Genomic DNA, 60,948 nt, shown 5'->3' with positions numbered 1-60,948 from the left:
ACTGCATTCACAGTGTGCTCCTCCGACACAACTGCAGATTCTGCTCTCTTTCAAGCCACCGCCGCTCCATAAGGTGTTAATACTGAGAGGACTGAGTTAAGGTCTCTGTTCTCGCGGATGTTGTCTGCTTATTGCAGGTTGAAGGACGTGGTGAGTTAACTGTCTTTACAGCACTGCCTGCTCACTCCGAGCACGGCTCAGACCAGATTGAATTCCGGGGCGCTCAGCGTGAACTCTCCCGTTCTCCTTGTAATGGCAGCATTTCCGCGAGGTGCTCCGTTCTCTGTCCGTCACGAAGCAGCCACGTATTTTCAGCTCAGTTGATGGCTGCACATTTACGCCAGGGTGCGGGGTTCACTATCGAAAGGAGTTTGGCGGTGACGAGAGGGGGAGTCTGGTGAAAAAAAAAATGTAGGATACGTTTAATAATTGGCAGGAGGTGGAGGGCGCAGGTCACGGGTGCCGACGGGTTTGTTCCCGTGTTGTGTGTCTCTCTCGGGGTCCAAGCCAGTTTTATTCTCCCGGCTGCCATGTTCTCCAATCACCGACAGTTCTGTTGTGTCGAGATGGAAAACACTGCGACCACCTCTGAGAATAACTTAGATATTTTGTTTATTAACCAGCTGAATAATTGACGTGAGCGGATATTTCGCTGCGCTGATGAACTGCTCTCTGAACTTGGACTGAGTCACCCCATAAATAAACGTGTTTGTGCAACAGCTTAATATCATCAGCATGTATCCGGACTGTTCAACTATGTATTCTGCATCGTTGTAATTATTTTGATCCAGTCCAGCACTGCTGTTATAAAGGTATTCGGTAACATTTACCGACCACAGTATGATGAAATTTCCAGAGATGGTGAGAAGTAAGATCACAGATCTCCTCCTGCTCTCCATCTCCGGATCACTGCCGTTCTTCTCCTTGTTCTGACCCCTCAGCCCCTTACGAACGCGACTCGTCACTAGAATGTGTCTGACTGTCAGAGCGTTGAGCAGTGGTATTAATATGAACGGGAGTAATGGCGTTAGAACGGTAGAAAACATTCTGTATCCCAACCACCCGGGATCAGTATAGTAGCCAGGCCTTCGAATACAGTCCCAGGGTATATTGCCAACCACTTTCACAGGACGATATCTGAAGAAATGGGGCACATTCTTAAAGCAGAGCAGAACGCCGGTTGATGTCAGAACCACAGCCGCAATTTTCCCGGTGCAATATGTCGATTTTCTCTTCTGGCAACAGATAGCGACAAAGCGATCAAACGTAAAAGTGACGGTGAACCAGACAGAACTTTCTGTGCCGGCCAGTCCCAGGGCAGAGGTCGCACTGCACACGGGGGTGATGTCCAGGAAAGTCCCGGGGAAGTAATAATAACTCACCCGCCACAGTACGACGTCAAAGGTGACGGCGAGTAGATCCGCCGTTGCCATGGCCACCAGGTAGCGAGTGGTGCAGGAGGAGAGTCCGCACTTTCTCCGGGACAGGATCACAATCGCCACTAAATTCACTGAGGGAACAGCGAAAAAAAAGCAAGTTTATTTCCGGCTCTCGGCTGTGGGTCTCAATACAGAGATAATCTGGAAATTGAGAACAAACAAACCACATTTCTGGAGATTTAAGAGGTGTAAAGCCGGGTGCGCAGACACTTCAGACGAGTGCATCCTTGGTGAAAGAGTGCGGCCCTCGGCACTGCAAGAGGAGTAGCGCTTGGGACGTAGGTCTTGTCAATGGATCGCCGAGTGCGCTTTGGAGAAATCAATATAAATCTCCCACCATCAGGTTTTCGCAAGATTACCAACGTTAGCAACCTCGGTAACATTCTCAGCGACAGTGATTGCTGCGTTCCCGTCAACTATAGTCTGGCAGACTCAGCACACCGGCAAACCCCCGCTCCCTTCGCCTCTGGTCATTGACAAATTTCAAAGCGATTTCTGTTCTCCCGTTCAATTGTCTTCGACTCCCCGTTTGTTACCTACACACAGTGGCCTTGCTTGGCTCGCTTCTTTTAAATTCTGCAACGACTCTTGGTCGGAAATCCTTCACACTCTGTCAGATAGTTCCAGTTTTCGATTTTAATGGTTCGACCTGTACCGCTGAAAGTTGCAGGTACTTTGCATGTTAATGATTAAAACATCCAGTTTCTAAAGCAAAGATGATACAGGCACTTCAAAACATCTGCCTCGTTTAGGGGTTCCTCCAAATTACCGCAGCATTAGTCTAAATGGTTTGATGTTTTCCGTTCCAGAGCAGAGTATCTCATGTACTTTACCCCATCCGCCCTCTAGTGGACACCGCTAGGTGCCCCTCCATTTCACGGATAATCGGCCGTGGAAACAAACCCCGCTGCACTAGAACGTAATCAGATCCTTATTTGCATTTTCGAAACTCCCGAAGAACCGGAGTCGAACTCACACGTAATGTCTATTGCTCTCTCCTGAATCTCTCCGGGGATTCGCTTCTCGCGTTCCAGTTGAACCTGCAGCAATTTCTTAAAATAGTGCGCAATAGATTTAATTTGCTATCAATCAGGAATAATACCGAGTAAATTTGCCGAGTGCACAGGATTATCGGAGGTTACTCTGACAGTGGGTGTTGCATTGATAAACCAAAACTGCTTGCCGTGAATCCTTAAAATGAACCCATCTCCCATATCTTCCTCTCTGTATCTATCTCTACTGCGTTTTCATTTTCAGCCGCGGTCTCGGATTTTACTTCGGGGAACTTCTGAACGAACACGGAGTTTTGTCACAATGTCTTCACCAGGATCACAACGCTGTCGGTAACTGAACGAGCCCAAAGACCCGACACACAGAACTGTAAACGTTCGTTCTTACCAGGAACACCAATAACGGCAATGATCAGGAAAAATATTCTTCTCACACTGTAAAACGTTTCAAGCATGTTGTGTGAGATTCCGCCGGTCGTCCAGCCGCCCGCCAACTCGCTGAAAGAAAGAACAACTCTGAGCTGACGACTGTCTCCGGTCATTAATTTATACCCGCTCCAGCAGACTGATTATTGAACACTACACGTAGCTGCTGTGTTTTCCAACCGCTGGGGTAAAAATAAACATGATGTCATTAAAATAAAATCCCAAATGTGATGGAGTATGGACAGCTCAATGCGAAATTTTAAAATCTCAGAAGGAAATAGTGAGGATTCGAGAAGTCAGCGAACGTTGTTACGAACCAGTCTTAGACTCACCTCTCGGTTTATTGTTTGCTGTTCTTGAACCAGCTTCCATCCAAGTTCACACCCGTATAAAGCAAAGTAATTCAGTCAGCGTACACATGACCCTTGAATTGGTGCAAATGTGGAGACCGACAGAGCACATGCATCCATTACATTTGTTTTACAGATGCACTAAATTGCGAGTTCTACAAGTCTATGTCACTGTCATGGTCCGGTCCGTGGACTCAGGACTTCGGGTCTTCCTGTTTATCTTGTCAAGATTCCCTAGGAGCAACCTGCCGGTGGAAGGCCAGAGCGGCCACTTGCCATCTTTAGGCCGCGTTAGTGAAGCATCGCTTCATGGAGCCTTGCTATCGGTAATCGGAGCGGTGCTTGCGGTATGGATTCGTCCGTTTCTCGGGCCAGCTGTCTTCTCCTCCGTGGGGTAAGTCAGGCCATTCTTCCGTTGCGCTGGAGGGAATCTGTCTTGTCTTGTCCTCGTCTCCGTGGGTTAAGTCAGGCCGTTCTGCCGTTGCCCTGCGGGGGAACCTGTCTTGTCTTTGACTCTGTTGGGTAAGGCCGGCCATTCTGCCGTTACCCGACGGATGGTCCTGTCCCGCCTTTGTGTGGAGAAGAAGTTGAGTCCCGGCTTGTCTAAGTATAAGATCCGGCTCTATGTCTATGTACTGCCCTGTCTCATGTTGGTGTCGTGTTAAAGATGAGTCCCGACTTTTCGAAGGATTAGTCCCGGCTCTATGTTGATGTACAGTTCCCAGTCTGTCTCCAAGTTCCAGCCTCCGAGTTATCAGCCTCCGCATCTCAACACCCAAGACCCCAGCTTCAATCCTCAAGACCAAGACCACAACCTCAAGCCTCAGGACCAATACCCCAGCCTCAAACCTTAAGACCAAGACCCCAGCCTCAAGCCTCAAGACCAAGGCCCAGCCTCAAGCCTCATGACCAAGACCCAAGCATCAAGCCTCAAGACCAAGACCCCAGCCTCAAGCCTCAAGATCAAGACCCCAGCCTCGAGCCGCAAGCCTCCAGACCCCAGCCACGTCCCGTCCTATAGTCATGTCATGTCCTTGCCTGGTTCTACGGCCCGAGCCCGAGGAAAGACACAGATTCTGGGTCATTGTCCAGTCTCTGGCTCGGAGCCCAAGCCCAGGCTCCTAGTGCATAGTTCCTATTCTGGGTTCCCTGTCTTGTCCATGTCCTAGCCCAAGTCTGCGTTCTTGTCCCTATTCTAGTCAAGTCCTGTTCCTTGTACTTCAGTGTCTGAGGCTTGCATTTGGGTCCATTAACAGCGCCCCATTTGTGACAGTTACTGTTTCAGACCAGGAAACAACATCCGTCACGTGACTCACGCTGGAGGAAATAATGGGTCATAAACTGCCAAATGTCTATGGCCAAAACAGGTCGATCTATACAAGCCAATGACGGGTGGAGGCATTAGTTGTCGTAGTATAATGGCGGGTGAATCACTTCTCAAAACTGTGCGAGAGTTCCTGACTGCGTAAGTATCCATGGTCGAAACCATCCGTGCAATATTATAGAGGAAATACCTGTGTGTACACAGTAGATTCCCCTTATTCTCAACCAAAATCCAATGAATAGGAAAGGTAATACATTGGAAATAGATTCTTCACTGGCTAGTAGTTCCTTTCCACACAGATGTAGTCTTCATAATTCTGGCTTGGGATCATCCGCTTTGGCGATGGTTTGTCTGCAAATTTGGCGCTGCCTATTCTCCTGCATTCCTCTATTCGTTTCCTTTTGCTTATCAGATCATTCTGTTGTTTCGATTTCATTCAGACAAGCACGCCCGACTGACCTGTGTCAGATTCTCTCTGCATCAGGCCCGGGGCTCTGTTTCATGCCTCCTTCTCCCAGACTTGTGATCCAGATCATTTCTTTTGCACTTTCCAACTCAGACTGGATCAAACTAGACCAACCAGTTGAGCCAGGCACGGGGCCCAGGTGACCAGATCACAGCCTGTTCCTTCTGGAAGCCTGCAATTTAACATTATGAGCAGTGTTTTGTCCGAATATGGTCTCAGGTTTAGCAGATCATCAGCAGGAATAAAAAACACTCATTATGTCCACGTTTACTAGCTCTGATTAGGCCTTCCCTGAGCAAGAGCCAGCTCACCAAACAGTTCACCTAATGGCGGCTGCAAATACAGTCTCACAAAATGGAACCTCCATTCCTGCGACCACAAGAATGGCAAAAACAAAAACATTTTGTCTCCATCCACTACCCTTACCTCATTCCTACTTACTGACTTGCAGATTATAGTTCATTGTGTATAACGTATCTCTATGTCCCTCCGTCTATCTGACTGTCTATCCCTATGCCTGTATGTCTTGTTACGTACCGATAACTGGGTTGCCAAACCAGCAGAAATGGACCACTAGTTGGAGTCTGGTTTCACAGAAAGTAATAAAGTTTTATTAAAGAAATAAGTGACACAGTACTCTAATCGTAGGGATATAAATGCAACAGGTTAGCAATGATAAAACACACATCTACACAGAACTAGGGCAATAGGAATCAACTAAGCTCTATCGCAGTTTAGGGGTAAAATGATCAGTCTCAAGTGACGCAGTGTTCAGTTCAGTTTAGTACAGTCCGCAGTGATCGCTGTTGTGCCGTTGGAGAGAGAGAGAGAATGCAAATTTTGATTCAAACAGACCTTTGATGTTCTTCGCAGTTAGCTTTCGGGCGAACATTTTTATGTCTTCTGTGGTCACCTACTGTGACCCCCTCTGTTCCGCATACGACCGTTAATCTGCGGTGAACCCGGCACCCAGGCAAGGGCGGACACACACACCAGGTTCACGCCGATCGTCCCTTTTCACCCTGTCAGTCTATGGTCGGTTCCCTCGAACCAGACCTCCAACTTCCACCAACTTGTGGAGGCACACTTCCAGGGTCTCGTTATCTCGTGAACTCGTGGTGTCCTATGCCTTAGCGAACCTGTTCTTTTTATTCCCCCCCCCCCCGCCCCCCGCTGGGGTATCGCCTGTCCATCAAACTTCAAACAATTCAGGTTCAAAGCAACCGGTCTGTCAATATTCTGAAATGTGTTTCTTTCTCTTTATTCTCTCTCTTCTCTCTTATTAGCATTTTGAATGTTTCTCCATTGTCTCACTTATCTCTCTCTCATTAGCATCAATCTTCTGATAAATTGGTTCTTCGTCACAGTCTGTCCTTAGTTCAGTCTGTCCGTCTGTCTGCCTACCTCCCTGTCTGCCACGTGTTGCTGAATGATACATTGCGACTTTGATCGAGTGGAGTTGGAAATACAATTTTCTCGGTCTTACTGAATCGACATCAATAAGATGGATATGCTCTGACATGGGAATGGCGTCAGTTTACTAACCTGATATGTCGACGTGATCGAACCAACCTTGACTGACAGCTCGCACGACTTTGGAATTTTGGAAGAAGATGGAAGGCCCGTTGGAAACACAGACTACGGCACGACGAACATGCTACAAAGCTTCGGCCTGCGGTCAGGATCTAATGCGATTGCTTAATGTATGTGGTCGTACATTTACACGTTGGGACACACAGCCTCCATTCACGGTAGCATTAATTATTCTCGTTAATACACACACACACACACACACACACACACACACACACACACACACACACACACAAACACACACACACACATATAAACACAAATACATGGAAGCTGAAATGAAGTTAATGTTTGTAAATTGTTTATCTTAAATTATATTTGTCTGTTCAACAATTCTGCACAAATCTTTCCATCAAACGCATGATTTCGTTCATAGAATCCTAACGTAATGCAGGACGACTAAACGCACATACACGCCTCAATACACTTTCAACCGGGCAAGCTCTGAAATTCCGCCGGTTACCCCGATGCACCTCCACGTAGAGCGAATAAAACTGTCCCGTGTCTACAATTAAATGTCACTGCTAACTATCTCGCAGTGAGTTACTTCCTCTACCTTGAATGTAATATTTACATTATTGGCATTTCGGTTCAATTCTAAAGCTCCTTTTCCATGGGACGTCCTATGGAAAAGGAGCTAAGGAGCTGGTGGTAGACCTGAGGAGAGCTAAGGTACCGGTGACCCCTGTTTCCATCCAGGAGGTCAGTGTGGACATGGTGGAGGATTACAAATACCTGGGGATACGAATTGACAAAAAACTGGACTGGTCAAAGAACACTGAGGCTGTTTACAAGGAGGGTCAGAGCCGTCTCTATTTCCCGAGGAGACTGAGGTCCTTTAACATCTGCCGGACGATGCTGAGGATGTTCTACGAGTCTGTGGTGGCCAGTGCTATCATGTTTGCTGTTGTGTGCTGGGGCAGCAGGCTGAGGGTGGCAGACACCAACAGAATCAACAAACTCATTCGTAAGGCCAGTGATGTTGTGGGGATGGAACTGGACTCTCTAACGGTGGTGTCTGAAAGTAGTATGCTGTCTAAGTTGCATGCCATCTTGGTCAATGTCTCCCATCCACTACATAATGTACTGGGTGGGCACAGGAGTACATTCAGCCAGAGACTCATTCCACCGAGATGCAACACTGAGCATCATAGGAAGTCATTCCTGCCTGTGGCCATCAAACTTTACAACTCCTCCCTTGGAGGGTCAGACACCCTGAGCCGATAGGCTGGTCCTGGACTTATTTCATAATTTACTGGCATAATTTACATATTACTATTTAACTATTTATGGTTCTATTACTAATTATTATTTATGGAGCAACTGTAACGAAAACCTATTTCCCCCGGGATTAATAAAGTATGACTATGACCATTTGGCAAATTGTATTCTGAGGCAAAGTGATGGCCTTTCCTAAATATTTTTGTAGTTTCTGACCTTCAATGGATTTATTAAAACTGCTAACATTATTTTCTTCACCTCTGAGACAGATTACCCAGTGAATCCGCTGAAATCTGCAGGTGTTTGCGCATTCTAACTACTGAGGGTACTTGACTATGGAGACATGGCTGATGTATGCACACGGTCGGCATTTCAGGCTTCCAGGATATGAATGCGTTAATGAAGATGAAATTAAGTGAGGAGAAGAGTTTCACACTTGACTGTCGAGATCTTCACGGGAGGTCATTGGGAAAATATAGAGCAGCCATGGAGAAAAGGACCAGCTAATCTTCTCGGATCAATAGAAACAAGGATGATGTAATGCAAAGTTAAAATGTCCAAGTAAATTTAATGTCACAGTCCCTATATGTCACTATATTAGTAGAGCACTGAGATACATTTTATGAACGACAAATCCCAGAAATTCAGCAACCAAAGCAGAATCAATGAGGGACAGCACCCTCAGGGGTGGACAATCAGTGTGAAAAAAGTGTGTTGTAAATACTAAGACAACTTTAGCATTTAAAAGAAATTAGCAATCCAATACCAGGTGGATAACACAAGAAATATATCAAAACTACACAGTAAAGGGCCAACACATTCAAGACGATAAAAGCAGAAAATGCTCGCAGAAAACCAGAAACAATCCAGCTCATTACACGGTCCTCTAATGATTAATTCCATCTGATTACTTACACAGATGGCAAGCATAATTCACTAAAGTCTTTCATAAAAATGCAAGCTCTTGAAAGATATCTTGCATTACTAAATGTACAATCCTGATCCCGTTTTGGAGTCAGAGACATACAATTCTATTTCGACGAATCCATTATTGCAGACATGGAATACATAATGCCGGTCCTGATATAATATTACAGGGTACGTTGTCCCAATTTTATATCTATAACTGGTTCCATCCCAATGTCACTACACAGTAGCATGGAACTAGTAGGCAAACGGCAATATTTGAATCAATCTACAGAAAGCCACAATATTAAGCACCACTAGAATCGTTCGAAACCTCCTGGAGAATTTCAAATGTGTGTGTTTGGCTATGCCTACGTCTCAGGTTTTACTAGCGTAAGCTGAGAAAAATTAAAAACACAGCAATAATAATAATACTGTGAAATTCCAACATCTCATGAGCATTGGAGGACTATGACCATCCTGGCTATTAACAACCAAAATAAGAGCAGCCACTCTTATCAAAACAGACGGAGACATTTTTTTCAGGAAGACCACTGTGGTTTTGTCCCGCTTTAATCCCGCTCTCTAACTTACTGAACTGGGAGAAAGTCGTGTATCACATCAGATACAATCAAATGAAATATAGCTTGACACACCTCCTATATATGGACGATTTGAAATTTTTACGCTCCTTCATCAGATTTGAACTAAAGCAATTAACTCAAAATGTAGAACTACAGCTAAATGGCAAATGTGGAAAATACAATGTACACACGAACGCATTTGGATTACAATGTCTCGGACAGAAGGAGGTAGAGGAATAACAGACAAAAAAAAATTCACATCATTCAGATAATGCTTCCTAAGATATATTTTCTCCAACAAAAACAAGATTTATTGCTGCATGCAAGTAAATGCAATTCTGATCTCACCTGCACAACACTAAACATAAATGAGAGCACAGCCCCTAGAAATGAAGAAATTATCACTATTGAATACGAAGTTAACCAGTGGGAGATTATGACCCTCCATGGAAGACATCTCCCACATCTGTGCAGACTAGATGTCGACAAGGAAGCGCCGATCGCCTGGCGCAGATTTGGAGACCTCTCCCCGGAAACGGAAGGGTTCGTCATAGAAGTACAGGTCCAGGTGATTCACAGAAAATAATAATTAAAAATACAAAATAAAAGACCAACAAATTGAAGCCGATTAATGCAGGAAATGCAGGGAGAGAAACATGAAAAATCCAACACATTACAAGATCCTATAATCGTTTACTTCAATCTGATTACTTACACAGTGCCGATCAAATGATAAACATCACTCACCAGAAATATTGCTTTAAATTGGAAAGTCATAAAAGAAGCCACACCTTATTAATACAAGCCTGAACGTGTTTAAAAGTCAGATTACGATAAATTAAATTGTGACCGGTCTGTTATTTCCAACATTCCTAATAAGTTTGATTTTCTACCAAAGCTTTGACGTGCATTTCACACCTTGAGTGTCTCTTGTCACCTTTCTCCGCCTGTAGCTGTAATCAGAATTAGCGAAGATATGGCTTGTAAAATGGCCAAACGCTATTCGAGATCGCTTTGTACAAATCACCACCCTCTCATCCATGTTACAAGTAGAGTTCGCGTCTTTCCTCATATTTCGTGAACAAGAAGCATTCCCTCGGTTTTGATAGTACAGACCCTACCTGAAACGCTTCCTGATTTTGGTCTGAAATCTTCCTCCAGTCAGACTCCACCTATGGCCCCTGTGTACTTGATGATGGATTAATTTTGATATTTCCTGAGCTGTTATCCATCTTACTTCTACTCAGAATGATTTTGAACACCTCTATTATGTCTCCTGGTATTTTATGTCTACCTGTGCTAAAAAGATTTAATTATTTCAATCTTTCTGGATAGCTTATCACCTGCAGAAATGGAATGAGTCCAGTCGCCCTTCTCTGAACTGTTTCTGATGCCTTCTCATCCCTCACTCAAATTGGAGATCAAGGCGGTACACAGCACTCAAGGAATGGCCTCACCAGCGCGTTATGAAGCCTTTTAGGACCGAGATTAGGAAAAACTTCTTCACACAGAGAGTGGTGAATCTGTGGAATTCTCTGCCACAGCAAACTGTTGAGGCCAGTTCATTAGCTATGTTTAAAAGGAAGTTAGATATGGCCCTTGTGGCTACAGGGGTCAGTGGGTATGGAGGGAAGGCTGGGTTCTGAGTTGGATGATCAGCCATGATCATAATAAATGGCGGTGCAGGTTCGAAGGGCCGAATGGCCTACTCCTGCACCTATTTTCTATGTTTCTATGTTTCTATGTTTAACGAGGATGTCGCTGGCCTTGAACTCCACTGAGCGCATTATATAGACCGATACTCCATTAGCCTTTCTGATCGTTTCTGCGCATTGTCCAGATGTTGATGGTGATGAGTCTACCAGGACGGCCGAAGCCTTTTCATACAGCGCACTGTCGAACTCAAGACCCCCATTATATATTTACATCTAATATTCCGACGTCCGAAATGTAATACTTCACATTTACTTACATTAAGTGTCCTGTCAGTTATCTGCCCACACCTGGATATTGTTCAGATCAGATTGGTCGCCACCACCCGCTGTTTTCTGTTTTTGAGCCAATTCTGCAGTCATCGCACACCTTACTCCGAATCCCTGCGTCTTGTAATTTCATAATTAACCCCTTGTGGAACACCTTGTCAAAAGCCTTTTGAAATGATATCAACCGTTCAAAGGTTATCATAAAGTTATTTTCCTCTTCACAGAACAGACTATCAGTAAATCATGATTTCCCCGTTCTGAACCAATGCTGGCTTTTTGCGAACATTTCCTGTTCTTATCAGTGTCTTTTCCAACTCATTCTTTATGGTTGTTTCCATTATCTTACCTATATACACGTTAAGCTTCCTTGTATATAGTTACCAGGGTTAGTGTGGAGACCCTACTTATATACTGTGACAACGTTACGCATTTCCACTCCTTCGAGATTTCATCAGTCAACAATAACTTCTGCAACATACATATCAGTGGTTTGTATGTACAATCACATGACTCTTTAAGTACCCTTGGATATCGGTTGTATGGCCTGGAGATTTATTAACTTTCAGCATTCTCAGCTGAATCAGGACCTCGCTTTCTAAGATCTCTGAACGCCTTAACACAAACGTATTTTTCTCAAGACTTACTCTCATATTGCTAACATCTTCGCAGGTAAATATTTCATTAATATATCATGTGTACATACAACTATTGATGCTTCTGGACACAGCTTCAGTGATGTCCCTGGAATCATCGGGTGTTTCGGGTCTTTCAACATCATACAACCTTCTCCAGGTGACCCAGCCGGGGCTGATCAGACCCCAGCTTGTGTCCAGATGGCTAGCTACTTATGACTCCATGGCTCCCCTCTTTTGAGCCACAGCCATCTTGAGGCCCTCTCTGCCGCATTGGTGGTACTGCGGATGGCTCTCCTCTTCCTCTCTCCCTCCATGCCTAAAATGCTGAAGGCTCTAACTAAAGAATTGGCTACGAATCCCCTACAACCACCCTCCACTGGGAGACACCTCGCTCTCCATCCAGCCTGCTGACAGTTGCTGACCAGTCTTGCGTACTTGGAGAGCTTCCTTTCAAAGGCCTCTTCCAAGCTATCTTCCCATGGGACTGTCAGCTCCAGCAGCACCACTTGCTTAGTAGACTCAGACAGTAGGACAATGTCTGGTCGCAGGGTGGTGGCTGCAATATGTTTGGGGAACTTCAGCTGCCCTTCGAGGTCCACCAACAGCTGCCAGTCCCTTGCAGAGGTCAGAATGCCTGCAGATGTTCTTTTGGCAGGCATTGGCTGCTCCCCAGCTCTGACAAAGGCAATGATCTGCTTGGAGGGTCGGGACCGCTTTGCCCACTCAACTCCTGCGCTGATGGCTTCAGCGATGGTCTTCAGGACCTGATCATGCCTCCACCTGTACCGTCCCTCACCAAGTGCCCTTGCACAGCCGCTGAGGATGTGCTCCAGTGTTCATCGCTTAGAGCACAGTGGGCACGCAGATGACACTGCCTTGCCCCATGTGTGCAGGTTTGATGGGCTTGGAAGCACATCTTACACTACCTGGATGAGAAATTGGATGCGGTGTAGTTCGGCTTTCCAAAGATCATCCCAGGTCAATTTCCTCTCAAGCGCATTCTACAATCTTGTCCAAGCTCCCTGTTGCTTCATTCCCACTGCCTTGCAGGCTCTCATCTCCTCCACTACTGCTCTCACCTCCTCCTGATCTGGACGACACCTTTCCTTCCCTCTTGTGTCCATTTGGGGAGTTGGAAAGGATCCTAGCCCATCTCGGCCTCATGTGACCACTCCCACCAGCCTTCTGTGACGCAGCCTCGCCTCTGCCTCCTGAACAGCTTCCTCTGCCCTTCACTTCCTGCCAGTCCTCACTTGGATCCCTGCTCTATTCTTGGTTGGTACAACTGTAACGAAACCCAATTTCCCTCGGGATCAATAAAGTATGTCTATCTATTTACCTTCACTCCATTAGTAAAGACTATAGTTCCAGACTGAATGTGGGTGTGGCACAGGTCCCAGAACGGTTTCCAAATCTGTTACGTCAGCGGTGGTAATGGGGATTATTAAGACTGATACTACACAACAAAACGTTCATTTAATCTGAATCCTACCCTGGGTCAGAGATGGAAGGCGAGAAAACGTGGAAATCGTTGGTGGTGTGGTGACGTCACGTTTTAAATGTGTTGATATTGCGGACGATACATAACTTCTCGTGTCTGTTTGTTTTCAACTCGAAAGGGTTTCTTAAATGTTGTCTGATTCTAATTATACATTATTTGTTAGCTGTTCAACACTGAAAATTATGTCGTGTTTTGAACATTTAAAGTATTGCACTAGATCTGGACATTTGTGAGTTCACTTGAAAGAGAAGAGGAGATAATGCGTGCGTGAATGAAGGGTGGACAGTCGTCTGTTTGTTAGGTTTGTATTGAAAGGATGTTTGAGTTAACCCCCAGTTTCACAATAGGATGTGTCTGTCTGAAAATGACTGTTTCTTTGCGTGAAATACATTTGCAGGAACTGATGTGAATTTTAGAGATTAGTGTATGTGGGCCTCAACCATACACATCTATCTTCCCTCTATCCTTTAGAATATTCGATAAGGATTTTCGGCGGAGGAATGGAGTTCACCGACACGCTTCCTCTTTTGACCCTGACCTGTCCCACCCTCTCTCTAGTCATCTTCCTGTCCTTCATATACCTTAAGGAGACTCTCCCAGCCGTCCTCTAGCAGTAATAGAGGCGATTAGTGTGCTTTTCAAGAAAAATGGGAACATATAATGAGAAGAGCGGCGAAGTTGTTCTTGGCCTAACAAGGCGGGACTAAAAGTCGCTTCGCGGTATAGTTTATCGGTGGAGAGAACAGAGTTTACCGACTTTGGCTCAAAAGGCTTCAGTGACGATGCACAGTTGAGTCGTTGTTGAACAAAAAGTCACGAAACTAAAACTGATTCAATAAAGAAAGGGAGATGCTGGATCGGGTGACCTGCTGTGCAAATTGGCAGAGGTAAAGAAGATTAGAGAGTTCAATGCGTGGCTCAAGATTGGTGTGGGAGAAGTGGGTTTGAATTCACGGGAAACTGGCACCAGTATTGGGGAAGGAGGGAGCTGTTCCATCGGGATGGGCTCCACACGAACCGTAATGGGAATTGGATCCTGAGGAATTGTTAACTAGGGTTGTGGATTATCACAGTGGATAGGGTTTTTAACGAAATAGCGGGGGGTAGTTTCAACAGATTGGAGAAGTATGGATAAAGTAAAAGAGGAACGTGTAGATAAAGAAAAACTAAAAACAAAACCTAATCGAAAGAAACGAATGAGTGTAGTGCAGAAAGGTCAAGTGGATGAATGACAAAGATTACTAGATTTTAAAGACGCAATGAGTGAAAGGCACTTTATCTGAATGCCCGTAATATTTGAAATAAGGTCAGTGAATTTGTGGCACGAACCACTGGTAGTAGTTGTCTATAGGCTACCGAATAATAACATTACAGTGCCACAGGCAATGAACAGAGAAATGTCTGAAGCAAGTAAGAATGAAATTGTCGCGGGGACTTAACCTTGCACATAGATTAGGTGATGGGGACTTAATTGAAGTGCATAAATAATAGCTTTCTTGAACAGCATGTTACTGAACCTCTAAGGGAATGTGTTATCTTAGATCTGGTGCTGAACAATGAAACGGGTAAAATTAGCCATCATGTGGTTAGGGGTCGACTTGGAAAGACTGCTCAGAATATGACTGAGTTTCTCATATAAATAGATCCATCTAAAACCAGTCTCCCATGCATAAGCACGGGAGCCTACAACGGAATGAGGAAGGAGTTGGATGGAGTATACTGGCAACGCAGTTCCATAAAAGGACACACGCAAAAGGCAGGTAACTGGAGGCAAGTCAGTTGTGAAAATGCTTGAAGCTATCATTAAAGAAGAAATAGCGAGGCATCTGAAAGAAAAGGATCCATCAGGCAGACGCAGCATGGATTCCGCAAAGGCAGGTCCCGTTTGACAAACTTACTGGAGTTGTTTTTATTGTGTGTGTATATATCAAGCGCAATGGACAGAGGTGAACGGAGGGACGTTACTTACTTGGATTTCTAGAAGGTGCTCGTCAGGGTGCCGCATAAAAGACTTATCCATAAGGTAAGAATGCACAGAGCTTTGGGGTGATGTATTAGCATGGATAGAGGATTGGTTAACCAATAGAAAGTAAATATTGGGCAGTTATGCTCTATCTTTCTGAACTGGTGATCCGCGGAGAGATCTGTCGCCTGATCCGTTTCACTTTCTATTACTAGTCCGCCTGTCCGCATATTGTGCCAGGTCTCCTTCCTGGACACAACTGACAAATCCTGTCATATCTAAACCTTCCTACCCTGAGAAACTGCCAATGAATATTAGGGAAGTTTAAGTTGTCTTTGATAACCTTCTTGTTAATATGGCACCTGTCTAAAATCTTTTTCCCGATCAGTTCCTCGCTGTCCCTGTTGTTGTTTTTTTATGATGACGTGAGGGGAGGTGTCTGTATGGAATACTGTCAAACGACTCCCAATACTCCCTTCCTGCTTCTGAGTTCTACTCGCAGTCTATCAATGGACAATCTCTCCACAGTGTCCTCCCTTTCTTCAACTGTGATTCCGGCATACTGTCCCTGTTTTGAAATGGCATTCCTTTTACCCGACTCTGTCCGCCTGAACCCGGGAGAGTCCAGAAGCCATTCCCGCCCTTGTGATTATCAAGTTTCTGCGAGAGTTTGGAGTGTACTTCAATCTCTATAACAATCACGCCTGCCCATTGAACGTTTGCGGAGTTTCCCACCTTAAACGTGTGAGGTATGCAAGATTTCGTGGCTTTTTCGATTTCAGGATGATCAGGCACATGACTGTTTAACTTTAGGGCATATCTTCCAAAACTACTAATTTAAAAAACTGTTTTATTTGAAAAATCTTTTGAATTGCAATTGGACGTCGACCTTATCTACACAGATGGCCATTTAATGTAAAGACATTCTTCATTCCATTTTTGAGCTCTTTTCTGAATTTCCTCTGTGTCAGTGTATAGATACAAGTATTGGTGCACATACTGAGGATTTGCAACATGTACCCAAACTGCTGTAGGATATATACCGGGGAATTCAAATGTCTGTCCTGATAAAAGTAGTTTTGAGATTGCCACTTCAGAGAACGGGCGACATAGGGCATCCAGAATAATATGAAATTAGCTGATATAGCAAACAACAATATCATCGATTTCCGACGATTTTCCACCTCGGTATCCTTCTGATTATCGCCGTTGTTCCGTAGTCCTCTGCGGACTCTATTTGCCGCAATGATATGCCTCACTGTTAACACATTGAACACTAGAATTAAGCCGATTGGTAGCAGCGGTGTTAAAATGCTGTCCAACAATTCGAATATTTTCCACACGGGTGAAGTAGCGTATTCCAGTGTGAAGACGCAGCGCCACGGCGTGTTGTCAATGATGGCGTAAGGTTCAACGGCAAAATAAAACGGGACACATTTCCCGCAGCTCACTATAACCACGGTCACGATCACCACCGTCACTGTTCCCTCGGTGCAGTATCGCTCCCGCAGCTTTCGGCAACATATTGCGATGAAGCGATCGAAGGTAAAACTGACCGTAAACCAAACAGAAGAGTCCATCGTTACATTCCTGAGTACAACTGTCAGCGCGCAGACAGGAGTGATGAGCAGGTATCTGGAATAAGTGTAGATATAGTTGACCTGTTCCACGAAAGCAACGACGATAACCACCATCAGATCCGCTGTTGCCATTCCAACCAGGTAACGGGTGATGCATCTGGAGAGTCCGCATTTTCCCCGAGAGAGGATCACAATCGCCGTTAAATTAACTGCAAGAAATTTGGGAGAAAATAAACAGAATTGTCGTTAGTTGCAACTGTCTGAATATCCACCATTCTTCCGATGCTCTGCAGGGTATGTTTTATCTTGGAAGAGAAAAGCAGGAATCCATGGTGTGTGGGCTCCGGCTGCACAATAATAACGGACTGGAGAGGCAGTGAGCTTCCGACAGTGTCGAGCGAGGCATCCGATTTCCACCGCTCGCGTACTGGTGAGAAGTTCATCCTCCATAAACAACACCAGCTTCATGACTGGAGATGAAAATTCTGAAGGTGTTATATGTAGTGAGAACAAAGTAAAATCAAGGAGATTTAAAGCATTAATTATAATTTACTGACTTGTGTCGAAAATAAAAATATAGAGACATCTGGCCAGTCGTTTCAGAAAGCTGTCGTGTTGTTGTTTAAGGCCGAAGTTGTCTGTATTGATAGAGACACCGGCCGAGGAACACATAGACCAACATGCTTCAGAAACTATGTCAGTGTCGGCGCCAAGGTAATTGACAAAAGAAAAAAACAATCACATCGGAAAAAATGTGGAAAATTAAAATAAAACTATCAGAGGTTTGAATTCTCCATTGTGGGAAACACAATTCTGTATCTTACCCGGGACGCCAATCGCTACAAGGGTAGGGTAGAAAACAGCCGCGATGTCGTAAACCGCTGGGTATCCCATATTCAGTCAAGTGTACGGAACGTTCCTGCTGCTCATCTGAACCGGGGATCGGTTTGACAGAGTTATATGTAAGAGACAGCAATTCCACTGAGACAATTAGTGTGGTTATCACATCAGTCACGTTAGAAGAATCCAGCTACAAAAACACTGACAATGAAAACGTTTCCCCTCACTCTGTCACCGTGCTATAAATTCACCTCCTCAAGGGATGTTACAAGTTATTTACTTCAAAACAAAAGATAATACGAGCGTTACCAAGTTAATTTCCAAGTCACCTGGCTCCAGCTGCTGAAATGGGACAGTTTCTGATCAGTCCGGTTTCTAACACAGGCAGTATTCTTCAACAATCAACTTCAAACAGATTTATCTCCGCACATTTGGCAGAGCGGAGTCGATCCTAAAATTGAGGGCAGGAGCTTAGCTTGGCAGGTGAAACGGAATAAACTTCTTTATTGATGGGGAATAAAAAAAATCATTCTGTCCTTCCGTTTGTTCCAGTCACTTCAAGTGATTTGAGTGCTGAAAGTCACAGTGACGGATCACAATGAAACTCACTCTACGTATGTTCATCTGAGCTTATCAGAGAGATCAGCAGTAATATTCCAGGGATATTTGATAGTCAAAGGTACCCGCCCACACGTCATTAACCGCGGTTTATGGACTGATTAATAAAGATTCTTTCCCAGCACACACGTTCAGCACACTGCTGAAAGACCTGACCACTTTAACCCCCGCCCCTGACGTGTGTCAAAGACATTAGCCAGAGCTGCCACAGTCATACCAGCATTTCTGCATCCATATTCGGTCTGAGCAGAAGTAGAAACTAAAATCTGTGATCTATCCGGAAGTTTCCAGGATATTATTTGCCACGAAGACCGGATCGAACACCACAAGGCTGAAAGTCCCAAATGTTGTTTATGTTCCCATGAAACACTGATGAGACACGACAGTTTATTTTTCAGGTGAATCTCGCACTTGACTTCAAATTTTCATTCAGAGACATCAAACTAAAGCAACGTGGATCTGGTTTAGCAGAGAGTGGATGGTTGATTATTTGACTGTGACAAGTGTTGGGTTCGTTTTTATTTGTCATCTATATTAATGATTTAAATGTTAACGTAGAAAAGTGGATCAGAAAGCTTGCGGACGACTCCAAGATTGAGGGTGCCCTGTAGAAGCCGGATAGTTAGATAGATAGATAGATAGATAGATAGATAGATAGATAGATAGATAGATAGTACAACATCACAACTCTTGCACTCAGTGCCCTAAATAACGAAGGAAAACGTGACACGCCTTTCTTTTCCGTCTTATCCACCGGCGGCAAGACTTTCCTATATTCTACCCCGAGGTCTCTCTGTTCTGCAGTGCATACAGTATAATCATCTGCCCTGGTTTAACTGACGAAAAGGAAAACCTTTGCATTTGTCTGAATTACATTCCAGCTTTCATTTCCGTGCCCATTTTAACAGCTGAGGTACAATCAGTGGCCTCTTCGTTCATTACAGTTTCTCATTGAGGTCTCAGAAGGACCCAGGGCATTGTTAAGAATCCCTACCACCCACACCATATTCTCCTTGACGCGCCACCGTCAGGAAGGAGGTCAGAAGCATCCGGACTAAGGCTGTATAAGAGCTTCTGAGACTAAAGAATACTTGACACCACCGGGACCTCGTCACTCCAAAAGCGAACTGTTTACTGTCTACTGTTTACTCCTTACCTATGATGCGCACTTAACATGCAATTTGAAATATATTGTATGAATTTGCATGTGGTAACATTTTGTTTATTTTGTGTTGTGTGTGATAGATGCACTATGTCTCTGTTTCTATGTTACTTCATAGATATCTTTATTCCAAATACACACAACATTCTGCAATCAATCAGTGAAGAAAACCTGAAATATGCAGACTTCAAAGAGGAAATTTAAAGACTGTCGACGTGAACTGTGTATATATTGCCGCAATTGTAACGTCTACAACTGGTTTTGTTCCGAAGTCACTGCACGGTAACATTCAACAATTAAACCTAGGCTATAACACTCCTGTGAATCTCCAGAAAGCCTCAATACGAAGCAGCATTGGAACAGTCTGAAAGTCCCTGTCAATAGAGAAATGAGTGAGTTTGGCTATCTCCGCAAGTCAGTGTTTATCAGATTTAGCCGAGAAATAATAATACTAATAGTAACCATGTGATTTTCCTCGGTGAATACTAAGGAGATTCAACAAAAACTTGCTTTAAGATGCAAACTCATGGAAGATACTATATATTGCTATTAATAGAATCCTGATCTAGTTTTAGAGTCAGAGCCCTATAATTATATGACGACCGATCCATTATTAGAGATAGGGCAATACATGATACCCGTCCGGATATAATATCACAGGATAAACAAGCAAGAACAACTTACTTAATTGGAATGGCCAGTCCAAACGCAGACAACGCACAGGAATCGGGAAGTGATAACAACCAGAAATATGCTGACGTGAAAGGGGGGAATTGGAAGACGATGGAACATGTCTCAGTTGTAAAATCTACATCTGATTTCACGCAGAGACACTACAGAATAACATTAAACAATTGGGCACACGGCAATATTTATGTAAACCGGAATAATAAACACGACTACAATCGCTTGAAAGGTCACTGCAATTGAGAAACGAGTGTTCTTGTCTATGTCGGCGCGTCAAGGTTTCTCAGATTTAGTTGAGAATTAAAATAATAAACATACCGGACGAAATGCACAGGAGATTCAACAATTAGTTTTCTCTGATGGAAATTTATTAGAAATCAGGAAGTGAGGTGACATTCTTTCCCTGAAGCAGTGTCGGCATTGGGGCTTCCCATGGAAATCTGCATAACTGGGAGAGCAGTGCCCGAGTAGTGTTAAGCATTTCTCCAAACACGTTCATCGAAAGCGAAGGACAAGTGCAAGGTTTACTGTGAGTTCGTGTGAACTATTGACTTTATTTTTCGTTTCATCCCTCTGCAAGACTTTACAGTAATGCAGAGTTAAATTTCCGCCGACTTGGTTTTGAATGCCCCCGATCCTGGCCCGCTCTGTCATTATCAAACTGAACGTGGCGGTGACGAGATCGGGAATCTGGTGAAAAATATGAAAATAAAAGTTCGGATAAGTTTAATAGTTGGTAGGAAGTGGAGGTCGCGGGCTGCGGGTGACGGGCATTCCGTTCCTGTTTCGTGTCTCTCTCGGGCTCTGAACCAATTTTATTCTCGACATGTTCTCTGATGATCGCTGGTTCTGTGGGTGTCAGGATGGAAAACACTGAGAGTAACTCCGGGAATAACTTAGATATTTTGCTTATTAACTAGTTGAATAATTGACGTGAGCGGATATTTCACTGCGCCGATGAACTGCTCTCGAACTTGGACTGAGTCACCCCATAAATAAATGTGTTTGTGCAGCAACTTAATAGCAGCAGAAAGTCTGAGGTGTATTCAAATATGTATTCTGAGGAGTTGTATTCATGTTGATTCAGTCCAGCAATGGTGTTATAAAGGAATTCGGCAACATCTGCCGACCACAGGATGATGAAGCTTCCGGAAATGGTGACAAGTAAGATTACAGACCTCCTCCTGCTCTCCATCTCCGGGTCATTCCGGTTTTCCGCCTTTTTCTGACCTATCAGCCCCTTCCGTACGCGACTAGTCACTAAAATATGCCTAACTGTCAGACCGTTGAACAGTAGTATCAACGCGAACGGGAGTAATGGGTTTATAACGGTAGAAAGCCACCTGTATCCAAGCCAGCCGGGATCCGTATAGTAGCTCGGCTTTCGAATGCAGTCCCAGGGTATATTGTCGGTCACTTTAAGGGGTTCGTATATAAAGAAGTGGGGTACGTTGCTAAAAGAGAACACAACGCCTGCGGTTGTCAGAACCAGAGCCGCAGTTTTCCCGGTGCAGTACCTGGCTTTCAGCTTCTGGCAGCAGATGGTGACAAAACGGTCAAACGTGAAAGTGACGGTGAACCAGACAGAACATTTTATGGCAGCCAGTCCCAGGACGGAGATCATACTGCATACGGGGGTGATGTCTAGGAAAGTCCCGGGGAAGTAAATATAACTGATCCGCCACAAGATGACTTGAAAGATGATGGATAGTAGATCAGCCGTTGCCATGGCAACCAGGTAGCGAGTGGTGCAGGTGGAGAGGCCGCACTTTTCCCGGGACAGGATCACAATCGCCACTAAGTTCTCTGGGGGAACAGTAACAATAATAAGGGAATTACTGTCACGCCGCTCGGTGAGACTCGGGGGAGAAATAAGCTGAGTATTGACAACAATCAAACTTTGCAGACAACTTATTTCTCCAGGTTTCAAAGGTGTAAAGCTGGAACCGCGGTTGCCTCTAACGCGTACATGCTGGGTGAAAGTATACGACACACGGTACTGGCCGATGAGCAGGATTTGGGAAGAAAGCATTGTCAACTGATCACCAACGGCGGATTGAAGAAATCAACATAAATCTCCCACCATCAGGTTCTTTACTAATATATATAGCCCGAATACCTCGGCAACGTTGCCCGCGATGTTGATTCCCCCGTTCCCGTCGCCTATGTTCTGTCACTCTGTGCATACAGCTGAGCCCCGGCTCCTTCGCCTCCGTACATTTATTTTTCTCAATCGCGTGTCTTTGTCTCCTCCTCCTCGACCCGTTTGTTCGCCGCCCACAAGGGGCCCGCTTGCCTCGCTTCTTTTTAAATTCTGCAGCTGATCCTGACCGCATTCCTTCACATTATGTCAAAGTATCTGATCAGTCAGCTCCAGTTTTAGCTTTCAAGGATATTGCCTGACGCTAGGGACCGTTCATCTATTTGGCACGTTGGATCTTCAAACATCCAATTCCAAAGGAAAGACGATATAGGTACTTCAAAACAACTGCCTCGTTTAGGGGTTGCTTCAAATTACTGAAACATTATTCTCAATAGTTCAATGTTTATTGTATCAGAGCGAAGTATCGCATGAACCATAACACGCCTGACCTCTAGCGGACACTGCTGGGTTGGCACCTAACCTCCTCTTCACTGCACGGATAACGGGGCGTGGAAACAAACCCTGGTACTCTAAAACACTCAAAGTCACTTCTTGTTTTTAATGTTCAGAACTCCTGATGGTTCAGAGTGTAACTCACGAGTGATGCCAGCACTTCCCCGTTCCCTTCAAGCTTGCAGCAATTTTTAAAGTACAGCGCTATATCTTTTAATTTGAATTTAAAGCATATTCAACTATTGGTACGGAATAATACCAAGTAATTCGCAAAGGTGACGAGGTCTCTGGATTATCGGAATTTACTTTGCCAGCACTTTCGTATTGATGAATCCACTTTGCCGATCGTCCACTCAACATCTGTTTCAACTGCCAGCTTAGTTTCAGCCGAGGCCACAGACTTGTCAGCAAGGCAACTTCTGAACGAACAGATAGTTTTGTCACAATGTCTGGACCACAATCACTGATACACCGGCATCACAACGCTGTCGTTAAGTGATCCGTCCGAAGACCGCACGCTCAGAGTTGCAGATATTAGTTCGCCTGTGAGCTTACCAGGAACGCCAATAACAGCGATGATCATGTAATATATCTTGCTAGCACGGTAAAATGCTCCAAGCATGCTGTCTGAGGCTCAGCCTGTCTTTCCAACTGTTCACAATCCCGCTGAAGAAAATCTCAGCTAACGAATCTCCTCTGTCACTCATTTATACTCGCTCCAGCACACTGACAATTCAATACTGCACAAGGCTGACGCGTCATCCAACAGCTGGGATAAAAATAAACATGTTGTCATCCCAGTAAAATCCCAATTGTGAGGAGGTATGCAGAGCATGACATGAAATTCCAAAATCTGAAAGACGAAGAAATGACGATCTGAGAAGTCAGGGACTGTTGTGGCGAAATTCTCTCAGGCTCACCTCTCAGCTTCATGATCGTTATTGTTGATCCTGTCCATTCCTCGGTTCCATGGACTTTGTCATCATAGACCAATGCTATACCGTCATTCGGCTGCTCTGTTTCAATCTTGGAATTGTCTCGGTTATAGGTCTTGCAGTAGCAATACAAAAGAATTTTGATACTTTCCTGTAATATAGTAATTAGCCTCAAACTAAAATAGCATCCCAAGCTTCCGAACATACTGAACGCATCAAATTCATTGCAGTGCATACAACATGCTGGAGGAGTTCAGCAGATTAAACAGCATCTTTGGAAACAAATAAACATTCGACATTTTGCGGCCCAGATAATTCTTCAATTTAATTAACACGTCTTCGACCACCTCAGCTCCATCCACAAAAAGTGGAATTTCCCAGTGCCAGCCATTTCAACTCCTTTCCCCATTCCTTGTCCGACATGTGGGTCCAAGGCCTCCTCTTCTGCCACGAAGATAAGGCCACTATCACGCGGGAGTAATAACACTTTATATTCCGTCTACATGGCCTCCAATCTTATGGCATGGACGTGGATATCTTTATCTTCAGATGGGTCGCTGCTTCTTTCCATCTTCTTCATTTCCCCGCTCTGCCCTCTTACTCTTCTCCTCGCTTGCCTGTCACAATCCCCCGGCCGGTGCACGTCCTCTTTCTCTTTCTCCCTCCCCCTTCCCGTTCTCCCTTGAACCACTCTCCTCTCCTGTCAGATTCCGTCTTCTCCAGCTCTTCAACTTTTCCACTTACTGTTTCCCAGCCACTTGTTTCGCCACGCCGCCCACCCCATTTCCCCGGCACCGGCCTTCACCTATCAGGTTCCTGTCCTCCTCCTCCCACGTCCTTTTTAGTTTGGCATCTTGTCCCTCCCTTTGCTGCCCAGTTCAGCGATCGCCAGCATTCTGATCATTTCCACAGATGTGCCTGTCCTGCTGAGCCAGCATTTTGTATGTACATCAAATTCATGCAGTTCTTCACAGGGACAACAACTCCCACCAAAGTTCGCACCGGTATGAAGCAAAGTAATTCAATCACCGTATAGGTGACCCCCGCATCGGTGCAAATGCAAAAGCCGACAGAGATCTCCATTCATTTTATGTGTACCAACAACCATAATTGTTTTGCAGCTGCACTAATTTGGTATCATTGTTGACAGTGCAGTAGATATTTCTATTTACATATTTGATAGCCTGAACCGCACTGTCACTGTAAATACAACACAAAGTTACATATTCTGTTTCTTCTTCATGACGTGCTGCCTCGATGCATTTATGGTCTAAACCGACTGGCAGGTCAGATTTCACTCTGTCCGGATACCCGTTGCAATAATGGGCAAATTGGTCGTTCGTTATGGGGTGAAATTGATCAGTTTGTCAGATGGACAGAGCGGGGCAGAAACGAATCAAAATTCAGGTGAATGCTGAGCCCCGTCCGTAGATGAGTTAGGCTGGAATATACACAAAGAGTGACGGGGTTCTCGGGAGCGCTGATGTAGAGCAGGGCAGGGAAATGGAAGTTCAAACCTCAATGAAGGTGTGGATGTGGATTGATTAGATTAGATTAGATTAGATTAAGTTAGATTCAACTTTATTGCCATTGTGCCGAATACAGATACAAGGCCAAAGAAATTCAGTTAGCAGCTGACCATAAATGCAAAGAATAGTGTTATTTACAAAATAACTGCGAATAAAAAGTAAGTGCTACAACACACAAATATAAAAGTACTGAGACAGTACAATACGGGTGCAATACTGCCTAGCGCTGTGATGTGAGTTTCAACAGTGTCACAGCCTGAGGGAAGAAAAAATTCCTGTGCCTGCTGGTACGGGAGCGGAGACTCCTGTAGCGCCTACCGGATGGGAGGTGTCATGGTCCGTTCCGTGAAGTCCGCATTCCTGTTCACGGTCCGGTCTATCGATCTTTATTCCAGGCTTTCCATTGTTCTGTTGGGTGCTCTAATTCAGGCACATGATTCTCGTTTGGACATACAAGTAAATACCTCCGGAGACCAGGGCTTGGCGGCTGGATTGTTCCATGTCTGAATCCCTTCCCTTCCCTTCACCTTCCTCCAGAAGCCTCGCCTGAAGCCTTTCCTTGCCTTGCCTCACCTGAAGCTTTGCTCGCCTGTAAACCTCGCCTGCAACCTTTGCCTGCACCGCAGTCAAGTTCAACCGCCGGAGCAAGATAAGGAACTGTCTATCGTTGTTTTGAACTGTCTCTGTGTCCACGCCGTCTCTCGGTTGGTCCGGCCGTTTGCCGCTACCTAGTATTTGGAACTGTCTCGTTGTGTTCAGCATTCTGTGTATAAGTCCCGGTCCTACGTTCTGTTCCCAAGGAGGAGTCCCGGGTCTGTGTTATGTGTATAAGTCCCGGCCCTACGTCCTGTTCCAAAGGAGGGGTCCCGGCTCTGTGTTCCATGATCCTGTCTCTCAAGATCAAGGCTCTGTGTTCTGCATTCCTATCTCCTAAGAACAGTAAGGCTCAAGGCTCTCCGTTCCTGTATCTTCCTCGAGAAAGGCCCTGCGTTCCTGTCTCTCCCTCGACCAAATCAAGGCTTCGTTTTCTCGCTCCGCCCCGTGCTGCAGTTCCCTCGTCCCGTCCTGGAGTCTCTCCTCCTGTCCAAGAACTTCGTCTAGTCCAAGCCAAGTCCAAGAACCTCGTCTAGTCTAAGCCTCGTCGAAGAACCTCGTCTAGTCCAAGTCCTGTCCACGTCAAGGCTTTGTATTCCCGTCCTGTCCATATGTCTCGACCAGTCCTGTAGCCACGTCATGTCCTCACCAAGATCCGGGTACCGAGCCCGAGTCAAGACCCAGGTTTCGGGTCCTTAGCCAGTCTCTGGCTCGGACTCCTTCTCCAGGTTCCAAGTTCTTAGTTCCTCGTCCAGATACCGCTTTCCCAGTATAGTCCTAGCCCTGCCCCTATATCCTAGCTGCGTCCAGGGCCTGTGTGATGTCCAGCATCGGTTCTTCTTGTCACACCTTGCTACCTTGATAATCCTAGTCCTGTTCCGAGTAGCTCAGTGTCTGTGCCTTGCATTTGGTTCCGCCATCAACGCCTCCCCCCACCCCCCTTATGACAGGAGGAGAGTAAAAAGTCCACGGTTAGGGTGAGATGCATCCTTGATAACGCTTTTCGCCCTGCCCAGGCAGCGTTTATCGTAGATGTTCTCGATGGTGAGCAATTGGGTGCCGATCATCCTCTGGGCAGTTTTCACAAACACGCTGGAGTGCTTTGTGGTCCGATACGGGACAATTGCCATACCACACTGAGATGCAGTTTTTGAGTATGCTCTCAATGTGTCAGCGGTAAAAGTCCTTCAGTATCCTGGGACAGAGTTGAGCTTTCTTCATGTTCCGCAGGAAATGAAGGCACTTATGATCAGGATGGAGAAGTTCAGCATCAGCTGATATCCTCGGATATGTGGACACCAGGAAATTTGAAGCTTGATACACGCTGCACTACAACTCCGTTGATGTAGATCAGCTGCTCCGCTGCTCAGGGTGGCGCAAACATCGGAGGTGGAAAGTGAGAGAGGCGGTTCACCAGGTGGGAGATCTGCTTTGAGGGTGACTTCCTTGTTCTCTCCGTCACAGCGAGCGTAGAAGTAATTGAGCTCATCAGGGAGTGAAGCAGAGCTGGAAGGGGGCATAGTACTAGGTGGTTTGAAGTCTGTAATAATCTGTATGCCATGCCATATGCTCCTCGATTCGCTGTTTGTATGTGTGTTTAGCCTGAGAGATTCCCCTCCTCCGCTTCGCCAGGGCTGATATGAAAGCCTCCCGATCTCCAGACCTGAAGGCTGAATCCCTGGCTTTGAGCAGGAGGCGAACTTCTATGTTCATCCACGGTTTCTGATTTTATTTTATTTTTATTTTATTTTTAACTTTTATTTGTTTTTGTCATGTCACTCTATCTGCAAACTTGATTGATAATGTGGTGTTCAATACATTCCGAATACCTGTCGAGAAGGATCACGATTCAATAGTATTTAATATTGCTCTAATTAGAGCATCTTTACGTCTCTGCTCCCCATAAGGCATGGATGTGATTGCAGTGGAGCCGATGCACATGCGTTTCGTCAGGAAGTTACCAAACACGCATCATTTCAGATATCAGCGGAGAACCCATCGTTCTCTCTTTGAAACGGTGGTGGAAGAGGTATTTCACACTGCTTTGAACTTCCAGCATCTCCATATTTTCTCGTATTTGTGATATCACCTCAGTTATGTTACACTTTAGGTTATTACTTTCTTTACTCTTTTGCGAAGAAGTTGATATGATAAATTTCATTGAAATACTGAATATTTAAAGTTCAACAGCAACGGATAACGTCTTAACTAGTATCTCTGCAGTCTCCCAGCTCGCATTCTCTTTATGACGGCAGGGCTCCTTCCAAAGCGCTTCGTCCTCTTACACCCCAACGGATTGCTCCTGGTTTCGATGACGACTATAAATTAGCCCATGACTGAGTTAGGTCGGAAGCAATAAAGAACACGCAGAGAAGGATACAGTGGAATAAGACAGGGAATGGAACCAATTAGCCAAATGACCGATTACCGCGTCGGAATCGCCGGAACCCACCATTGTAGAGTAATCCGCATCGGGAGCACCGAATCTCACACTAAGCAAATCGGGATTCAATTACTTTTTCAATTATTTTTCCACCAACTTTCCACTTTCAATGCTTCGTTGTGAAGAATTTATAGACAACTGATTGTAAGTTTCTATAAGTAATTGCTAGCAACAAACACACTAAACCCTGGAGGAACTCAGCAGGCCAGCCAGCAACTATGGGAACAAGTACAGTCAAGTTTCGGGACGAAACCGTTCGACAGGACTGGAGAAAAAAAACTGAGGGGTAGATTTAAAAGCAGGTAGTCCTGGAGACAGAAACACTAAGTGATACGTAAATGCTAACTTTTTATTGTTGGAATTATCATATTATTGATGACTTTAAATACTGACATTTTGCGAACAGAATACATATTAACGTGATATCATCTCAGTTTTGTTTCAATTCAAATTATAACTTTCTTTATCCTGATATGAACAAGTTGACATGATATATTTCATTGAAATACAGAATATTTGATGTTTAAGAGCTACTGATCACCTGGAAACGTCTTAACTATTGTTTCTGCTGTCTCCTAAGGAAATGGTGGTAGACCAGAGGAGAGCTAAGGTACCAGTGACCCCTCTCTCCATCCAGGGGGTCAGGGTAGACATGGTGCAGGATTACAAATACCTGGGGATACGAATTGACAATAAACTGGACTGGTCAAAGAACACTGAGGCTGTCTACAAGTAGGGTCAGAGGCGTCTCTATTTCCTGAGGAAACTGAGGTCCTTTAACATCTGCTGGACGATGCTGAGGATGTTCTACGATTCTGTGGTGGCCAGTGCTATCATGTTTGCTGTTGTGTGCTGGGGCAGCAGGCTGAGGGTAGCAGACACCAACAGAATCAACTAAGGCCAGTGATGTTGTGGGGATGGAACTGGACTCTCTCACAGTGGTGTCTCAAAAGAGGATGCTGTCCAAGTTGCATGCCATCTTGGACAATGTCTCCCATCCATTACATAATATACCGGTTGGGCACAGGAGTACATTCAGCCAGAGACTCATTCCACCGAGATACAGCACAGAGTACCATAGGAAGTGTCATGGTCCGGATCGGGGTCCCTTTAAATTTAGCTTGTTTCTGTTACGATCCGGACCGCTGATTCCCTGTTTTCCCGTGTCCCTCGACTTTGGTGATTAGAGGCAATTAACACGCGGCTGAACGGGTAGTTTATAGTCTCCGCCTTTCAGCCGTTCGGGGCGGAAGCGGCTGCAAGGTCACGGCGTTGCCAATGTCATCTGGCCGGAGCAAACCTAGTCTCCGCCCGAAGTGAGTGCCGGTAATTCGCCTTTCCTCACCGGAACAACCCAGTCCAGTTACCTCGCCGAAGCGAGCCTGCAAAGTTTCCTCATCAAGCGGGATCCGTCAGTTATCTGGCCGGGCAGAATCAAGAGCCGCAGCCTACTGCTCCCGGGCCGAGTCGAGAGCTCGGCACGACCCGGAGGTTCCAAGCACCACGTCCTGGCTCCGGCGGCATCCAAGTACCAAGTCAAGTCCTGACCCTAGCGGGCTGTGATTCCTGTCCTACCCCACTGTCTGAATCCCTTCTCTGCTCCTCTCGCCTGCAGCCCCCGCCTGCACTTCGGTCTAGTTCTATCACCGGAGCTAGGTAGGTACTGTCTGGTGTTCATTCGTGTTGGTCTTGTCTTGTCTTGTCCTCGCCTACGTGCGGTAAGTCAGGCCGTCTTGCCGTTGCCCCGCGGGGAGTCATGCTTGTCTTGACTTCGCCTCCGTGGGGTAGGTCAGGCCGTCTTGCCGTTGCTCTGCGGGGGGTCATGTTCTGTCTTGTCTTGTCCTCGCCTCCGTGGGGTAAGTCAGGCCGTCTTGCCGTTGCCCGGCGGAGGGTCATGAGTCCCGGCCCTATGTCCTGTACCCAAGGAGGGGTCCCAGCTCTCTGTTCTGTGTGGGAGTCCCGGCCCTATGTCCTGAACCCAAGGAGGGGTGCCGACTCTGTGTTCTGTGTATGTGTCCATGGTTCCTTGTATCTGGTCTCCCGAGACCAAGGCTCTGTTTTCCATGTTGCTCCTCTCCTTAGCCCATGTCATGTCCATGCCTGGTTCTGGGGTCCTAGCCGGAGGCAAGACCCACGTACTGGGTCCTTGCCCAGCCTCGGGCTCAGAGTCCATACTCTAGCTTCTTCATGTCTCCTCTGGTTCTGGGAGTCGATTCCGATTCCTAGCTCAGACCCTTGGTCCCAGCCTAGTCGTAGTCCTCAGTCCTTGTCTAGTTCGCTACTCCTACTCCTGCCTAGCTCTCCTGATATCGAACAATAAACTAAATTTATTTAACCTCACAAGATGTGTCTTGCATTTAGGTCCACCATTGCTCCCAATGCCCCGCCACTGTGACAGGAAGTCATTCCTGCCTGTGGCCATCAAACTTTACAACTCCTCCCTTGGAGGGTCAGACACCCTGAGCCAATAGGCTGGTCCTGGACTTACTTCATAATTTACTGGCATAATTTACATATTACTATTTAACTCTTTATGGTTCTATTACTATTTATTATTTATGGTGTAATTGTAACGAAAACAAATTTACCCCGGGATCAATAAAGTATGACTATGACTATGACTAAATGACAAAATATTTGGCAATCAATGAAGTACTTGTTAGAAACAGTAACTAACATTAAGCGGGCAAATGTATTGCAAGTGGCAGTGATGCAGGGGCAAAAGTTGACCAGGACAGTCAGAGAAGAACTGATCACTCTTCAATATTTGTATTGAATTTTCTAAACTCCCTTCAATAGATCTCAATTTAATGTATCTTTTACGAGAGTATTATCTTTGAGGATGCAAGAATATTTATCTTCCAACTCAAATATCCTCTGAGATAATATGAGAAATTCAGTTGAAATTCCTTCAAATTAAGCAATGGATCTTAACAAAGAGTTACAATTGAGCACAGCAGACGTTTATTTTGCTAATTTCATTGGTAATGGTAATTGCAAAACATCCATGCAAAATATGCATATTTACATTTTCTTTTATTCTTTCAGATAAACGTACATTATCTACAGGAAATGATTGATACAGGAAAAAAAAGATGGCATGCTGTTGTGGGAAGCATTTCAATGCAATCCACAGAAACATGCACAAGGTGCAGGAGGACTTCAGCAGGTCAGATACCATAAATTGTTACATACCTCATGGATATCTTGTGACTGTCGTATGAGGATGATGCAATGGTGCTCTGGAGGTCACCAGATGTAATTTTCCCGCCGATGTGAGGTCACGTGATGCCCTGTTACCACCAGCTAGTAGACCAAGTGTAGACCCCTGGTGACGCAGTTAGTTTCCCAGTTAGAACGCTTGCAGGAGACTCCGCTCCATTGCGCATTTGCCTTATGACGCAGTTCCGATTTAAAACGTAGTTTTACATTCTATCGTATGGTACAAAAGCGCTGGAGCGGCACTTTAACCAATTTCTGCCAGGTTTGTTGATGTATCTTTTCAGTAGTATTGGAGAGTGAAGACAGGAACCTGAAGGAGTCGTTCGACGGTTGAAAGGATCGACCATTATTGAATTCGTTCAAGAAAGAGTAATTTGCATGAGATAGCCTCTGCTAAAAGCGGCAGAAAAGGCTGCGTAGGATCTATTATCCAGAGGGACTGTCAGTGCCTTTAAACCGTTTTATTTCCGTCGTCGTGATCCTGCGGACAAGGCAGGATCCGGCTGGGACTGGCGTGACGTCAGGTCTTTGAGGAATTCTTTACTTCAGAAAAGTCTCTCCTAATTGACTGTATAAATCTCTTGGACTTTCGAATTTACCATTCTAAGACCTGTGTTTGCATTTATCGCTTTAAGAACTAGTACTGAGTGGCGGTTTGTTAAATGGCAGCATAGCAGTTAACTCCCGGTTAAGATTTTCGAATTTGTTTATTTTTCCATATTGAGCAGAGTTCAATAAATGTTTGATTGTTTTATAAAACCTGACTCAATTCAATTCTTGAGATGGAGAAATTGAAGTCCCAGAATCAGTCCTCTGGTTCTAGGAAGCAGTTTGCAGCGAATCGTGAGGTTATTTTGGCTTCTCCATTTACTGAGACAAAAGTGGATAAATATTTCCACATTTCGAAAATCTTGCTCCGAGTTTAAAGTGGCCGAAAGAGTAATGGCCAGTCATGTTAGAGTTGAATATAAGGGAGAGCACAACAAGTTTATACAGCTTTAAATGCTGAGTAAGCACTTGATTATGATACTGTGAAGCAGCATATATTGAAGGCGTATGAGTTGGTTCCGGAGGCGCAGAGAGAAAGATTCAGAAATTTGAAGAAATCTGTGGAAAACTTTTACGTGGAATTTGCTTCCGAGAAATCTATGTGTTTTGAAAGATGGATTTGCTCTAAAAATGTGAATGGGGAGTATAATAAATTAAAAGAGTTGATTTTGCTGAGAGAATTTAAAAGGAGCATTCCTTTTGAAGTGAGGACATACTTAAATGAAAGGGACACTGCTACGTTGCAGGAGTCTGCTAAATTAGCTGATGAGTATACTTTAATTCATAACAATAAATTTCCTCCTGGTAGGACTTTTAAAAGGAAAAATAGCACAGAGAGTCAAGGTAAACCAGAAATTAAATCTGAAGTTAGTGATCAAGGTAAGGATGAAGGGAGACGTTTGAAGGAAAGATGTTTTGGTGTTATTTGTAATGATTGTGAGAAACCTAGACATGTAATAGCTAACTGTTATCGATTGAAAAAGAAAGAGAAGGAAGCAGTCCTAGCTGCTTGTGTGCAGCAAATTAAAACACCTGTAAATTCATAGAGTTTGATAAATACTAATGAAGGTTTGTCAGAGTCCGACCAAGTTAAGAGGGGATATGAACACTTTATAACCGAAGGATTTGTATCCTTGAAAGCGGGATTCAATCCTGTACCAATAAGAAAACTTAGAGATACTGGAGCTTCTCAATCACTAATGTTAGACAGTGATCTAAAGTTTAGTGATGAGTCTGACATTGATAAAGTAAACTATACAAGAGGAGTTGGGAGTGTCCTTATGCCTGTACATTTACATGGAGTAAATTTAAGGTCAGGGTTAATTACAGGGGTTGTTAAAATAGGACTACAACCCAGTTTACCTGTAAATGATGTTGCTCTACCTTTAAGGAATGACTTAGCAGGTGGACCAGTTTTTCCCGATGTACATTTGCCAATAAAGATGAAAAGCAAAAATAGAAGATTATTAAATTGGAGTTTAATGTTACAGGAGTATAATATTTTGAATACTCATATTAAAAGTAAAGATAATGTGATCGCTGATTCTCTATCTATATGTTAAATGTACCATGTAATTAAATTTTATACAGTGAGATTTTAACCTGTAACACTCCTACTGTATAATAGTTTGTAAGGTGCTGTATGATGATATTGTGTGTTGTCATTTTATACATTTTTTCCTCCTAAAAGATCAATTTTTTTAGAGAGAGGTGTTACATACCTCAGGGATACCTTGTGACTGGCTTATGAGGATGATGCAATGGTGTTTTGGCGGTCACCTAATGTAATTTTCCCGCCGATGTGAGGTCACGTGATGACCTGTTACCACTAGGTATATAAGTGTAGACCCCTGGTGACGCATTAGTGTTCCAGTGAGAACGTTAGCCAGAGACTCCGCTCCATTACGTATTTGCCTTATGACGCAGTTCCGATTTAAAACGGAGTTTTTCGATCTATTGTAAGGTACAAAAGTGCTGGACCCGCAGTTAAATGGCCGCATAGCACTTAACTTCCGGTTAACATTTTCGTTTGTTTATCTTTTATATATTGAGCAGAGTTTAATAAATGTTTGATTGTATTATAAACCCTCACTCTACCCAATCCTAGATTCATCGTTGCCGGTCACGTGACAAAGTGGAAATAAACAAACTGACAACGATTCGGGCCGGGACTTTTCTTCAAAACCGGAAGGGTAGGGGGAAGATGGCAGAATTTTTCTTAAAAATTAGGAATAAAGAGGCGGCCAAGGGGAAAGAGGCTCGCTGGAAGCTCTCTTCCTTCAGTTAGTCCTGACGAAGGGTCTCGGCCTGAAACGTCGACTGCGCCTCTTCCTATAGATGCTGCTTGGCCTGCTGCGTTTACCAGCAACTTTGATGTATGTCGCTGGAAGGTGATTGGTCAAGCCAGTCAGACGAGAAATATAAAGGGCTGGCGATAAAAGAATCTGACAGGAGTAGATCAGAGGAAAATGGGACAGAGGATGGGCGTCAAGGGGAGGGGATTAGCGGGCGAGAAGAGGAAAGAGACCAGAGTTAGGAGGAGAAAGAGACGGGAGGGGAAGAGATTTTTTTTAGCAGAAGCGGAATCGATATTCATGCATTCAGGTCGAAGGCTAACGGGAATTGAGGGTGGGCATTTGCCTATCACCAATACCCAACTCAATGGTGTTCCCCCTGATAGCTTCTCACTTCAGATCTCTCCCCTCCTGTCATCCACCACTTTCCGGCTCCATCCAGAACAGCCCCAAGTTACACATTTATTGTTCAGAAACGGCAGAAGGACTGGCCTGGCCAGGGGCCTGGCAACGGTGCGGTGTGAAGCGTGGGAGACCGTGCACTGTGTTTGATGTAACTGAATGTGCACTTGTTAACTTTGGAAATCAGTTGGTGAGAGAAGATCGGTAAGAGCAATGGTCTGTCATTGTGTCTGGAATAAATGCCGGCTGTGATGGGGATGATTATAAGAGTTGGAATACACCCAGGAGGGAGATTGGAGAACCTGTCCCGGGGGAAGGTTATGCCAGGGGACCACACTGCGACTTGTTTAAACTACTGATAAGGCAGAATTAACGCGTGAGGCGTCCTGACACTGAGGTGAATTCTCCCCAGAATTGAGTTTACACCACGACTGCCCTAGTGCGGGGAAGACTCGGAGCTGAATTCTGCACTGAGAAGCTTGCACCCGAGTGTGTTCCGTGAAGAGATTGATGCGAAATAAGGACCCGGACGTGGATCTAACGCCAAGTCGTTCATCGCTATTCATGGCAATTACAGCTATCGCTTGGAGGGTGAAATTTCTGTTCGGGCACTCCACAATAAGGAGTTGGACTGCTGGTCACAAGGCGAGTTATTGACCAGAGTGCCCCCACTGTCGGGAGCTGATCAATTTATCGTGATGTGAAGCTTGCGCTCGCCATCTACCCACAGCCCAGGGTGATGGGATATTTTAAAGCAGTGAGGAGTCTACTGGATGATATTCCCCATCGCAGAGCGAGATCAATACAGCTGGTTTCAGCGACAATTCCACATTTGAACAGACCCAGGGCAGGGAGAGTTGGTAATATTTTGTCCCACAGTAGACCTTATCCAAGGTGGTCCCGAGGGCGGAGGGAGACTTTACTATCGGTCACGGCTCAGAGATTACACAACGTTTCCCATTAAGAAGGGAGATGGGACTATTGGAGAAATTTAACGGATAGCGCTGTGATTGTCGGTTGTCACGTAACTGGCGTTCAATGGGACTGTAAGCTCAGGACAGGCGTCTGGGAGATCAGATTGACATGTGGGAAGCTGGAGTTTGGGCAGGCGACACTGCGGCAGCCTCGGGGTACCACAGTGCGCGGCTTTATTAATGAACCGAAGTACTGAGCTGAGCGGATATTTCACCGCGATCTTCACCTGCTTCCTGAACTTGGACTGAGTCACGGCGTAAATAAATGTGTTCGTGCAGCAGCTGAAGGTGCTCAGGAAAATCCCGACTTGGTTGAAGATCCATTCAGAATCACTGAAATCTGTTGCTGTGCCTGTGGTCTGATAATAGGTGACATTTAAAACATGCGTCATTCACAGGAGGATGAAACTACCCGAGAGGGTGAAGAGCGAAACCACAGATCTCCTCCTGTTCTCCATCTCCGGGTCAATAATGTTCTCCTCTTTGTTCTGACCCCTTAGGCGCTTACGGACTCGACTGGCCACTAAAATATGCTTGGCTCCAACCTGAACTTGAACTCACGCAGACATCTCTACCCAGCATGCTCTGGGACTGGGATACTCTGTCCTGCAGGGCGACGTGCAATATATACGATAAATACGTACAATGACTGTAAACTAGCGATTAATAAATATATATGCATAAAGTTTGAAATGGATGGAATGTGGCGATTTACTGCTTATTTATTGATTGAAATGGTTATTGTATTTTAGTTGTTGTAATGAATTATTGTCTGATTTTGCACATTCAAACACAATTCTGCTCACGTTTCCGTCAGTCACGCATGAAAAGGAGATTCAATGCCGGATGTATTGGGTCTCAAACACTGAACTGGGAGTTACAGAGAACACGGATCAGGGTGAAATCTCATCACACGACCAAACACACAAAAACACCAGGGTACAGTGAGACTATAGTAGAGAACTGCACTCACAATGTGCTCCTCCGACACAACTGCAGATTCTGCTCTCTTTCAAGCCACCGCCGCTCCATAAGGTGTTAATACTGAGGGGACTGAGTTAAGGTCTCTGTTCTCGCGGATGTTGTCTGCTTATTGCAGGTTGAAGGACGTGGTGAGTTAACTGTCTTTACAGCACTGCCTGCTCACTCCGAGCACGGCTCAGGCCAGATTGAATTCCGGGGCGCTCAGCGTGAACTCTCCCGTTCTCCTTGTAATGGCGGCATTTCCGCGAGGTGCTCCGTTCTCTGTCCGTCACGAAGCAGCCACGTATTTTCAGCTCAGTTGATGGCTGCACATTTACGCCAGGGTGCGGGGTTCACTATCGAAAGGAGTTTGGCGGTGACGAGAGGGGGAGTCTGGTGAAGAAAAAATGTAGGATACGTTTAATAATTGGCAGGAGGTGGAGGGCGCAGGTCACGGGTGCCGACGGGTTTGTTCCCGTGTTGTGTGTCTCTCTCGGGGTCCAAGCCAGTTTTATTCTCCCGGCTGCCATGTTCTCCAATCACCGACAGTTCTGTTGTGTCGAGATGGAAAACACTGCGACCACCTCTGAGAATAACTTAGATATTTTGTTTATTAACCAGCTGAATGATTGCCGTGAGCGGATATTTCGCTGCGCTGATGAACTGCTCTCTGAACTTGGACTGAGTTACCCCATAAATAAATGTGTTTGTGCAACAGCTTAATATCATCAGCATGTATCCGGAGTGTTCAACTATGTATTCTGCATCGTTGTAATTATTTTGATCCAGTCCAGCACTGCTGTTATAAAGGTATTCGGCAACATTTACCGACCACAGGATGATGAAATTTCCAGAGATGGTGAGAAGTAAGATCACAGACCTCCTCCTGCTCTCCATCTCCGGATCACTGCCGTTCTTCTCCTTGTTCTGACCCCTCAGCCCCTTACGAACGCGACTCGTCACTAGAATGTGTCTGACTGTCAGAGCGTTGAGCAGTAGTATTAATATGAACGGGAGTAATGGCGTTAGAACGGTAGAAAACATTCTGTATCCCAACCACCCGGGATCAGTATAGTAGCCAGGCCTTCGAATACAGTCCCAGGGTATATTGCCAACCACTTTCACAGGACGATATCTGAAGAAATGGGGCACATTCTTAAAGCAGAGCAGAACGCCGGTTGATGTCAGAACCACAGCCGCAATTTTCCCGGTGCAATATGTCGATTTCCTCTTCTGGCAACAGATAGCGACAAAGCGATCAAACGTAAAAGTGACGGTGAACCAGACAGAACTTTCTGTGCCGGCCAGTCCCAGGGCAGAGATCGCACTGCACACGGGGGTGATGTCCAGGAAAGTCCCGGGGAAGTAATAATAACTGACCCGCCACAGTACGACGTCAAAGGTGATGGTGAGTAGATCCGCCGTTGCCATGGCCACCAGGTAGCGAGTGGTGCAGGAGGAGAGTCCGCACTTTCTCCGGGACAGGATCACAATCGCCACTAAATTCACTGAGGGAACAGCGAAAAAAAAGCAAGTTTATTTCCGGCTCTCGGCTGTGGGTCTCAATACAGAGATAATCTGGAAATTGAGAACAAACAAACCACATTTCTGGAGATTTAAGAGGTGTAAAGCCGGGTGCGCAGACACTTCAGACGAGTGCATCCTTGGTGAAAGTGTGCGGCCCTCGGCACTGCAAGAGGAGTAGCGCTTGGGACGTAGGTCTTGTCAATGGATCGCCGAGTGCGCTTTGGAGAAATCAATATAAATCTCCCACCATCAGGTTTTCGCAAGATTACCAACGTTAGCAACCTCGGTAACATTCTCAGCGACAGTGATTGCTGCGTTCCCGTCAACTATAGTCTGGCAGACTCAGCACACCGGCAAACCCCCGCTCCCTTCGCCTCTGGTCATTGACAAATTTCAAAGCGATTTCTGTTGTCCCGTTCAATTGTCTTCGACTCCCCGTTTGTTACCTACACACAGTGGCCTTGCTTGGTTCGCTTCTTTTAAATTCTGCAACGACTCTTGGTCGGAAATCCTTCACACTCTGTCAGATAGTTCCAGTTTTCGATTTTAATGGTTCGACCTGTACCGCTGAAAGTTGCAAGTATTTTGCACGTTAATGATTAAAACATCCAGTTTCTAAAGCAAAGATGATACAGGCACTTCAAAACATCTGCCTCGTTTAGGGGTTCCTCCAAATTACCGCAGCATTAGTCTAAATGGTTTGATGTTTTCCGTTCCAGAGCAGAGTATCTCATGTACTTTACCCCATCCGCCCTCTAGTGGACACCGCTAGGTGCCCCTCCATTTCACGGATAATCTGCCGTGGAAACAAACCCCGCTGCACTAGAACGTAATCAGATCCTTATTTGCATTTTCGAAACTCCCGAAGAACCGGAGTCGAACTCACACGTAATGTCTATTGCTCTCTCCTGAATCTCTCCGGGGATTCGCTTCTCGCGTTCCAGTTGAACCTGCAGCAATTTCTTAAAATAGTGCGCAATAGATTTAATTTGCTATCAATCAGGAATAATACCGAGTAAATTTGCCGAGTGCACAGGATTATCGGAGGTTACTCTGACAGTGGGTGTTGCATTGATAAACCAAAACTGCTTGCCGTGAATCCTTAAAATGAACCCATCTCCCATATCTTCCTCTCTGTATCTATCTCTACTGCGTTTTCATTTTCAGCCGCGGTCTCGGATTTTACTTCGGGGAACTTCTGAACGAACACGGAGTTTTGTCACAATGTCTTCACCAGGATCACAACGCTGTCGGTAACTGAACGAGCCCAAAGACCCGACACACAGAACTGTAAACGTTCGTTCTTACCAGGAACACCAATAACGGCAATGATCAGGAAAAATATTCTTCTCACACTGTAAAACGTTTCAAGCATGCTGTGTGAGATTCCGCCGGTCGTCCAGCCGCCCGCCAACTCGCTGAAAGAAAGAACAACTCTGAGCTGACGACTGTCTCCGGTCATTAATTTATACCCGCTCCAGCAGACTGATTATTGAACACTACACGTAGCTGCTGTGTTTTCCAACCGCTGGGGTAAAAATAAACATGATGTCATTAAAATAAAATCCCAAATGTGATGGAGTATGGACAGCTCAATGCGAAATTTTAAAATCTCAGAAGGAAATAGTGAGGATTCGAGAAGTCAGCGAACGTTGTTACGAACCAGTCTTAGACTCACCTCTCGGTTTATTGTTTGCTGTTCTTGAACCAGCTTCCATCCAAGTTCACACCCGTATAAAGCAAAGTAATTCAGTCAGCGTACACATGACCCTTGAATTGGTGCAAATGTGGAGACCGACAGAGCACATGCATCCATTACATTTGTTTTACAGATGCACTAAATTGCGAGTGAGGTATTTAGTTATTCGACAATATGAACTACACGTTCACTGTAAATATAACAAAACGATATTGAGTTGTCTGATCTCAGCAGCACACACCAAGCGCCTGTCACTGCGTCCGATACTGGGTGCAGTGATAAATCACTGTGTCGCTGGTCATGGGATGAAATCGATCAGTTTGTCAGACCGTCAGCGAAGGGCAGGCAGGGGTCAATATTGAAGTACGTGGTGAACACCTTCTTATGGATGAGTTGGGCGCTGATATTCACAGAGTGACGGGGTGCTCAGTACATTCCGGACACCTGCCTTCACTGACCGGAAAGGTCGTGATGCAATAATATACAATATTGGTCTGATTAGAGAATTGTACCGACTCTGCTCCCCAGCAGTAAATAATGTGATTGCTCTGGAGCCGATGCGAGGTATTTCACCAGGAAGATGCCGAACATGGATCATTTCCGATATCAGTCGAGAATTTGTCATTCCATCCTTGAATCGGAGGAGGAACAGTTGTTTCATACAGAGTTTAAAATTATTAGCGGCATAGATGTGATTAGTAGAAGTAACCATTTCTCCATCTCAGCTGTATCTCATACGAAGGGAATGGGTTCGGTGGAACTGTAAGTTTTAGCGTAAGTTTGCGTAAGGTGTTACCTTTCCGTGTTTCATTTTAACTTGAGAAATTGACGCAGAGATTAAGTTACACACCTGCTGACCGAGGCTGCTGCACTTTCAGTGCTGACAATGATGGCTCCACTGCGTTAGAGAGAGAGGAGAAAAAGAAACAGCAGAGTTATGTCTCCACAGTCACGTGTTTGACCGTGAGCTCCTTGTTTCTTCACATGTTAATACTGAATCAATTCGGATTCTGACTTCTTTTTCTCAGACTGCGGTCTTCTCCACTGGCACCGTGAGGCAGAATATTACTGAGAGGAACGGCAACTCATCCTCCAACTGAACGCCTTCCAGAGATTGGGATTGAACTGTAATTTATTTTTTTCTTACACAGGCTGAAATGCCCTCTCGTAGTTTCTATGTCTCCTTTTCGTGCTGGTACGACAAAACCCGAAAGAACGGACAGTATTTCATTTTCACAAAGATTGAATAATGCTCCATATTCTAATTTAGCTTTCACGGCCGCACAATATCCACGTTGAAAATCGGCACACTGACCGCTTGTCCAAGTTCCGAGGGTGAATGTTCACTAGTGTCTTTTGACCCCAGAGTCTGTGTCACCGGGAGAGTTCTACAAGTCTATGTCACTGTCATGGTATGGTCCGCGGACTCAGGACTCCGGGTCTTCCAGCTGTCCCTTGTTTCGGTTGAGTTATTCATAGACACCTGATTCCCATCTTGCAGCTTGGAATATAAGTAGCCTTAGGGTTGAGTGCGGGCTGCCGGTTTGTCTTGTCAAGATTCCCTAGGAGCAACCTGCCGGTGGAAGGCCAGAGCGGCCACTTGCCATCTTTAGGCCGCGTTAGTGAAGCATCGCTTCATGGAGCCTTGCTATCGGTAATCGGAGCGGTGCTTGCGGTATGGATTCGTCCGTTTCTCGGGCCAGCTGTCTTCTCCTCCGTGGGGTAAGTCAGACCATTCTTCCGTTGCGCTGGAGGGAATCTGTCTTGTCTTGTCCTCGCCTCCGTGGGTTAAGTCAGGCCGTTCTGCCGTTGCCCTGCGGGGGAACCTGTCTTGTCTTTGACTCTGTTGGGTAAGGCCGGCCATTCTGCCGTTACCCGACGGATGCCTTTGTGTGGAGAAAAAGTTGAGTCCCGGCTTGTCTAAGTATAAGACCCGGCTCTATGTCTATGTACTGCCCTGTCTCATGTTGGTGTCGTGTTAAAGATGAGTCCCGACTTTTCGAAGGATTAGTCCCGGCTCTATGTTGATGTACACTTCCCAGTCTGTCTCCAAGTTCCAGCCTCCGAGTTATCTACCTCCGCATCTCAACACCCAAGACCCCAGCTTCAATCCCACAAGACCACAACCTCAAGCCTCAGGACCAATACCCCAGCCTCAAACCTCAAGACCAAGACCCCAGCCTCAAGCCTCAAGACCCAAACCCCAGCCTCAAGCCTCAAGATCAAGACCCCAGCCTCAAGCCGCAAGCCTCCAGACCCCAGCCACGTCCCGTCCTATAGTCATGTCATGTCCTTGCCTGGTTCTACGGCCCGAGCCCGAGGAAAGACCCAGATTCTGGGTCATTGTCCAGTCTCTGGCTCGGAGCCCAAGCCCGGGCTTCTAGTGCATAGTTCCTTGTCCGGGTTCCCTGTCTTGACCATGTCCTAGCCCAAGTCTGAGTTCTTGTCCCTATTTTAGTCAAGTCCTGTTCCTTGTACTTCAGTGTCTGAGGCTTGCATTTGGGTCCATTAACAGCGCCCCATTTGTGACAGTTACTGTTTCAGACCAGGAAACAACATCCGTCACGTGACTCACGCTGGAGGAAATAATGGGTCATAAACTGCCAAATGTCTATGGCCAAAACAGGTCGATCTATACAAGCCAATGACGGGTGGAGGCATTAGTTGTCGTAGTATAATGGCGGGTGAATCACTTCTCAAAACTGTGCGAGAGTTCCTGACTGCGTAAATGTCCGTGGTCGAAACCATCCGCGCAATATTATTGAGGAAATACCTGTGTGTACACAGTAGATTCCCCTTACTCTCAACCAAAACTCAATGAATAGGAAAGGTAATACATGGGAAATAGATTCTTCACTGGCTGGTAGTTCCTTTTCACACAGATGTAGTCTTCATAATTCTGGCTTGGGATCATCCGCTTCGGCGATGGTTTGTCTGCAGATTTGGCGCTGCCTATTCTCCTGCATTCCTCTATTCGTTTCCTTTTGCTTATCAGATCAATCTGTTGTTTCGATTTCATTCAGGCAAGCACGCCCGACTGACCTGTGTCAGATTCTCTCTGCATCAGGCCCGGGGCTCTGTTTCATGCATCCTTCTCCTAGACTTGTGATCCAGATAATTTCTTTTGTCCTTTCCAACTCAGACTGGATCAAACTAGACCAACCAGTTGAGCCAGGCACGGGGCCCAGGTGACCAGATCACAGCCTGTTCCTTCTGGAAGCCTGCAATTTAACATTATGAGCAGTGTTTTGTCTGAATATGGTCTCAGGTTTAGCAGATCATCAGCAGGAATAAAAAACACTCATTATGTCCACGTTTACTAGCTCTGATTAGGCCTTCCCTGAGCAAGAGCCAGTTCACCAAACAGTTCACCTAATGGCGGCTGCAAATACAGTCTCACAAAATGGAACCTCCATTCCTGCGACCACAAGAATGGCAAAAACAAAAACATTTTGTCTCCATCCACTACCCTTACCTCATTCCTACTTACTGACTTGCAGATTATAGTTCATTGTGTATAACGTATCTCTATGTCCCTCCGTCTATCTGACTGTCTATCCCTATGCCTGTATGTCTTGTTACGTACCCATGACTGGGTTGCCAAACCAGCAGAAATGGACCACTAGTTGGAATCTGGTTTAACAGAAACTACTAAAGTTTTAGTAAAGAAATAAATAACACAGTATTCTAATCGTAGAGATATAAATGCAACAGGTTAGCAATGATAAAACACACATGTACACAGAACTAGGGTAATAGGAATCAACCAAGCTCTATCGCAGTCTAGAGGTAAACTGATCAGTCTCAAGTGACGCAGTGTTCAGTTCAGTTTAGTACAGTCCGCAGTGATCGCTGTTGTGCCGTTGGGGAGAGAGTGAGATTGCAAATTTTGATTCAAACAGACCTTTGATGTTCTTCGCAGTTAGCTTTCGGGCGAACATTTTTATGTCTTCTGTGGTCACCTACTGTAACCCCCTCCGTTCCGGATACGACCGTTAATCTGCGGTGAACACGGCACCCAGGCAAGGGCGGACACACACACCAGGTTCACGCCGATCGTCCCTTTTCATCCTGTCAGTCTATGGTCGGTTCCCTCGAACCAGACCTCCAACTTCCACCAACTTGTGGAGGCACACTTCCAGGGTCTCGTTATCTCGTGAACTCGTGGTGTCCTATGCCTTAGCGAACCTGTTCTTTTTATCCCCCCCCCCCCGCCCCCCGCTGGGGTATCGCCTGTCCATCAAACTTCAAACAATTCAGGTTCAAAGCAACCGGTCTGTCAATATTCTGAAATGTGTTTCTTTCTCTTTGTTCTCTCTCTTCTCTCTTATTAGCATTTTGAATGTTTCTCCATTGTCTCACTTATCTCTCTCTCATTAGCATCAATCTTCTGATAAATTGGTTCTTCGTCACAGTCTGTCCTCAGTTCAGTCTGTCCGTCTGTCTGCCTACCTCCCTGTCTGCCACGTGTTGCTGAATGATACATTGCGACTTTGATCGAGTGGAGTTGGAAATACAATTTTCTCGGTCTTACTGAATCGACATCAATAAGATGGATATGCTCTGACATGGGAATGGCGTCAGTTTACTAACCTGATATGTGGACGTGATCGAACCAACCTTGACTGACAGCTCGCACGACTTTGGAATTTTGGAAGAAGATGGAAGGCCCGTTGGAAACACAGACTACGGCACGACGAACATGCTACAAAGCTTCGGCCTGCGGTCAGGATCTAATGCGATTGCTTAATGTATGTGGTCGTACATTTACACGTTGGGACACACAGCCTCCATTCACGGTAGCATTAATTATTCTCGTTAATACACACACACACACACACACACACACACACACACACAAACACACACACACACATATAAACACAAATACATGGAAGCTGAAATGAAGTTAATGTTTGTAAATTGTTTATCTTAAATTATATTTGTCTGTTCAACAATTCTGCACAAATCTTTCCATCAAACGCATGATTTCGTTCATAGAATCCTAAAGTAATGCAGGACGACTAAACGCACATACACGCCTCAATACACTTTCAACCGGGCAAGCTCTGAAATTCCGCCGGTTACCCCGATGCACCTCCACGTAGAGCGAATAAAACTGTCCCGTGTCTACAATTAAATGTCACTGCTAACTATCTCGCAGTGAGTTACTTCCTCTACCTTGAATGTAATATTTACATTATTGGCATTTCGGTTCAATTCTAAAGCTCCTTTTCCATGGGACGTCCTATGGAAAAGGAGCTAAGGAGCTGGTGGTAGACCTGAGGAGAGCTAAGGTACCGGTGACCCCTGTTTCCATCCAGGGGGTCAGTGTGGACATGGTGGAGGATTACAAATACCTGGGGATACGAATTGACAATAAACTGGACTGGTCAAAGAACACTGAGGCTGTTTACAAGGAGGGTCAGAGCCGTCTCTATTTCCCGAGGAGACTGAGGTCCTTTAACATCTGCCGGACGATGCTGAGGATGTTCTACGAGTCTGTGGTGGCCAGTGCTATCATGTTTGCTGTTGTGTGCTGGGGCAGCAGGCTGAGGGTGGCAGACACCAACAGAATCAACAAACTCATTCGTAAGGCCAGTGATGTTGTGGGGATGGAACTGGACTCTCTAACGGTGGTGTCTGAAAGTAGTATGCTGTCTAAGTTGCATGCCATCTTGGTCAATGTCTCCCATCCACTACATAATGTACTGGGTGGGCACAGGAGTACATTCAGCCAGAGACTCATTCCACCGAGATGCAACACTGAGCATCATAGGAAGTCATTCCTGCCTGTGGCCATCAAACTTTACAACTCCTCCCTTGGAGGGTCAGACACCCTGAGCCGATAGGCTGGTCCTGGACTTATTTCATAATTTACTGGCATAATTTACATATTACTATTTAACTATTTATGGTTCTATTACAAATTATTATTTATGGAGCAACTGTAACGAAAACCTATTTCCCCCGGGATTAATAAAGTATGACTATGACCATTTGGCAAATTGTATTCTGAGGCAAAGTGATGGCCTTTCCTAAATATTTTTGTAGTTTCTGACCTTCAATGGATTTATTAAAACTGCTAACATTATTTTCTTCACCTCTGAGACAGATTACCCAGTGAATCCGCTGAAATCTGCAGGTGTTTGCGCATTCTAACTACTGAGGGTACTTGACTATGGAGACATGGCTGATGTATGCACACGATCGGCATTTCAGGCTTCCAGGATATGAATGCGTTAATGAAGATGAAATTAAGTGAGGAGAAGAGTTTCACACTTGACTGTCGAGATCTTCACGGTAGGTCATTGGGAAAATATAGAGCAGCCATGGAGAAAAGGACCAGCTAATCTTCTCGGATCAATAGAAACAAGGATGATGTAATGCAAAGTTAAAATGTCCAAGTACATTTAATGTCACAGTCCCTATATGTCACTATATTAGTAGAGCACTGAGATACATTTTATGAGGGACAAATCCCAGAAATTCAGCAACCAAAGCAGAATCAATGAGGGACAGCACCCCCAGGGGTGGACAATCAGTGTGAAAAAAGTGTGTTGTAAATACTAAGACAACTTTAGCATTTAAAAGAAATTAGCAATCCAATACCAGGTGGATAACACAAGAAATATATCAAAACTACACAGTAAAGGGCCAACACATTCAAGACGATAAAAGCAGAAAATGCTCGCAGAAAACCAGAAACAATCCAGCTCATTACACGGTCCTCTAATGATTAATTCCATCTGATTACTTACACAGATGGCAAGCATAATTCACTAAAGTCTTTCATAAAAATGCAAGCTCTTGAAAGATATCTTGCATTACTAAATGTACAATCCTGATCCCGTTTTGGAGTCAGAGACGTACAATTCTATTTCGACGAATCCATTATTGCAGACATGGAATACATAATGCCGGTCCAGATATAATACTACAGGGTACGTTGTCCCAATTTTATATCTATAACTGGTTCCATCCCAATGTCACTACACAGTAGCATGGAACTAGTAGGCAAACGGCAATATTTGAATCAATCTACAGAAAACCACAATATTAAGCACCACTAGAATCGTTCGAAACCTCCTGGAGAATTTCAAATGTGTGTGTTTGGCTATGCCTACGTCTCAGGTTTTACTAGCGTAAGCTGAGAAAAATTAAAAACACAGCAATAATAATAATACTGTGAAATTCCAACATCTCATGAGCATTGGAGGACTATGACCATCCTGGCTATTAACAACCAAAATAAGAGCAGCCACTCTTATCAAAACAGACGGAGACATTTTTTTCAGGAAGACCACTGTGGTTTTGTCCCGCTTTAATCCCGCTCTCTAACTTACTGAACTGGGAGAAAGTCGTGTATCACATCAGATACAATCAAATGAAATATAGCTTGACACACCTCCTATATATGGACGATTTGAAATTTTTACGCTCCTTCATCAGATTTGAACTAAAGCAATTAACTCAAAATGTAGAACTACAGCTAAATGGCAAATGTGGAAAATACAATGTACACACGAACGCGTTTGGATTACAATGTCTCGGACAGAAGGAGGTAGAGGAATAACAGACAAAAAAAATTCACATCATTCAGATAATGCTTCCTAAGATATATTTTCTCCAACAAGAACAAGATTTATTGCTGCATGCAAGTATATGCAATTCTGATCTCACCTGCACAACACTAAACATAAATGAGAGCACAGCCCCTAGAAATGAAGAAATTATCACTATTGAATACGAAGTTAACCAGTGGGAGATTATGACCCTCCATGGAAGACATCTCCCACATCTGTGCAGACTAGATGTCGACAAGGAAGCGCCGATCGCCTGGCGCAGATTTGGAGACCTCTCCCCGGAAACGGAAGGGTTCGTCATAGAAGTACAGGTCCAGGTGATTCACAGAAAATAATGATTAAAAATACAAAATAAAAGACCAAGAAATTGAAGCCGATTAATGCAGGAAATGCAGGGAGAGAAACATGAAAAATCCAACACATTACAAGATCCTATAATCGTTTACTTCAATCTGATTACTTACACAGTGCCGATCAAATGATAAACATCACTCACCAGAAATATTGCTTTAAATTGGAAAGTCATAAAAGAAGCCACACCTTATTAATACAAGCCTGAACGTGTTTAAAAGTCAGATTACGATAAATTAAATTGTGACCGGTCTGTTATTTCCAACATTCCTAATAAGTTTGATTTTCTACCAAAGCTTTGACGTGCATTTCACACCTTGAGTGTCTCTTGTCACCTTTCTCCGCCTGTAGCTGTAATCAGAATTAGCGAAGATATGGCTTGTAAAATGGCCAAACGCTATTCGAGATCGCTTTGTACAAATCACCACCCTCTCATCCATGTTACAAGTAGAGTTCCCGTCTTTCCTCATATTTCGTGAACGAGAAGCATTCCCTCGGTTTTGATAGTACAGACCCTACCTGAAGCGCTTCCTGATTTTGGTCTGAAATCTTCCTCCAGTCAGACTCCACCTATGGCCCCTGTGTACTTGATGATGGATTAATTTTGATATTTCCTGAGCTGTTATCCATCTTACTTCTACTCAGAATGATTTTGAACACCTCTATCATGTCTCCTGGTATTTTATGTCTACCTGTGCTAAAAAGATTTAATTATTTCAATCTTTCTGGATAGCTTATCACCTGCAGAAATGGAATGAGTCCAGTCGCCCTTCTCTGAACTGTTTCTGATGTCTTCTCATCCCTCACTCAACTTGGAGATCAAGACGGTACACAGCACTCAAGGAATGGCCTCACCAGCGCGTTATGCAGCTTAACGAGGATGTCGCTGGCCTTGAACTCCACTGAGCGCATTATATAGACCGATACTCCATTAGCCTTTCTGATCGTTTCTGCGCATTGTCCAGATGTTGATGGTGATGAGTCCACCAGGACGGCCGAATCCTTTTCATACAGCCTACTGTCGAACTCAAGACCCCCATTATATATTTGTATCTAATATTCCTGCGTTCGAAATGTAATACTTTACATTTACTTACATTAAGCGCCCTGTCAGTTGTCTGCCCACCCCTGGATATTGCTCAGATCAGACTGGTCGCCACCACTCGCTGTTTTCTGTTTTTGAGCCAATTCTGCAGTCATCGCACACCTTACTCCGAATCCCTGCGTCTTGTAATTTCATAATTAACCCCTTGTGGAACACCTTGTCAAAAGCCTTTTGAAATGATATCAACCGTTCAAAGGTTATCATAAAGTTTAGTTTCCTCTTCACAGAACAGACTATCAGTAAATCATGATTTCCCTGTTCTGAACCAATGCTGGCTTTTTGCGAACATTGCCTGTTCTTATCAGTGTCTTTTCCAACTCATTCTTTATGGTTGTTTCCATTATCTTACCTATATACACGTTAAGCTTCCTTGTATATAGTTACCAGGGTTAGTGTGGAGACCCTACTTATATACTGTGACAACGTTACGCATTTCCACTCCTTCGAGATTTCATCAGTCAACAATAACTTCTGCAACATACATATCAGTGGTTTGTATGTACAATCACATGACTCTTTAAGTACCCTTGGATATCGGTTGTATGGCCTGGAGATTTATTAACTTTCAGCATTCTCAGCTGAATCAGGACCTCGCTTTCTAAGATCTCTGAACGCCTTAACACAAACGTATTTTTCTCAAGACTTACTCTCATATTGCTAACATCTTCACAGGTAAATATTTCATTAATATATGATGTGTACATACATCTATTGATGCTTCTGGACACAGCTTCAGTGATGTCCCTGGGATCATCGGGTGTTTCGGGTCTTTCAACATCATACAGCCTCCTCCAGGTGACCCAGCCGGGGCTGATCAGACCCCAGCTTGTGTCCAGATGGCTAGCTACTTATGACTCCATGGCTCCCCTCTTTTGAGCCACAGCCATCTTGAGGCCCTCTCTGCCGCATCGGTGGTACTGCGGATGGCTCTCCTCTTCCTCTCTCCCTCCATGCCTAAAATGCTGAAGGCTCTAACTAAAGAATTGGCTACGAATCCCCTACAACCACCCTCCACTGGGAGACACCTCGCTCTCCATCCAGCCTGCTGACAGTTGCTGACCAGTCCTGCGTACTTGGAGAGCTTCCTTTCAAAGGCCTCTTCCAAGCTATCTTCCCATGGGACTGTCAGCTCCAGCAGCACCACTTGCTTAGTAGACTCAGACACTAGGACAATGTCTGGTCGCAGGGTGGTGGCTGCAATATGTTTGGGGAACTTCAGCTGTCCTTCGAGGTCCACCAACAGCTGCCAGTCCCTTGCAGAGGTCAGAATGCCTGCAGATGTTCTTTTGGCAGGTATTGGCTGCTCCCCAGCTCTGACAAAGGCAATGGTCTGCTTGGAGGGTAGGGACCGCTTTGCCCACTCAACTCCTGCGCTGATGGCTTCAGTGATGGTCTTCAGGACCTGATCATGCCTCCACCTGTACCGTCCCTCACCAAGTGCCCTTGCACAGCCGCTGAGGATGTGCTCCAGTGTTCATCGCTTAGAGCACAGTGGGCACGCAGATGACACTGCCTTGCCCCATGTGTGCAGGTTTGATGGGCTTGGAAGCACATCTTACACTACCTGGATGAGAAATTGGATGCGGTGTAGTTCGGCTTTCCAAAGATCATCCCAGGTCAATTTCCTCTCAAGCGCATTCTACAATCTTGTCCAAGCTCCCTGTTGCTTCATTCCCACTGCCTTGCAGGCTCTCATCTCCTCCACTACTGCTCTCACCTCCTCCTGATCTGGACGACACCTTTCCTTCCCTCTTGTGTCCATTTGGGGAGTTGGAAAGGATCCTAGCCCATCTCGGCCTCATGTGACCACTCCCACCAGCCTCCTGTGACGCAGCCTCGCCTCTGCCTCCTGAACAGCTTCCTCTGCCCTTCACTTCCTGCCAGTCCTCACTTGGATCCCTGCTCTATTCTTGGTTGGTACAACTGTAACGAAACCCAATTTCCCTCGGGATCAATAAAGTATGTCTATCTATTTACCTTCACTCCATTAGTAAAGACTATAGTTCCAGACTGAATGTGGGTGTGGCACAGGTCCCAGAACGGTTTCCAAATCTGTTACGTCAGCGGTGGTAATGGGGATTATTAAGACTGATACTACACAACAAAACGTTCATTTAATCTGAATCCTACCCTGGGTCAGAGATGGAAGGCGAGAAAACGTGGAAATCGTTGGTGGTGTGGTGACGTCACGTTTTAAATGTGTTGATATTGCGGACGATACATAACTTCTCGTGTCTGTTTGTTTTCAACTCGAAAGGGTTTCTTAAATGTTGTCTGATTCTAATTATACATTATTTGTTAGCTGTTCAACACTGAAAATTATGTCGTGTTTTGAACATTTAAAGTATTGCACTAGATCTGGACATTTGTGAGTTCACTTGAAAGAGAAGAGGAGATAATGCGTGCGTGAATGAAGGGTGGACAGTCGTCTGTTTGTTAGGTTTGTATTGAAAGGATGTTTGAGTTAACCCCCAGTTTCACAATAGGATGTGTCTGTCTGAAAATGACTGTTTCTTTGCGTGAAATACATTTGCAGGAACTGATGTGAATTTTAGAGATTAGTGTATGTGGGCCTCAACCATACACATCTATCTTCCCTCTATCCTTTAGAATATTCGATAAGGATTTTCGGCGGAGGAATGGAGTTCACCGACACGCTTCCTCTTTTGACCCTGACCTGTCCCACCCTCTCTCTAGTCATCTTCCTGTCCTTCATATACCTTAAGGAGACTCTCCAAGCCGTCCTCTAGCAGTAATAGAGGCGATTAGTGTGCTTTTCAAGAAAAATGGGAACATATATTGAGAAGAGCGGCGAAGTTGTTCTTGGCCTATCAAGGCGGGACTAAAAGTCGCTTCGCGGTATAGTTTATCGGTGGAGAGAACAGAGTTTACCGACTTTGGCTCAAAACGCTTCAGTGACGATGCACAATTGAGTCGTTAATGAACAAAAAGTCACGAAACTAAAACTGATTCAATAAAGAAAGGGAGATGCTGGATCGGGTGACCTGCTGTGCAAATTGGCAGAGGTAAAGAAGATTAGAGAGTTCAATGCGTGGCTCAAGATTGGTGTGGGAGAAGTGGGTTTGAATTCACGGGAAACTGGCACCAGTATTGGGGAAGGAGGGAGCTGTTCCATCGGGATGGGCTCCACACGAACCGTAATGGGAATTGGATCCTGAGGAATTGTTAACTAGGGCTGTGGATTATCACAGTGGATAGGGTTTTTAACGAAATAGCGGGGGGTAGTTTCAACAGATTGGAGAAGTATGGATAAAGTAAAAGAGGAACGTGTAGATAAAGAAAAACTAAAAACAAAACCTAATCGAAAGAAACGAATGAGTGTAGTGCAGAAAGGTCAAGTGGATGAATGACAAAGATTACTAGATTTCAAAGACACAATGAGTGAAAGGCACTTTATCTGAATGCCCGTAATATTTGAAATAAGGTCAGTGAATTTGTGGCACGAACCACTGGTAGTAGTTGTCTATAGGCTACCGAATAATAGCATTACAGTGCCACAGGCAATGAACAGAGAAATGTCTGAGGCAAGTAAGAATGAAATTGCAATTGTCGTGGGGACTTAACCTTGCACATAGATTAGCTGATGGGGACTTAATTGAAGTGCATAAATAATAGCTTTCTTGAACAGCATGTCACTGAACCTCCAAGGGAATGTGTTATCTTAGATCTGGTGCTGAACAATGAAACGGGTAAAATTAGCCATCATGTGGTTAGGGGTCGACTTGGAAAGAGTGCTCAGAATATGACTGAGTTTCTCATATAAATAGATCGATCTAAAACCAGTCTCCCATGCATAAGCACGGGAGCCTACAACTGAATGAGGAAGGAGTTGGATGGAGTATACTGGCAACGCAGTTCCATAAAAGGACACACGCAAAAGGCAGGTAACTGGAGGCAAGTCAGTTGTGAAAATGCTTGAAGCTATCATTAAAGAAGAAATAGCGAGGCATCTGAAAGAAAAGGATCCATCAGGCAGACGCAGCATGGATTCCGCAAAGGCAGGTCCCGTTTGACAAACTTACTGGAGTTGTTTTTATTGTGTGTGTATATATCAAGCGCAGTGGACAGAGGTGAACGGAGGGACGTTATTTACTTGGATTTCTAGAAGGTGCTCGTCAGGGTGCCGCATAAAAGACTTATCCATAAGGTAAGGATGCACAGAGCTTTGGGGTGATGTATTAGCATGGATAGAGGATTGGTTAACCAATAGAAAGTAAATATTGGGCAGTTATGCTCTATCTTTCTGAACTGGTGATCCGCGGAGAGATCTGTCGCCTGATCCGTTTCACTTTCTAGTACTAGTCCGCCTGTCCGCATATTGTGCCAGGTCTCCTTCCTGGACACAACTGAGAAATCCTGTCATATCTAAACCTTCCTACCCTGAGAAACTGCCAATGAATATTAGGGAAGTTTAAGTTGTCTTTGATAACCTTCTTGTTAATATGGCACCTGTCTAAAATCTTTTTCCCGATCAGTTCCTCGCTGTCCCTGTTGTTTTTTTTTATGATGACGTGAGGGGAGGTGTCTGTATGGAATACTGTCAAACGACTCCCAATACTCCCTTCCTGCTTCTGAGTTCTACTCGCAGTCTATCAATGGACAATCTCTCCACAGTGTCCTCCCTTTCTTCAACTGTGATTCCGGCATACTGTCCCTGCATTGAAATGGCATTCCTTTTACCCGACTCTGCCCGCCTGAACCCGGGAGAGACCAGAAGCCATTCCCGCCCTTGTGATTATCATGTTTCTGCGAGAGTTTGGAGTGTACTTCAATCTCTGTAACAATCACGCCTGCCCATTGAACGTTTCTGCAGTTTCCTACCTTAAACGTGTGAGGTATGCAAGATTTCGTGGCTTTTTCGATTTCAGGATGATCAGGCACATGACTGTTTAACTTTAGGGCATACCTTCCAAAACTACTAATTTAAAAAAATGTTTTATTTGAAAAATCTTTTGAATTGCAATCGGACGTCGACCTTATCTACACAGATGGCCATTTAATGTAAACGCATACTTCATTCCATTTTTGAGCTCTTTTCTGAATTTCCTCTGTGTCAGTGTATAGATACAAGTATTGGTGCACATACTGAGGATTTGCAACATGTACCCAAACTGCTGTAGGATATATACCGGGGAATTCAAATGTCTGTCCTGATAAAAGTAGTTTTGAGATTGCCACTTCAGAGAACGGACGACATAGGGCATCCAGAATAATATGAAATTAGCTGATATAGCAAACAACAAGATCATCGATTTCCGACGATTTTCCACCTCGGTATCCTTCTGATTATCGCCGTTGTTCCGTAGTCCTCTGCGGACTCTATTTGCCGCAATGATATGCCTCACTGTTAACACATTGAACACTAGAATTAAGCCGATTGGTAACAGCGGTGTTAAAATGCTGTCCAACAATTCGAATCCTTTCCACACGGGTGAAGTAGCGTATTCCAGTGTGAAGGCGCAGCGCCACGGCGTGTTGTCAATGATGGCGTAAGGTTCAACGGCAAAATAAAACGGGACACATTTCCCGCAGCTCACTATAACCACGGTCACGATCACCACCGTCGCTGTTCCTTCAGTGCAGTATCGCTCCCGCAGCTTTCGGCAACATATTGCGATGAAGCGATCGAAGGTAAAACTGACCGTAAACCAAACAGAAGAGTCCGTCGTTATGACCCGAAATACAAGTGTCAGCGCGCAGACAGGAGTGATGAGCAGGGATCTGGAATAAATGTAGATATTGTTGGTCTGTTCCACCAACGCGACAACGATAACCACCATCAGATCCGCTGTTGCCATTCCTACCAGGTAACGGGTGATGCATCTGGAGAGTCCACATTTTCCCCGAGAGAGGATCACAATCGCCGTTAAATTAACTGCAAGAAATGTGGAGAAAACAAACAGAATTGTCGTTAGTTGCAACTGTCTGAATATCCACCATTCTTCCGATGCTCTGCAGGGTATGTTTTATCTTGGAAGAGAAAAGCAGGAATCCATGGTGTGTGGGCTCCGGCTGCACAACAATAACGGACTGGAGAGGCAGTGAGCTTCCGACAGTGTAGAGCGAGGCATCCGATTTCCACCGCTCGCGTACTGGTGAGAAGTTCATCCTCCATAAACAACACCAGCTTCATGATTGGAGATGAAAATTCTGAAGGTGTTACATGTAGTGAGAACAAAGTAAAATCAAGGAGATTTAAAGCATCAATTATAATTTACTAACTTGTGTCGAAAATAAAAATACAGAGACATCTGGCCAGTCGTTTCAGAAAGCTGTCGTGTTGTTGTTTAAGGCCAAAGTTGTCTGTATTGATAGAGACACCGGCCGAGGAACACATAGACCAACATGCTTCAGAAACTATGTCAGTGTCGGCGCCAAGGTAACTGACAAAAGAAAAAAACAATCACATCGAAATAAATGTGGAAAATTAAAATAAAACTATCAGACGCTTGAATTCTCCATTGTGGGAAACACGATTCTGTATCTTACCCGGGACACCAATCGCTACAAGGGCAGGGTAGAAAACAGCCGCGATGTAGTAAACCGCTGGGTATCCCATATTCAGTCAAGTGTACGGAACGTTCCTGCTGCTCATCTGAACCGGGGATCGGTTTGACAGAGTTATATGTAAGAGAGAGCAATTCCACTGAGACAATTAGTGTGGTTATCACATCAGTCACGTTAGAAGCATCCAGCTACAAAAACACTGACAATGAAAATGTTTTCCTCACTCTGTCACCGTGCTATAACTTCGCCTTCTCAGGGGGGTGTTCCAAGCTATTAACTTCAAAACAAAAGATAATACGAGCGTTACCAAGTTAATTTCCAAGTCACCTGGCTCCAGCTGCTGAAATGGGACAGTTTCTGATCAGTCCGGTTTCTAATACAGGCAGTATTCTTCAACCACCAACTTCAAACAGATTTATCTCCGCACATTCGGCGGAGCGGAGTCGATCCTAAAATTGAGGGCAGGAGCTTAGCTTGGCAGGTGAAACGGAATAAACTTCTTTATTGAAGGGGAATAAAAAAATCATTCTGTCCTTCCGTTTGTTCCAGTCACTTCAAGTGATTTGAGTGCTGAAAGTCACAGTGACGGATCACAATGAAACTCACTCTACGTATGTTCATCTGAGCTTAGAGAGAGATCAGCAGTAATATTCCAGGGATATTTGATAGTCAAAGGTACCAGCCCACACGTCATTAACCGCGGTTTGTGGACTGATTAATAAAGATTCTTTCCCAGCACACACGTTCAGCACACTGCTGAAAGACCTGACCACTTTAACCCCCGCCCCTGACGTGTGTCAAAGACATTAGCCAGAGCTGCCACAGTCATACCAGCATTTCTGCATCCATATTCGGTCTGAGCAGAAGTAGAAACTAAAATCTGTGATCTATCCGGAAGTTTCCAGGATATTATTTGCCGCGAAGACCGAATGAAACACCACAAAGTGTCAATACGTGATATTAGCACGGAAATTGTGTGCTGAAAGTCCCAAATGTTGTTTATGTTCCCATGAAACACTGATGAGACACGACAGTTTATTTTTCCGCCGAATCTCGCACGTTGACTTCAAATTTTCATTCGGAGACATCAAGCTAAAGCAATGTGGATCTGGTTTAGCAGAGAGTGGATGGTTGATTATTTGACTGTGACAAGTGTTGGGTTCGTTTTTATTTGTCATCTATATTAATGATTTAAATGTTAGCGTAGAAAAGTGGATCAGAAACCTTGCGGACGACTCCAAGATTGAGGGCGCCCTGTAGAAGCCGGTAGGCCATCCAAGCTCGTAGTGTGATCTTGACTGGCTGGGAAGAGGGTTGGGAAATGGCGGCGGAATTGAACACAGGCAAGAGTGAGGTGGTCTGCGTTGGGATGAGAAATGGCAGCGGAGGAAGACGCGCATACTGAACGGTAGGACTTTAGTGTGCAATATTTTTTTTAAGGATCTGGGATTACAGATCTTTAATTCCAGGAAAGCGGCATCACAGGCAGATTGGTTGGCATTGAGAGCTCTATTCTCATTGGCTTTTAGAATCACTGCACTGAGTGCAGGAATGGGACGTTATGTTGAAGCTGTACAACACCTTATGAGGCCGTAGGGAGAATATTGTGCGTTGTTCGGGTCACCTACCTACAGTTTACAACAACTAACAAGCTTCAAAGTGCGCAGCGCCTATCTGAAAGGTAGAGTTCGGGAACTGAGGACAAGAGTAATAGGGAAAGTTTGAACAGATGAGAAATTTTTTAGTCGGAGAGCAGGAAAATGAGTGGAAATCTCACAGAAGTATACAAGATTATGAGAGTTATGGATAGGGTGAATGAACGCATCATGTCAGTGAAATATGTAAGAGAGGCATGCGGTTATTCCCTCAAGGGTGTCGAGCGAGTGTGGAAGGAACCGTCCGCGTCAGTAGTAGATGTGGTTTCAATTGTAACATTTTAATGAAGGTTCTGTAGGTACGTGGATGAGAGACGGACGGAGGGTGCAGATAAACGGGAGGAGGCGGAAGATCACAGCCGGATGACCTGGCTGGACAGAAGAGCCTCTTTCTCTGTAGTAATAATCTATGACTCGATGACTCTATCAGTCCCATTTCCCCACTCAGACTCTTCTCATTGTCCATTTCCTCGCCACTCTAAGTATGTGCAGAACTGAGGATGTGTTCAACTCATCCTTCAATCACACTTCCTCTGCTCTTGCTGTGAACCACCCCGGGCCTATTGTGGAACTCGTACCGATAAGCGGCTCTCGGCTTGTTGGGGAAAAAAAGGCACACCTCTCTGTATCCATTGTGGAACTGGTATCGATGTGCAGCCTTCGGTTGACTCGGGAAAGTCACACCTCCCTGTATGCATTGTGGAACTGGTATCGATGCGCAGTCCCTCGGCTCACTGTAGGGAGACTCACCACTCTGCATACATTGTGGAACTCGTGCTGATGCGTGGCCATCGGCTCAGTTTATAAATTCTCAGCCCTGATACGCGCTTCCCGCCCCCCACCCTCCCCACCCTCATACTTTAAATACCATTTGAGAGACTGACTGCGCTAGTCTCACTATTTGACTCAACTTTTCTGAATGTTTTTTATCCAGTTCATTTCAATTCGTACTCCGCCATTTTACTGCGGACTGCGCCATTATTCAACTTATCGGGTTAATTGAATAATATATCCACGCTCGCGATGGTTTTATTCATTTCGTTGTAACCGAGTCATCATTTATTATACGTCTCCAGTTGCTCCTCCGATGGCAGTAATTAGCTTCTCTGGTGCACGATTGCAGTCTGTCAAGTAGCGAATGGAAAGAGGTAGGCCGATGAACAGTGACGGACGAAGATACATTTTTCGGCAAAGCAGGTTTCTGACTCGCACGGGAACTCTGAGGTGCCGAGGTTTCCCTGCAACTGTGGTCGTTGGTCCAGACGCTGGAGGTGCGGCCCGGACGAGCACTGTAGGTGGCACACACTGCCGAGTGAAATATGCCAAGCGGTTTCCTTTTCCGGGTGGCATCAAAATTCCTATCGACTTACTGAAGATTTATTCTCCAGTAAAGTGGGGAAAATTCCATCATAATCTTATTCCATGCCATGTCTGAACAGAAACTTGGTCATTTTAACTGGCGAGTCACAGAGCAAGTCTCCACCGTGAATCTCTGCGTCCTGTTGCAAATCACTTTGCCAATCAACCTGGGATATCCTATGTTCCAGCCACAGATCCCCAGATCCATTTGGATTGTTATACTGGGAATTGTTTAGATGTTCATTCGCTATTCAAAAGGCATCGGTTTCGGAGGGTCAGTGTGAAGCGATGATGTTCCACAGTGCGGTACCCCAACCTACATTAGGTCTCAACAATGTGGAGGCTGTCACACCGGGAGAACCGGATACTGTATAACCGTTCGAACTGAAAGGACAGATTTTCATGAATGGAGGTTGGTGAAGGACGAGGTGTAGTTGCAGGTGGACTTGTTACGCATGTAGAGGTAAGTGACAGGAAGGAGGTCAGTAGGGAGGGACAGTGGAGAAGTGAGTGATGTGGAAACTGATACCTGCCGAAAGCAGAGAAGGCGGTAGGAGTGGGGTAGGGGATTGCATCATCGTAAGATCCCACAGAGACGGAGGACGTTACGACGGATGATACGTTCGTGGTGTAGTAGGTAACGACATGAAGAACCTTTTCCCACTCGTGCTGCGGGAGGATGGTATGTGGGCAAATTCTCTAGAAAGTAAGACATAAATCTCGAGAAATTCTCAGCCCTTACCGGGAGATCATTTCGTTCAGTCATACGAAGGCCAGGCAAATTTTGCGGTAAAATCCAAAGACTGGAACCTGCAAAATAATTGTGATCACTATCTGAGGTAAATGAAAATACGGGGAAACCGCGCCAAACTTCCGGCGCGGGTGGATGGTTTGTCAGGTCCTTCAACGGGAGATGTCCGAGAGCTTTGGGTCGAATTCATGTGCTAGAAAGTGTTGCTCTGCCAACTCTCCATAAATTCCAGGTGGTGTCTCTGCGTTGAAAACAATTGCTGTCATTGTCGGCGTGTATGTGTTGACTTCGTGCTGGTCAAATAAATATGGTGAACATTTATTATGCTACACGTTATCAACGACAACCAGAACTAAATTACTAACGACTCAGGGACACGTGGGTCTTCCACCTTCAGGTCGACGTATACATTTACTACATCTTCCCTGCCAAAAAAGAAAACTTCCTTTCTTTAACAGAGAACCATTGTGCTCTGCTGAATTTACAATAAGAACTGACACCTGTTTGGCGCTGCCTGTTCATGTTATAAAGATACTAGCTCTTAAACTTGTTCAACATAAGCAGCTGAGCCAGGGAAAAGAAAAGAAACTACAGGAAACCATATTTTCTCCAAGATCCTTACAATGTTATCAACATTCTTTTTTTTTCTTTTTAAATCTTTTTATTGAATAAGTATACAAAAAGGTAAGCCATATAGACACTAATACACTGTTAGAATATAATAAAATTACAGGAGATATTAATGCAAAAAAAATGATACAAACAATGTAATTTAAACATAACATACTAAGGTAACATAATAGTATACTAATTTTTATATATCAATAGAGAAAAGGGATAAAAAACCAAAAAAAAACCCACCGTGTAACTAACTAAAAGCAAAGCAAAGCAATGGGCTAACTTGGAACCAAACAGAGTTAAAAAACTTAAAATCACGTCCTCAATCCCGACCTCCATTAAAAACAGTAAAAAAAAACAAGAAGGGTATAAAAATATAGTGCAAAAAAAGAGGAGAAAAAAATTACATTAAATGAAAATATTGAATAAAAGATCTCCAAGTCTGTTCAAATTTAAGTGAGGAATCATAAAGATTGCTTCTAATTTTCTCCAAATTCAAGCATAATATCATCTGAGAAAACCAAAAAAAAGGTAGTTGGAGCATTAAGCTCTTTCCAATGTTGTAAGATACATCTTTTTGCCATTAAAGTAAGAAATGCAATCATTCTACGGGCTGAAGGAGAAAGATTACTGGAAATTTTAGGTAGTCCAAAGATAGCAGTAATAGGGTGAGGAGAGATATCTATATTCAATACCTTGGAGATAATATTAAAAATGTCTCTCCAAAAAGTTTCCAGAGTCGGACAAGACCAAAACATATGAGTTAAAGAGGCTATCTGCCCCGGACATCTATCACAAAAAGGATTAATATGAGAATAAAAGCGAGCTAATTTATCTTTGGACATATGTGCTCTATGAACAACTTTAAATTGAATTAGGGAATAGAAACATAGAAACATAGAAAATAGGTGCAGGAGTAGGCCATTCGGCCCTTCGAGCCTGCACCGCCATTTATTATGATCATGGCTGATCATCCAACTC

General features: G+C 44.8%; 3 protein-coding genes across 3 annotated transcripts; all 3 read right to left on the bottom strand.

Annotated features, from left to right (window-relative positions):
* Positions 1–599: 599 nt before the first annotated feature.
* On the bottom strand, positions 600–2,904 carry LOC134339994 (probable G-protein coupled receptor 139). Its single transcript, XM_063036835.1, has 2 exons — positions 2,838–2,904; positions 600–1,510 (listed from the first exon to the last, which is right to left on the bottom strand). Exons 1-2 carry the CDS (start codon positions 2,902–2,904, stop codon positions 600–602), a joined length of 978 nt encoding a protein of 325 aa, XP_062892905.1.
* Positions 2,905–5,119: 2,215 nt separating this feature from the next.
* On the bottom strand, positions 5,120–17,874 carry LOC134339929 (probable G-protein coupled receptor 139). The gene is made up of 3 exons (XM_063036716.1): positions 17,805–17,874; positions 16,401–17,189; positions 5,120–5,187 (listed from the first exon to the last, which is right to left on the bottom strand). Exons 1-3 carry the CDS (start codon positions 17,872–17,874, stop codon positions 5,120–5,122), a joined length of 927 nt encoding a protein of 308 aa, XP_062892786.1.
* A 19,511-nt stretch (positions 17,875–37,385) lies between these two features.
* On the bottom strand, positions 37,386–39,690 carry LOC134339995 (probable G-protein coupled receptor 139). The gene is made up of 2 exons (XM_063036836.1): positions 39,624–39,690; positions 37,386–38,296 (listed from the first exon to the last, which is right to left on the bottom strand). Exons 1-2 carry the CDS (start codon positions 39,688–39,690, stop codon positions 37,386–37,388), a joined length of 978 nt encoding a protein of 325 aa, XP_062892906.1.
* Positions 39,691–60,948: the final 21,258 nt, after the last annotated feature.

The sequence above is a fragment of the Mobula hypostoma genome, chromosome 31 (genome assembly GCF_963921235.1).
Source record: "Mobula hypostoma chromosome 31, sMobHyp1.1, whole genome shotgun sequence".
In the NCBI taxonomy this organism is placed as follows: domain Eukaryota; kingdom Metazoa; phylum Chordata; class Chondrichthyes; order Myliobatiformes; family Myliobatidae; genus Mobula; species Mobula hypostoma.
This window is presented reverse-complemented; position numbering and strand designations above follow the sequence as displayed.

Coding starts and splice junctions, on each gene's coding strand:
- LOC134339994 (XM_063036835.1), bottom strand. CDS start 2,904: ATGCTTGAAACGTTTTACAGTGTGAGAAGAATATTTTTCCTGATCATT. Junction 1,511..2,837: donor TGCCGTTATTGGTGTTCCTG/GTAAGAACGAAC, acceptor CTGTTCCCTCAG/TGAATTTAGTGGCGATTGTG.
- LOC134339929 (XM_063036716.1), bottom strand. CDS start 17,874: ATGGGATACCCAGCGGTTTACGACATCGCGGCTGTTTTCTACCCTACC. Junction 17,190..17,804: donor TGTAGCGATTGGCGTCCCGG/GTAAGATACAGA, acceptor AATTTCTTGCAG/TTAATTTAACGGCGATTGTG. Junction 5,188..16,400: donor GTACATGTTGCAAATCCTCA/GTATGTGCACCA, acceptor GTTAAATTGCAG/GCTTCCAGAAGGAACAGGCT.
- LOC134339995 (XM_063036836.1), bottom strand. CDS start 39,690: ATGCTTGAAACGTTTTACAGTGTGAGAAGAATATTTTTCCTGATCATT. Junction 38,297..39,623: donor TGCCGTTATTGGTGTTCCTG/GTAAGAACGAAC, acceptor CTGTTCCCTCAG/TGAATTTAGTGGCGATTGTG.